The sequence below is a fragment of the Sciurus carolinensis genome, chromosome 9, assembly GCF_902686445.1.
Source record: "Sciurus carolinensis chromosome 9, mSciCar1.2, whole genome shotgun sequence".
NCBI classification, from domain to species: Eukaryota; Metazoa; Chordata; class Mammalia; order Rodentia; family Sciuridae; genus Sciurus; species Sciurus carolinensis.
Window position 1 is genome coordinate 33,731,599 of NC_062221.1, and position 72,089 is coordinate 33,803,687.

Below are 72,089 nucleotides of genomic sequence, written 5' to 3' on the forward strand. Positions count from 1 at the left end.
AAAGGCACACTTCCAGTGACCTACTTTCTGTAGCCATGTCCTATCTACCTATAGTTACCACTCAGTAATGAAATGAAATTAAATTATTAATCTCTCAAGTGGATTAATCTATTGATTAGTTTACAGTTTAATAATCCAATCATTTTACCTCTGAACATTTATTTGTACATTGACATATGAGCTTTTGGAGGGGGATATTCATATCTAAACTATAAGATTCTACCCCTGGCTTCAAAAAGCGCACATACATCTCACAATGCAAAATGCACTCAGTCCATCTATGAGAATCCCCATAGTTTTAACAGTTCCAGCATTGTTAAAAATTCCAAATCCACAGTCTCCTCTGAGACTCAAGGTGATCTTTTTGCTGTGAGTCCCTGAAATAGCAAAAGCAGTTACACATATCCAATACACAGTGACGCATATTAAACATTTCCATTCCAAAAGGGAGGAATAGGGGCATAGAAGGAAGGGATGGAATCAAATCAAGATTGAAACACAGCTGGGTAAGCAAAACCTATAACTTCATACACAAGGCACATGGCATTGAGATGTGAGCGCCAACCATCTTGGGCAGCCCTGTCTCTGTAGCCTGGTTGTAATTTACATGCTCTGTCCTTCTCTCTGTCTCTCTCTGTCTCTCTGTCTCTCTCTGGCTGGCCCTATCTGAGGACCACAGTTTTTCCCCACAGATATTCTATATTACTGGCATCTCTTAATCCCAGAGGTCTGCATTCCATCTTCAGCTTTATTCTCACAGCTGCATTCACTCACTGCCCTATCAAAAGTTATCTGCAGAGATTCTTGTCCTGCTACACTTTGCCTGGCCTCCCAGGGAAATCTTAGTGGAAGTACCTGTGATCTCTTAATTCCTGCAGAACTAGCAACATGTGGACAACAACAAGGTCTGATTCCAGCTCAGTACCAGGCCTCTTTGGACCATAGCTTCAGCAGCCTTGGGATGCCTGGGAAGCTGATTACACTGAAATGAATTCTGGGGAAACAACTTTCTAGGCACTGTTTGAGCAAGGCACACACATGGTCTCATCTCAAATGAGTTTTCACTTTTCTACCCTTGAGCTTGCAATGTGTGTGATCTTCCTAATTCCTGAAATGCCCTCAAGGCATGTTCCCTATTGTCTCTGTACAAAGAACTTAGCTTCTCCACAGTGGGGCTAATTTCTTCATCAAACACATTTTCCTTGGCTCCAATTTGTACTTACTTTTCTGGCCAAATTGCAAGTTTTTAAAATCTTTTTTCTTTGTTTTCTGCTAGCAAAACCTAGCTAAAATCTGTGAGCAATACCCATGCCACTTCTTGAATGCTAGTATGCCTTGAAGTTTCCTATACCAGATTAATTAGCCCATCACCTTTAAATTCAGCCTCACACAAAATCTCTGGACATGATCAAAATATCAACAAGTTCTTTCCTAGAATGTAACATGAATGGCCTATAGTCCAATTCCCAACACTGTCTTCATTTCTATGTGGAACCTTATGAGCACAGTCTACTTCCACATTCCTATCAGCATTCTGGTCTTCTGAGCCTCCAACAGAATTGCCCATTTGTCAGGAGCATTTGAATGCATCTCCCTTGTTAATTTCTCTGTGCAAAGGCACTGAGAAGTCTGCCCAGTTGTCTGGTGACACCCTGTTCAAAAGGAAATTCCATTGTTGCCATGGAGTTTACAAGTTCATGACCTAAGGTTCAGGCATCAGCCTCCTGGAGATGAATTGTGGGTGCAAGCTAATGACTGTAATTGGCCTCTTCAAACTTTTGATCTCGGTTCTGTTTTATAGTAACTTTCTTGGATAAGGACACAGTATGGGCCAAGAAAATAAGAAGCAGAAGTCATCAAGACAGTGAGGATATTTAGCAAAGAAATTTAAGAGGGAAAAAATATAGTAAAGTTAGTTTAGTGATAAAATTTTAGTATAATTTTTGATACTAGTATAAAAGTGAATTATATAAATAATGATATGGGTGTATTTATGGGAAGAAAGTTCAGCATTTTCAGGCTTTGGTTGATCTTTAGAACCCTGCATGGGTATCACAAGGGCTTTGCTGGCCAGTACTTGAGTCATAGCAATTTATGTCTGGGGTAGGTGGGCAAAGCATGTTTCCTCCATTTTGCAGAATAAAGCCCTGCTTACTGGGAAAAAGAAAAAAGAAAAAGAAAAATGAAACAAAAAGTAACTTTCTCACAATGACCCTTTTTGATGTAAAAACCCTATATTATTATTATATATTATATAACTTCCAGAGTCTGCTTGGGTGTAGTCTTCTCCCTTCAGGAGTTTGGCTGAACCATTGGCTCCCCTATTTCCATTTTTGTGTTTTCTTTCCAATCTCCTCATTGCCTGGTTCCAGGTCTCACCACTTCCTGAGAGCAAAGGAAAAAGTAACCCTTGCAGGTGTGCAATGGCTGGAAATAAAAGGCTGAAATAGTAGCACTTAAGAAATATACACACAAGGAATATATTTAAAGTTGGGGCTTTATGGGTACAAAAGACCTGATGGGTCTGATTCTAACAAAGGGAAAAAGCCCGAGAATGATTTATTTCTACTGAAACACATCAAAGGGATTTATTTTGAGGATGGGTTCTTCAAGGTAAACAAGAATCTAGAGGCTGTGGGGAAGTTGGCTTGATTGGAGACTTATCACTTGCACAGTGATTCTTCCTCTTCCAAGCAACTGGTGCCTCAAGGCTAGTTGATTGCACTGATTGTCTCTTTCCATCTCTGTGAGTTGCATTTGAACCCAGGGCTGTCTGAACCAATAAATTCCGCTGCATCACAGTATTCTCTTTGAACAGGAGGTTGCCAAGGCAACAAAGCATCTCAGAGATCGGTGAGAGTACACCACAATTTTTCCGAGGGGCATGCTTCCACTTAGAGATCACTTAGACAAACTCACAATTCATTTGTGGCTCCCAACATCAGGGAAACTGAGTAATGGTAGGGCAGTTAGAGATACCCATTAAACTCTGCTTACAACATTCTAAGTCTTCTCCAGCCTGCATCTCTAAACTTTTCCAAATTCCTCCTGAAAACCAGTTCCAAAAGCTCTGAATCACATGGTCAGGTTAGTCACAGCAATGACACGAGTACTTGGTACTAATTTCTGAATTAGTTTTTCTTTACTATGAACAAAATTCATGTCAAGAGCAACTTTAAGGAAGAATTGTTTGTTTGGGGCTTAGTGTCAGAAGCCTCAGTACATAGTTGACTGACTTGATTGCCCCAGGCCCAAGGTGAGGCTGATCATCATGGAGGAAGGGCAAACTCTTCATCTTATAACAGCCAGAAAGTAGAAAGAGATAGAGAAATCGAGGAGTCAGGTACAAAATGTAAAGCCTAGGGCATATATCCTCTGTGAAATACATCCTCTTTTCATACTCCACCAGTCTATAGTTACTGCCCAAAAATCTATTTAAATTATTAATCCAACAAATGTACTAATCCAGTGACCAGGCTACAACTCACATGACCTAATTGTTTTACCTGTCTGTCCTTAGACTACACGCGAGTTTTTCGGGAAACATCACATATCCAACCCATATTACTTCCTAAAATGATCTACAGATTCAATTCAAATCTTATTAAAATACCAACCACATTCCAAAGTTTTATATTGATCTACAAAAATACTTAAAGTAAACAGAAAAAAGCAGGACACATTATGCTGACTTCAAAATATACTACAAAAGTATAGTAATCTGAACAATTTTGTATTAGCATAAAAACAGACATACAGATCCATGGAAGAGAGTTGAACTTAGAAGTATACTCACACATCTAGAGCCAATGCACATTTGGAGAACAGTAGTATCTTCAATGGGTGGTTCTGGGAATATCGGATATTCACATGTAAAAAAATAAAACTTGGTCACAATCTTTCACAGGTACAAAAATCAAGTCAGAATGAATTAAGGACTTAATGTAAAATCTGAAACACTGAAACTACTAGAGGATAACAGGTGAAAGGCTGTTGAAATAAGGAAATGGAGAAAAAATTTCTATACAAATATTTTCAAAGTAAAAAATTTAAAAATAACATTATACTCTAAAATGGAAATAGTAATAATCAGAGTAAACTGAATTGTGTTTAGTTTTCTAAAATAAGGTATTTCAATTGTTACTTCAATTTTTAATGAGACTATCAGGAGCGACTGAACTTGCTCATTTGGTTTCAATGATTATGAGAGGTTTGATTAAATATATATATATATATATATATATATATATATATGAATGAAACTCTTTAATACTTAATTTTTCCAAGGAAGCAAACTCTGTTCTATAGTTTAGAAAATATCCCAATTCTGCTCTACTTTATAAACCTTAAGCAACTATTTTATATACCTTAAGCAAGTAATGGGAATTTTATTTCTGGTCCCACAATGCTCCCTTATCTATAAATTTGATTCAGCATCTGTTGGTCTTCATGAACCTCTTAAATAATCAGAAATATAATTTTTCAAGACAGGAATAACACTGGAGAAAATATAAAATTATAAACAATGGAATTGTTCACTTAGAGTACTAATTTGATTCAAGAAAACTATTTTATAAAATCACTTACTAATTTATAATTTTAAAAGAGTACTATGTAAAATTTTTCTATTTAGAAAGACCATATGAAATTGCAGTAGGAATGACTGCATTTTAAAAAATCAGCTGCTCCCTTAAAATATATTATTGTTTTACTGAATACTATATGCATTATGTATCATTTTAAATTTAGTTTGATTATATTGGTCTTATAAGATGAAAAGTGTTCTGCTAACAAATGAAGGCTACAGTAAAATGTTTAATATACTGAATATACCATTCCACTGACAATAAAATGGGACCTAACTTTATTTTTAGAAAACAGAATGACTAACATTTTAATTAAAAGATGATGAGCTGGTTATTATTGCTGCCTAGGAAGTCTGCAAATATGTTGGGGGTTATCACTATAATAACCTTAATTATCATCTTTGGAATCTGTACAAATTATCTGTGCTTTAGCTTAGCTGATGACCAAATGGAAGCATTCTCATAGTGCTAAGTTGCAAATTCAGTGCCAAAAAAAGCTGCAAATAAGACATTTTGTAGCAATTTAATAGACTTCCTAAATATTTTAAGATTGCTGATTATCATCCATGTAATGTTTCTACATCCATAATTTTAAAGTTTTATTACAGATATACAGTATGAGCAAATATAAAGGCTCTGGACCACAGCAGTTAAGAACTGCTATTGATCCACTGTGCAACTTTGTTAGAAGGAAAAAGGAGTGTATAAATGTAGTACTCCATAGGGGAATGTTTTGCATTGGAAGATCAGGTTTAAGCTGGAGTTACATGTAGTTTTCATTGATTTAAAGTAAATGAAAACCATTTTGTGAAAGGTATGAAAGAGGATTTTAATTGGGTTTTCTGTGTAATAAGAAAAGTTGAAAGTCAAGTTGTCAGCTTGGTCCTTTGGTAAAAGCCCTATATTATTGTTCTCACTTTCTTAATGGACTCTCTAGGATTTTTTCCTGCTTTTTCCCAAAATTCTCATAATTTGCAAACTCTATTTTTTGAAAAATTTATTATTTATCAATATTTTGATAAATCTAATTTTTAAGAAAATGCATGAATACTAGCAATAACCTCAAAATAATTATATTAATATAACTCTAAAACTAGTACAAACTGGTGATAATTATCTTTGTATAATATCTCCTATATTTTACAAATCAGTAAGATTTTGTCATAGACTTTAAAATGTATATAGAATAATTAATAATAATCAATACAGATCATTTTATTTGTAATGTTTATTCCCTTAACTCCACAAAATAGAATTTCAAGACCATCTGTAGCATTCCATCTTATTTTGAGTCTTAAATCAGAGAACATTTATTCCAGACTAAAGAAAATACTTATGTATAGGATATAGGTTAGTAAGTAACATTCTTCAATCTTGTCATTTATTATTATTAACTATTTATAAATCCAGTTCTATAAATTGCATTCTGCCAAGTTGGAACTATAATTTATCCCAACTTTTTCAATAATTTAGTTATATTCCTTGTGAGACTTTGATATGATTATTTCAACTAGTTTTCCATTAAATTGCACATGTTTATTTAAATAAGCTAGGGAAATTTTAGTTCATAGATATAGGAATATCAAACTGAGTCATGGGATCTAATAGCTGTCCTTAAATAGGATATGAATAAAAGAAGAAAGAAATGTTTATTCTAAGAGAGACATATTATTTCAGTGAAGAAATAGGGAAATATTTCATGGTAGATATCTTAGTCATAATAGATAGTGACATAACATTTAGGATTAGGGGATTACTTCTCCTGAAGTCCTAAAAGGAGAACTATTACTTACAAACAAAGGTATAATGTCATAGAATAAGATATTTAGAGTTATGGAAGTTAAAAATGGAGGAAATTTTAGAAGAAATAATACAAAATACAGGACCGCAATAGGCTACCATCCTAATAAGACATCTTTAGGAAATGAATGATTTTTAAACATCAGAAAGTCAGAGAGAATTGCTAAATTCTATTCTTAGAGTGATAGCTGTAACATATTTTTAGTTTTGTTTCCACAAATTCAAATTAGCTTACTGTAGTTATGTTTGATTTGTTGTTCTTAATAATGATGGTTTATTTCTGTAGAGGGGTTAGATAGTGAATATTCGGAAACCAGATTGCCTGGTTTTATTGCATGTTCAATGGTTGAAAGAATGTCTCATACTCTTTGTACCTTGTTTTAGGATAGTGAAAAATGAAGGGTGTCCACCTGACAGAATTGCTTGAAAGTAAAGGGATGTTCAAATTTTCCCTTTGAAGTTTCAATAATTGGATCTATTGAAACAAGTTGATAACAAACAGATTGTTTAAAATAATACAAATTTATTAATGGATTTTTTAAAAATATGTGTATGGGAGCCATGTAAAATATGAAACTCAGAGAGGTCAGATGATTAAACTTAAATAATCTTTTTACAGTGGAGGGCAAAACTTAGAATTTAAACAATTGTATAGTGATAGCAAATACAAGTTGATAACAAACAGATTGTTAAAAATAATACAAATTTATTAATGAATTTTTTAAAAATATGTGTATGGGATCCATGTAAAATATGAAACTCAGAGAGGTCAGATGATTAAACTTAAATAATCTTTTTACAGTGGAGGGCAAAACTTAGAATTTAAACAATTTTATAGTGATAGCAAATGATTTTTAGGGGAACTGGATGAGACTGACAATATTTTATAATGATTGCTTTGGGAATTTTAATGGGCCCAAGAGACAGATATTAGCTTGTGATAAAGTCTTTCTGGGTGTGCTGACATTCCTGTTTTCCTTCCTCTGCTGTATTCAGTTAATAAAACCTCAGGGAGGGAACAAAGATAATTGTTTTCATATTTGCCAAGTCTGGTGGACTTTAAGCAGATAAAGGAATATCAGAGTAAATTTTCTCCCAGCATCTGTTGCTCTCTTTGGGCTTTTAAATTAAAATAATCAGCATACCAACATGCCATATTTTAAAGTTACACTCCTTAAACCACCTCAGGACATCCAATGCATTGTACATGAAAAGACCTTAGAACAGACTCTCTACCTTATAAACACCATGTGTTTACTATAAATATCACTATCATCAGTCAGTCAGATCTTATAGTGTATGCTAATATACAAGTATCAGTAACTCATGTGATGAATTCCCTCATAGCAGAAATTAAGTTTCTATAGATGATTTGGGTAAACGAAAAAGAAAAATCATTTTAACCACCACTTCAGAAGAAACACCTTTAAATACAAATGCACACACAAAATAGTTACAAAAATTTGTTATATGTTTTATATTTCAACTAATTTTTAAGGGAAATATTATTTAAAATATTATTATTTTAATATATTTAATATATTAAAATATTTTAATATTATTTTATATTATTATTATTTAAAATATTTTGTTAACATTTTTAATATTTGATATAAAATTAGAAAAACAAAATGAAATAAATCAATAAACATGTATTTAGTTTGTTTTTTAAATTAAGCCAAGCACAGTGGAGCATGCCTATAATCCCAGCAGTTTAGGAGGGTAAGGAAAGAAGATCACAAGTTCAAAGCCAGCCTAACAACTTAGTGAAGCCAAGTGAAAACTTGTTTCTAAATAAAATATATCTAAAAAAAAAAAAGGACTGGCAATGTGGATCAGTGGTGAAGTGCCACTGGGTCCAATACCCAGTACCAAAAATAAAGTAAAAAAAAATTAAATTAAATGGTGAGATTAAGTTGAATTTCAGTGACTGCCCTTCAAGTTAATGAACTGGAACATGTTTTCAAAAAGTATAAGCACATTATTATAAATATTTATTCATAAAAATATTAATTTGTAGCAATACAAATAATATACCAAATTTATCTTAGCAAAAAGAAAAGAGAACATGAAATGTTCTGTCTTCAAAAACTTTGAAATTTTAAAGTACTCTGTATTATGGTATAGGTAATATGTTTACATGATTTGAAAAGGTTTCATGTTGTACAATCTTAGAATATCACTATTTGAAACTCAGAAACTTCTAACTCCCTATGTAATTAGAGCACCATGACATAGAGAAAATACTACTTTCATCAATCAATTATTGTTCTATACCTGACGAGCGAGATTTTAACCAAGAGAATATTCATGTGGTTGTTAAAATATATATGTTAGGAAAATATCCAGAAAGTTACAAGTGAGTATAAGAGAAAAGTATTGTAAAGTGATTATTTATATTTTACCTAATATAATAAATATCCAAGTAATTGAATAAGCCTCATACTATCATACTTGATACTATATTTTCTAAAAACTAAAAGCTAGCATGTAAAAATCTACTCATATTTAGAAAAATATTATTTGGAAACTTCAATTTGTTTTCAAAATAACTGAACTAATACATATTATTTTGAAAATTTTTCCTTTATTGAAGCATAAGAATCAGAAATGGAAATTCTGAAGGCTAACAATGACTGAATAAAATACTTAAATATTTTGTATAATAAGTCCACTACATTAATATTTCTCATCTGTTAAACATTGAACTTACTAATGATTAATTTGACCCTCAGAGAGGATTATAAAAAAATTAAGGAAAACCAAATTGAGGACTTCTTTTCAGTGTGGCATAATAGAAATGATACAAATTATGTTATGTTGTCATTTATACAGTGTCCAAAAGATTAATAAGTATTTCATTAGGCCAAGGAAGGTACTACTAGATATAATGTGCAGTGTACATTTGTATCCCTGAAAATTATTTTAAGTGCTATCTGAAACAAGATGAGTTATGAATAAATATTACCACTATAAAATGTGATGTTTTAATAAAAAACTATATGCCTAAAATACATCATATACTAGGCAGTGCATTGATTTGCAAAAGCAAACAAATCAAAAAGAATCATTTTTATATTTCTGAAACCAATGTATTCATGGGGGTGTGGATTATTTTCCTGAGGGGCCCTTAACTTGGTCTGAAACAGTACAAATGCATTCACTCATTGTCGTGGATACTAGAACCCTAAAAACAATGTGGTGGCAGGATCACACTAGGGAAGAATTCGTTTCTAATTTCTTCTAGCTACCGGTAGTTTCCCAAGTATTCCTGAATATGAAGTGAGGAATTTTTGTCTGTCTTAGTCACACTATAAGATATCAGATGAATATATTTCTTTTTATAAAAGATAAAACAATTTAATGCAATTGGGCTAAAGAAAATAAGATCCCAAAGAAATTTTCCTTTGGGGAAAAATTTGGGCTTGAGTCTTCATGAATTAATAGAATGTTTAGGGATAGGGAAAGGCAAAATAGCATAGAGATTCTGAATCTTTCTGGTAGTCAATTATTTAATTCCAGCTATTCATATTACCATTTTTGCTTGGACAAAAGTAAATTGATCACAGATTACTTGTACAATGTATTACGGATTGCACTCTATACCCACAAAAAAGTATTTTTACCCCAAATTCTGTAACTCTCAGGGATGATTTGTAATCTACAGAAAAGTTAAAATATTAAAGCAACATTCATCTAAAACTCAAAAATGTTTCACTGATATATTTTTGAATTGTAACATTCTCAATGTCAAACTATAACATTCTAAACTATAATATTTAGCTTTGGAATACAAGTAGTATGTAAGCTGAAGTAAAATAGGACAAGAAAGTGTTGAAAAAGAAATAGCAAACAAATAAAAAAAAACCCTGGATTTGGACATAAAGATAATGTCATGATATGTCCCCCAAAATATACAATGTGTCCCCCAAAAGCTCATGTGTGACACAATGCAAGAGAGCTTGAAGGTGAAACAATTGGGTCATGAGATTCTTAACCTAAGTATGCATTAATCTGCTGATAGGGATTAACTAGGTAGGTGGTAACTGTAGTCAGGTAGGGTGTGGCTAGAAAGTTGAGTCACTGGGCGAATGACTTTGACTTTGGGGTATATGTTTTATTCTTCGTATCCCTCCCCCACCTCCTTTTCATGTTCCATGTCCTGAGCTTATTTCCATTGCCACACTCTTCTGCATGATGTTCTGCCTCACCGTGGGCCCATAGACATATAGCCAGTCATTTGTGGACTGAGACCTCTGAAACTATAAGTACCAAATAAACTATTGCCCCTCTAAAATTTTTCTTCTCAGATTTTTGATCATAGTTGTGAAAAGGCTGATTAAAACAGATAATATTTGATGAGGCTAAGTAAAATATATACTTATATAATATGAATATGTCACCAAGTTCATTAATTTGTTCAACTAATATGAATTAATAATAATAAATTTAATACTCAAAATGAATTAACAACACAATTTTATACATAATAATGTAATTTAAAATACTTTCAAGTGATGTTCAGTTTAGTAGAAATTACCTACCTAAAATATGTTTGGTATGTAAAAGGCCAGGTCAGAGTGATTCATTTGTTAAAATGAATCTTGCAATACTTAGTGTACAAATAAGGGAAACGAATCAATTAATAAGTGTTTCAGTCTGCCAAAATTGTAGAATCATTTACTTTTTAGACTTTATCTTTATATGCTTATAGGATTATTGATTATTATTATTTCCAAATACTCCCAATGAGAAAACTCTCAGAACATTGCCAGTTAGTATGTTTTTTTTTTTTATTTATTTATTTTTTTACGTTTACATAGGGTAATGATGTTTATTTTTTTCCCTTCCCCCCACCCCTCCCACCCTTTTCCCTTTATACAGTCCTTCTTTCCTTCATTCTTACCGCTCTCCTTAGCCTAACTTTAAACCTAACCCTAAACCTAATGCTAACCCCTCCCACCCCCATTATATGTCCTCATCCACTTACCAGCGAGATCATTCGTCCTTTAGTTTTTTGAGATTGGCTTATCTCACTTAGCATGATATTCTCCAATTTCGACCATTTGCCTACAAATGCCATAATTTTATCATTCTTCATTGCGGAGTAATATTCCATTGTATAAATATGCCACAGTTTCTTTATCCATTCATCAACTGAAGGGCATCTAGGTTGGTTCCACAATCTGGCTGTGGTGAATTGAGCAGCAATGAACATTGATGTGGCTGTATCTCTGTAGTATGCTGATTTTAAGTCCTTTGGGTATAGACCAAGGAGTGGGATAGCTGGGTCAAATGGTGTTTCCATTCCAAGCTTTCTGAGGAATCTCCACACTGCTTTCCAGAGTGGCTGCACTAATTTGCAACCCCACAAGCAATGTATGAGTGTTCCTTTTTCACCACATCCTCGCCAACACCTATTGTTGCTTGTATTCTTGATAATCGCCATTCTAATTGGGGTGAGATGAAATCTTAGGGTAGTTTTGATTTGCATTTCCCTAATTACTAGGGATGTTGAACATTTTTTCATATATCTGTTGATTACTTGTACATCTTCTTCTGTGAAGTGTCTGTTCATTTCCTTAGCCCATTTGTTGATTGGATTATTTGTATTCTTCGTGTAGAGTTTTTTGAGTTCTTTATAGATTCTGGAAATTAGCGCTCTATCTGAGGTATGGTTGGCAAAAATATTCTCCCACTCTGTAGGCTCTCTCTTCACATTTCTGATAGTTTCCTTTTCTGAGAGAAAGCTTTTTAGTTTGAATCTATCCCAGTTGTTGATTCTTGCTTTTATTTCTTGTGCTATGGGAGTCCTGTTAAGGAAGTCTGATCCTAAGCCAACAAGTTGAAGATTTGTACCTACTTTTTCTTCTATAAGATGCAGGGTCTCTGGTCTGATTCCAAGGTCCTTGATCCATTTTGAGTTGAGTTTTGTGTAGGGTGAGAGATAGGGGTTTAATTTCATTCTATTGCATATGGTTTTCCAGTTTTCCCAGCACCATTTGTTGAAGAGGCTATCTTTTCTCCATTGCATATTTTTGGAACCTTTGTCTAGTATGAGAAAATTGTATTTATTTGGGTTTGTGTCCATGTCCTCTATTCAGTACCATTGATCTACCTGTCTATTTTGGTACCAATACCATGCCGTTTTTGTTCCTATTGCTTTGTAGTAGAGTTGAAGATCTGGTATTGCAATACCCCCTGCTTCGCTCTTGCTACTGAGGATTGCTTTAGCTATTCTAGGTTTTTTATTCTTCCAGATGAATTTCATAATTGCTTGCTCTATTTCTGCAAGGTACATCATTGGGATTTTAATTGGAATTGCATTGAATCTGTATAGCACTTTAGGTAGTATAGCCATTTTGACGATATTAATTCTGCCTATCCAGGAACATGGGAGATCTTTCCATCTTCTAAGGTTTTCTTGAATTTCTTTCTTTAGTGTTCTGTAGTTCTCATTGTAGAGGTCTTTCACCTCTTTTGTGAGATTGATTCCCAAGTATTTTATTTTTTTCGATGCTATTGTGAATGGGGTAGTTTTCCTAATTTCTCTTTCTGAAGATTCATCACTTATGTATAAAAATGCATTGGATTTATGAGCATTGATCTTGTAACCTGCTACTTTACTGAATTCACTTATGAGTTCTAAAAGTTTTCTGGTGGAATTTCCAGGTTCCTCTAAATATATAATCATGTCATCAGCAAACAGGGATAGTTTGAGTTCTTCTTTTCCTATTCGTATCCCTTTAATTTCTTTGGTTTGTCTGATTGCTCTGGCTAGAGTCTCAAGGACGATATTGAATAGAAGCGGTGAAAGAGGGCATCCCTGCCTTGTTCCAGTTTTTAGGGGGAACGCTTTCAGTTTTTCACCATTTAGAATGATATTAGCCATGGGCTTAGCGTAGATTGCCTTTATAATGTTTAGGAATGTTCCCACTACCCCAATTTTTTCTAGTGTTTTGAGCATGAAGGGATGCTGTATTTTATCGAATGCTTTTTCTGCATCTATTGAAATAATCATGTGATTCTTAACTTTAAGTCTGTTGATATGGTGAATGACATTTATTGATTTCCGAATGTTGAACCAACCTTGCATCCCTGGGATAAAACCCACTTGATCGTGGTGCACTATCTTTTTAATATATATTTGTATGCGATTTGCTAAAATTTTGTTGAGAATTTTTGCGTCGATGTTCATTAAGGATATTGTTCTGAAATTTTCTTTCCTTGATGTGTCTCTGTCGGGTTTAGGTATCAGGGTGATATTGGCTTCATAGAACGAGTTTGGGAGGGTTCCCTCCTCTTCTATTTCATGGAATAGTTTGAGGAGTATTGGAATGAGCTCTTCTTTAAAGGTTTTGTAGAACTCGGCTGAGAACCCATGTGGTCCTGGACTTTTCTTTGTTGGTAGGCTTTTGATGACCTCTTCTATTTCATTGCTTGAAATTGGTTTATTTAGGTTGTGTATGTCCTCCTCGTTCAGTTTAGGTAATTCATATGTCTCTAGAAATTTGTTGATGTCTTCGAGGTTTTCTGTTTTGTTGGAGTATAGATTTTCGAAATAGCTTCTAATTATGTTTTGTATTTCACTCGTGTCTGTTGTGATGTTTCCTTGTTCATTCCGAATTTTAGTAATTTGAGTTTTCTCCCTCTTTCTCTTTGTTAGTGTGGCTAAGGGTTTATCAATTTTATTTATTTTTTCAAAGAACCAACTATTTATTTTGTTAATTTTTCCAATTGTTTCTTTTGTTTCGATTTCGTTGATTTCGGCTCTGATTTTAACTATTTCATGTCTTCTACTACTTTTGGTATTGGTCTGCTCTTCTTTTTCTAGTGCTTTGAGCTGTAGTGTTAACTCGTTTATTTGTTGATTTCTACTTCTTTTTTTGAATGCACCCCATGAAATAAATCTTCCTCTAAGTACTGCTTTCATAGTGTCCCAGAGATTTTGATATGATGTGTCTTTGTTCTCGTTTACTTCTAAGAATTTTTTTATTTCCCTCCTGATGTCTTCTGTTATCCATTCATCATATAATAGTGTATTATTTAGTCTCCAGGTATTGGAGAAGTTTCTGTTTTTTATTCTGTCATTTATTTCTAATTTCAATCCATTATGATCTGATAGAGTACAAGGTAGTATCTCTATCTTCTTGTATTTGCTAACAGTAGCTTTGTGGCATAAAATATGGTCTATTTTAGAGAAGGATCCATGTGCTGCTGAGAAGAAAGTGTATTCGTTCTTTGTTGGATGGTATATTCTATATATGTCTGTTAAGTCTAAATTGCTGATTGTGTTGTTGAGATCTATAGTTTCTTTATTCAATTTTTATTTGGACAATCTATCCAGTGGTGAGAGAGGTGTGTTAAAATCGCCTAGTATGATTGTGTTGTGGTCTATTTGATTTCTGGAATTGAGAAGGATTTGTTTGATGTACGTGGATGAGGCAATGTTCTGGGCATAGATATTTATGATTGTTATGTCTTGCTGATTTATGCTTCCCTTAAGCAGCATGTAATGTCCTTCTTTATCCCTTCTGACTAGTTTTGGTTTGAAGTCCACATTATCTGAAATGAGGATGGATACTCCAGCTTTTTTGCTGTGTCCGTGTGCATGGTATGTTTTTCCCCATCCTTTCACCTTTAGTCTATGGGTGTCTCTTTCTATGAGATGAGTCTCTTGCAGGCAGCATATTGTTGGATTTTTCTTTTTAATCCAATCTGCCAGTCTGTGTCTTTTGATTGATGAATTCAGGCCATTAACATTCAGGGTTATTATTGTGATATGATTTGTATTCCCAGTCAATTGACTCATATTTGTTTTTGACATGATTTGGTTTCTCCTTTATTTGGCTATTCCTTTAGGCTAGCGCCTCCTGTTGCTGATTTGCATCATTGTTTTTCATCTCTTCCTCATGGAATATTTTGCTGAGAATGTTCTGTAATGCTGGCTTTCTTTTTGTAAATTCCTTTAGCTTTTGTTTATCATGGAAGGATCTTATTTCATCGTCAAATTTGAAGGTAAGTTTTGCTGGGTATAAGATTCTTGGTTGGCATCCATTTTCTTTCAGGGCTTGGTAAATGTTGTTCCAGGCCCTTCTGGCTTTTAGGGTCTGGATTGCAAAATCTGCTGATATTCTTATTGGTTTCCCTCTGAATGTAATTTGATTCTTTTCTCTCGCGGCCTTTAAAATTCTGTCTTTATTTTGTATGTTAGGTATTTTCATAATAATGTGCCTTGGTGTGGGTCTGTTGTAATTTTGTATGTTTGGGGTTCTATAAGCCTCTTGTATTTGGTTTTCCATTTCATTCTTCAGATTTGGGAAATTTTCTGATATTATTTCATTGAATAGATTGTTCATTCCTTTGGTTTGTTTCTCTAAGCCTTCCTCAATCCCAATAATTCTTAAATTTGGCCTTTTCATGATATCCCATAATTCTTGTAGATTCTGTTCATGATTTCTTACCATCTTTTCTGTTTGACCAACTTTGTTTTCAAGATTAAATAATTTGTCTTCAATGTCTGAGGTTCTGTCTTCCAGGTGCTCCATTCTATTGGTTATGCTTTCTATGGAGTTTTTAACTTGGTTTATTGTTTCCTTCATTTCAAGTATTTCAGTTTGTTTTTTTTTAGTATCTCTAACTCTTTATTGAAATGATCTCTTGCTTCCCGTATTTGGTCTTTTAACTGTTGATTGGTGCGATCATTTAATGCCTGCATTTGCTCTTTCATCTCCTCCTTCAATGCCTGCATTTGCTCTTTCATCTCCTCGTTAGCTTCCCTAATCGTTTTAATTATGTACATTCTGAACTCCCTTTCTGACATTTCTTCTGCTGTGCTGTCATTGGGTTTTATTGATGTAGTATCTAGGTTTGTTTGGGACATTTTCTTCCCTTGTTTTCTCATATTGGTCAGTTGTCAGTGGGACCCTGAGATATTGCAGTTTTCTGCTATTGGCTTATAGTGTCCCGGTAGATTTCCAGTGTATCACCTCCCAGCCTTCAGTAGCCTGATGTCTTGGAGGAATCTGATAAAGCAGCGTATCCAAAGAAAACTGCCCCTAGCCCCCTACTGGTTCCACGATTTGGAACTGGCTCTGTGCTGAAATGCTCTCACTGTGGGCCTGCACCGTGCAGCTGGCCGTGTGGGAGGAGCTCACTGCCGGAGTGTGGAAGGCTACCTTGGGAAGACTCTAGCTGCCCTGCCCAGCTCTGATAAGCCACCTCTATCTGGGCCTGCCCCCCCGGCTGAGCTTTACCCAGTGGGCAGACCCACCCGTGGCTCTATTTCAGTCCGAGTCTCTCAATGCCTCCCCTTCTTAACTCCTGGGTTCTGGAGCGACAGGGGGTGCAGTCTCCCTCTAGGCCGCCATCTTGGATCGCCCCGAGAAGAGAGCCTGCAGCCGGAGTGGGCAGAGCCGCCTGAAGAGGTCTCTGGCTGCCCTGCCCTGATCCTAGAGGCTGTTTGCGGATCGAGGCTCTCCGTTGGTTTGGGGGCTTGTGGCTGGTTCTATGTAGAAAGTCTCTCACTGGGCGATCAGCTCCGAGAAGCTAGCCTTGAACGGCACTTCCCACCGCAGAGGTCCAGACTACTTGGGGAAGTCTCTGGCTGCCCTGTCTGGACCCTGAATCTGCTTGCATGCCAGAGTGCGCTGAGCTGCACTGGCTCCGGGACTCGGAGCTTGTTCTGGTCAGAAAGGCTCTCACTAGTGGGCCAGTTCCATTCTGAGAACCTGGAGAAGCTAGCTGTGTGGGCGGGGCCCACCACCGGAGTGCGCAGGGCTGCCTGTGGATGACTCTAGCTGCCCTGCCCGGCTCCGATAAGCCACCTCTATCTGGGCCTGCCCCCCGGGCCGAGCTTTACCCAGTGGGCAGACTCACCCGTGGCTCTATTTCAGTCCGAGACTCTCAATGCCTCCCCTTCTTAACTCCTGGGTTCTGGAGCGACAGGGGGTGCAGTCTCCCTTTAGGCCGCCATCTTGGATCGCCCTGAGAAGAGAGCCTGCAGCCGGAGTGGGCAGAGCCGCCTGAAGAGGTTTCTGGCTGCCCTGCCCTGATCCCAGAGGCTGTTTGCGGATCGAGGCTCTCCGTTGGTTCGGGGGCTTGTGGCTGGTTCTATGTAGAAAGTCTCTCACTGGGCGGTCAGCTCCGAGAAGCTAGCCTTGAACGGCACCTCCCACCGCAGGGGTCCAGACTACTTGGGGAAGTCTCTGGCTGCCCTGTCTGGACCCTGAATCTGCTTGCGTGCCAGAGTGCGCTGAGCTGCACTGGCTCCGGGACTCGGAGCTTGTTCTGGTCAGAAAGGCTCTCACTAGTGGGCCAGTTCCGTTCCGAGAACCTGGAGAAGCTAGCTGTGTGGGCGGGGCCCACCGCCGGAGTCAGTTAGTATGTATAATACACATTTTTTTCTCTATCAATTGAAATGGCCAAAACGTATCCTGAAATTTCTTGTTTTATTTTAATAATACTCCTAGTGAAGGGAATCTTTGCTACTCTAATTTCCTTGAGTCTTAGAAACATGCACACAGTTATTAGGAGTGAAATGTGAGTGAGTAGGTGGGGAAAAGATTGGGTTAAGGTCCAGGCCACAGTGTGGTCTAATATGAAGTTTGCACCCAAGTCTCTATTCAGAGCCCAGCTACATTGCCAACATCCAGTGTGGGCCTTTCTAAGACCCTGTTGAAATATAATTGCATATGTTTTATACAGAGGCATTTGGTTTTATCTAATTTATTCATATAAACATACATCAAGCAGGGTTTAACATGTAATATCACTGAAAAAATCTTAAATGAAGAAATTGTGTACTTGTTTCTTTTAATTCCTCAGTAAACGTGATTTTTTTCCTCTCATCTAGAAAGGGCTCAGTGAAATTAGCTTGTTGTTAGTGAGAACATCAGTGCTAAATAATTAATTTCATCCTTTGTTTTGAGAAAGAATATAACTATGGGGCACTTCTGGAGACTTCTAAACATATTCGGTGATTTTCTTTAAGACCTTCCACAAAACAAAGTAATTGTTTCAAAGTTGAAGTTGCTTTATTTTAAGTGAATTGATAATAAATAACTGCATAGCTAAATAAATGTTTATATTAAAAACAGTTTGAGATGAAATTAGATTCTCCACTTCTGCTGGTGGGTGAGGCTTGTGTGAGTTGCAGACTTCTTGTAGTCAGGAAAGCTTGGCTTAGTGTTAGGTACCATGAGTAACTCTAAAACAAGTTTTTAAGACTCTATGCAAACAACTGAAATAGTTGAAGAAAAACTAGAGGCTTTAATTCAAAAGAAAGTAAAAAGACTTCTTAAGAAATGAAAAATAAAATTTCTTATAAGAAAAAAATTATTAGATGAGATTGAGAACAGATTAGGTATTTCACAACAAAGGATCAGTAAATTCAAAGTCAAATTGATTGATATCATTGAAGCTGAATACAAAAGACAAACATTACAAAGATCTCTAATAATCCATGGAATAGTCTAACACACATGTAATTTCAGTTTCAAAAGAAGAGAAAAGTGTGATCAAAAGATACATATTTGAAGAAATATGTGCTAAAAATTTCCAAATTTGATCATGAACAACTTATAAAAGCAATAATGCAAAGATATTTTAAAGTAGTTGTTGCATTTGGTGCATTTCTACATGTATTATCAGCAAAATTGCTAATTTAGTCTTTCATGTATTTTTCAAGGATATTTGGTTAGTGAACAACCTTAGAAGATAGAGTGCCTTTCTCTGAGCAAAGGACAGGATTTTTTTTCCTGCCTACTATAATAATGTTGTCTTCCTGCAGTGCAAATAACAGTAAGATTTACTACCCATTTTAGAGAATTCAGTTCCCTAAGTTGAGGAATTATCTTTTGCACAGGTACCCACTATGTGCATAGATATCACCTCATAACTCTTTGTAGCATCATGTGGGAATTAGTATTCCGGCAATCAGTACAAATGCTGATCCTCTGGCTGCTGCTTTTGCTATAATAAAGTCCTTTGTCTCTGACTCAGAGGTTTTGGTTTTCTGATATTTTATGAAAAACTAGGAAAATCTGAGTATTACACATGCAAGTAGCATTCACTAGATACCAAATACTTTGACTCAGGTTAATATGAATGTTTCTTAAACTCAATTCAGAATACAATGCTCAGTTTTATATGCTTTGATTTAGAGATGATGTTGAAAAATCGTGGGGCCTAAATGCCTGAATGTGTGCACTTTGAAAAGAAGAATGAGAAGAAACATAAGTTTCCTAAAGGTTTGAAGGATCACAATACAAATGTGGTAATAGAAAACTTTCTCTTACCCAACGGTAAAACTGAGACAAAAAGTTGAAGTTAAAGACGTATACTCCGTACGTAAATGGAGTTGCCCATTCATGGACTAATCTGTCCTGGAATAGAGCAGTCTCCCTTTTCTAGAAGGCATTTTCATGAAATCAAATTGATCAGGCTGAATTCTAGCTTGAACTCTGAAACTATGCACATACATGTTAAATACAACACCACTGTCAATGAGTCTGTGAAACAAATAGATTTAGTGATCTCTGAATCACTTGCATTTTTGTACCATTTTATCAGAATACTTAATGTGAAACCTACTTTCATAACAATTATTTTCAGTTTTATTAAGGTATAATTGAGAAAATCTATAATTAAGGTATACAAAATCATATTTTGATATATATACAAATTGTAAAAATGTTCACAACCAACCTAATTAAAATATTCATCACCTTGTATAGTTACTTTTTTAATGAATGTGTGGATTTACCGTTTTAGAAAATTTCAAATATACAATAGATTATTATTACTAACCATAGTAGCCATGCTGTACTTTAGGTCCAAATTTGTAACTATTGACAAATATGTCCCCATTTCTCCCACCAACAAATTCTTGTCATTTCTTCTGTTCTGTTTCTGGGAGTTTACGGTAAAGGGACATAAGAAAACTTCATGATAAATATGTTTATTAATTTGTTTGTATTGATGGTATGCATATCTAACCTCACCAAATTATGTATATTAAAATATGCAGTTTTAATTCATCATTTATACATTGATTAAGCTAAAAATAGGAATGGTGTCATAAAAAATATTATCTTATTTCTCTTTATAATTTATATTTATATATTTCTCTTTATATTGGTTCATTAAAACTGAACCAATATTTTAAAATAAATAAAGTAATTATAACAAATTACTCTTAAATTGTACCTTGATGGGGTTTCCTAGAACATTATTTATTTGAACTAAACTCTATGTTAAACAGTCACAGGATGGAGTTGGGACATGACTGTTGGTGAAGTGGGAGAGACATAAACTCAGAATGTAATTCATTTCTGTTGAGAGAATGATGGCATCAGAATATTAACTATGACATGTGATCTTCCAGGGAATGGATTTCTGAGTGAAGAGTTGGGAAAAAAATTCTCTCTCATTTTTCATTTCTTTAATCTCATGGAAGAAAAATAGAATTGATGTGAAACTGATTTGTTGGTTTGATTTTTGGCATAGCTTTGCTTATACAATATTCTACCAGGAAAATCCTTTCACAGAAACCAAGGAAGTATCTGTCCATTAATGGACAGAGGTAAAATGTAATTGAATTAACCCCCATTCGTCTAATAATCTTAAAATATGAACAATTAATATAAAATTGTATTACAAGTGTATAGACTATAGCAAACACTAATTTGGACACTTCTGAAGTTTTTTTTCTGATTTCTTGACTGTGACTTCTATTTTATTATTTTCATTTTAAATCTAACTTGCCATGTTAATTATGTTCAGAGGAAGGCATTTGACTATACCCAATATATCATTATATTAATATTACCAAAAATTAAAACAGCTTTAAATTTTAAGAAAGTTTAACAGTTTATAGCAATCAGTACAAGAGTGAACAGGAAACTGTTTCATGATGCTTTGGCTTTGGTACAAAACCCTGAATATACTCTAATTTTATTTTAGGAGCTTTAGAGAAAGAAAAAAAATATTTTAACCAATAAAAATGTGATATCTCCAGTAGATAAATTGAGCTATGATGTATCCTTGTAAATAATTTCCTACAAGTGGATTGTTGCATTCTTCACCCCACTTACCTCAAACACTGGGACGTGCCCATCTGTAGCATCAGTCACAGAAGCCACATGTAAAATACACATAGGGCATAGACATAAACAATGTTTCTTTCTTGGATGAAGATATTTCTGAAATCCACAAAACCAAAATATTAATTTCATAATTTTAAAATTTAAAGAATAATAGCAAAAATTTAAAAGCCAGTAAAGAACAAAAATTAAATGGAAAATAGAACATGACTGAGAAATATCAATATATGTTGTAGAAGCTAACTGCTTCAAATAGTACAGAAGAGTATGTGCTATGAGATAGCAAAGTGCTAACCCTTGAGTGATCAGAGCAGATAGCATGAATCCTAACAAGTAATTTATTTCAGCCCAGAAGATTCAGAAATTAGGTGTTAAATTGACACATAGTCTTTCAACAAATAAAATAGTTTTTAAATGCTTGCATATGCCAAAAGCTATTCTCTATTCTAGGCATGAAACAAAGGTCAAATAGATAAATTCTCTAATTTTATGGATTCTATATATTAACAGGCAGGTCATATGTAAAAAAAGATAAAAAAAAAAAAAAAAAAAAAAAAACCTTTGTTTACAATAAAATACCATCTAAGAAAGTGCTATAAACACACTATTGAAGAAGATAGTGCATGATAGGGAATCTAGAAAAGCCTTTTTAAAAAAATGTTTTTTGATTAGTGATTCACAGGGAGGTGAGTTCCAGGCAATGAGAATGGTGGGTAGAAAAGTAGGAGGGAGTATATGGAACAGATACTGGTATGTGGGGCAGAGCACCTAGAGTTCCAGTCATAGACAATGAAGTCCAAGAGAAATTGTGCCTAGCAGATGACGTAGGACCTTTTATTCTGTGGCAGGCATTAGGAATATTATTCTAAATGTTAGGGAAAGTGATAGAGAGTTAAGTGTCTGTGGAGGGCAGAAGATGAATGAATTCACATTTTAAAATGAGTACTAGTTACAACTTTATGGACAAGAATAGATTCATTGGAAATCTACAAACTAGTTCATATGAATATTATGGAGGATTGATCTAAGATAGAGATAGTAAAAAGTGGTCTAATTGTAGTGTTAATGTGGAAGTGGATATAACAGAATGTGATGAAGTATTATATGTAGAATGTGTGGAAAAGAAAGGCCCTAGAAGGCTTCAGGTTATTTGACCAAAGAAATTTGATCATGGAAATTTATAATTTGGTAAACACCAGAAAAATCAGATATGAAGGAAGATACATGAAGTTAGATTTTGGGCAAATTGAATATGAGATGCCCATGAAATTCTGAAGAGGAGACAAAAACTAGAGAGTTTGAAATGTCTGTCAGGGTATAGGGGAACTGTCATAGCTAAATATATGAAATAGCCATGAAATTTAAAGTCATGGATTTACAACTAGGCTAAAGAGTGAGTTAAATAAGGGAGGCAAGACATCAGAGAGCACTGCCTCCGGGGGCATCATCCAATGTTGTGGGCGTGATCTCAGGAAAGTAAGAACATTCCAGCAAAGGTGACTTATGAGAAACAGTTAAGTAGGAGGAAAGCCAGAATAGAATGGGCTCCTTAGAAGTAGCAGAAGAGAAAGTATTACAGAAAGGAAGGGTGATTGATTGTGTTAAATGTTTCTGACACCTGGAGAAAATAAGGAAAATAATTTGACAACAAAAAAGTCCTTTAGTACACTCATATGAATGGGTTTAAGGAGATGGTAGGCACAGAAGCTTGGAGGCAGAAGAAATGGATAGGAAGGGAGCTATACTCTCCCCAGGAGGCTTCATCCTCATATCACCTCATCATAGCTATCACATCATGGAAGTGTCCATTGCTATATAAATTCATTGCTGTATCCTAAGCTAAATTTTCTGGTATATCAGATTCAGGAATTCATTCACTGAATATTCAGACTGCAAAGTTCTTTGAAGTACTAAACAATTTTCCAGACAATGTATCAAGCCATGTGGGGATATGATGGCTAGAGAGAAATAAAATTATCTGGGAAGCTTTAAATTGACAAATTTCTGGATTCCATCAAGTGAAATTCAGTTTAAACTGGCCTTCAAATAGGGGCAGACATAGCTAAATTTTAAAGATCTCTAGATAATTTATTTAGAATCTTTCTTCAATAGCAAAAAGGTGGGGAATGACAATAATATATATTAAACACTGTGTGTCCAGCATCTGCACTAGGAATTTTATGTTTTTGTATTCAACTTTACATGTCCAAGACATAGTAGAGTGCTTAGGTAATTTTCCCCCAACCTGAGTACCTTTGAAATGCATAAATCTTAAAAATCTCAAGTACTAAATTCTCCATCTTGCATTTTAACCTTGATTCACATCTTAACTTTCATCATTTCTGTTTGTACTAAACTTCACAGCAGTCTTCTTCCTCCTTTTTTGTTGGCCTGAAGCACAGATAAATCCTCTAGTCCATATGCCAGAGACACATGTGGTGAAGGCTTTATGAGGAATATACTAAATTAAAATAAACAAACAAAAAACACATTGTATTTGTACCAAGTTGTTCTTGTGCTGCTGGCAGATTTTTTAAAATATTCAAGTTGTAATAGAAGAATAGCCTTTTCAAGCCAATTATTCAATTAAACTCTTCCTTCTTGAGCAAACCAAAAGAAAAAAACAATTTGTTGTCTTTGAAAACTCAGCTCATTATAAATAAAAGATTGTTAAACTTAGACTACAGTCTTCTGCATGTTTGCTTTCAAAGGTTGTTCTTACAACATATCTCACTTAATTTGCAATACAATGTTTAAAATTACTTGCAAAAATGATTTTTATAAAATTGTATTAGTCAATTTTCCATTACTATAATGTAATATGTGAGGCAAATAACTTACAAAGAGGAAGGATTTAGGTGGCTCTTTGTTCTGGAGGTGCCAGTCTAATATCAGGTGACCCATTATTTTGGGCCTCTGAGGAGAGCAGGAGGAGTAGAAGTGCATTGCACAGGAAACCACTTACATCACTAGCCAGAAGCAGAGAGAGAGGAGGAGAGGAAAGGACAGGGCCTCATATTCCCTATCAGGAGCAGAACCCCCAGCAATCTAAGACCTCCCACCAGACTCCACTCAATATTTCTATCATCTCCCACTAGCAATACCCTGGGGACGAAACCTATACCAAAAGTAACACACGTACCTTCAGGGGACACTTATCTAACCATAACAAGTATGAGCAAATAGTTTTAAAACAAAGTCAAGGGAAGTAAAAGACAAGCGGATAGAGTTATGAAAGAGATTGTGACATTAAATGTTCCTATTAATTCCCATACACTGTTAGAAGAACATAACAAATTTAGAGCTAAGCTTTTCAGCAGCTAATGGAAAAAGAACATCATTATTTTGTTTATGACACAGTTAAGAAAAAAACAAACTTGAAGTTCCATATAAGAATGAATCTACCTGCTTCTAAGATGAGAGAAATTTCTTCCAAGATTTCTTGCAGTGAAAACTGTGTAATATAGCAAAAATTTGAACCAGATTATATAGGAAGTTCAGCAATGCATTTTATAGATCTTTTCTTCTTTTTATTGTTTGTTCTATTTAGTTATACATGAGAGAAGAGTGCATTTTGATTTATTGTACACAAATGGAGTACAACTTTTCATTTCTCTGGTTGTACATGATGTACAGTCACACCGTTCATGTAATCATACATGTACATAGGTAATGATATTTGGTTCCATTCTACCATCTTTCCTTCTCCTACCCCTCACTCCCTTCATTTCCCACTACACAATCCAACATTCCTCCATTCTTCCCTTACCCCACCCCACCTCTGTTATGTATCAGCATCCACCTATCAGAGAAAACTTTCTACTTTTGGTTTTTTGGGAGTGACTTATATCACTTAGCATGGTTTTCTCTAACTCTATCCATTTACCTGCAAATGCCATAATTTTATTCTTCCTTATGGCTGAGTAATATCCCATTGTGTATATATAACACAGTTTCTTTATCTATTCTTCTATTGAAGGGCATCTAGGTTGGCTCCATAATCTAGCTATTGTGAATTGAGTTGCTATAAACATTGATGTTGGTATGTCACTCTAGGATGCTGATTTTAAGTCCTTTGGGTACAGGCCAAGGAGTAGGATAGCTGGGTCAAATGATGGTTCCATTCCAAGTTTTCTAAGGAATCTCCATACTGCTATCCAGAATGGCTGCACCAATTTGCAGTCCCAATAGCAATGTATGAATGTACCTTTCTTCCCCACATCCTTGCCAATCCCTATTGTTGCTTGTATTCTTGATAATCGCCATTCTAATTGGGGTGAGGAGAAGTGTTAAGGTAGTTTTGATTTGCATTTTTCTTATTACTAGAGATGTTGAACATTTTTTCATGTATCTATTGATTGCTTGTAAATCTTCTTCTGGCCAGATGATAGAAGGCTTATAAAATGCATCTTCTTTGTATTCTTGGTGTTAATTTTTTTTTTTTTTTTTTTTTTTTTAGTTCTTTATAAATTCTGCAGATTAGTGCTCTATCTGAAGTGGATGTGGTAAAGATTTTCTCCCACTCTGTAGGCTCTTTTTTCACACTATCGATTATATCCTTTGCTGAGAAAAAGTTTTTGAGTTTGAATCCATCCCATTTATCGAGTCTTGTTTTAATTGGCAGTCTTGTTAAGGAAGTCTGGTCCTAAGTTGACATGATGAAGATTTGGGCCTACTTTGTTTTCTATTTGGTGCAGGATCTCTGGTCTAATTCCTAGGTCCTTGATCCATTTTGAGTTGAGTTTTGTGCAGGGTGAGAGATAGTGGTTTAATTTCATTTTGCTGCATATGGATTTCCAGTTTTCCCAGCACGATTTGTTGAAGAGACTTCTCTTCTCCATTGTATGTTTTTCACAATTTTGTGTACTGTGAGATAACTGTATTTATGTGGGTTTATCTCTGTGTCCTCTTCTGTACCATTGGTCTACCTGCCTATTTTTGTGCCAATACCATGCCACTTAATGGCATCAAGCCAAAGAAATTCATTTAGGGTGATTGTAAGGGAGACCAAATCAGATTATGCAGTGTGGACTAGTGGAATAGCCATGATTAAATGCCATCTGTGCCTCAGGTAAGACAAAGAATTATAGAGGCTAGACTTATTAATATGTACCCTTCAAACCCATGAGAATGAAGGGATCACTATGAAAGGTAGCTCAGATATTTGTAATTGTGTATTTTAGTCAGTTATTTTGCTGCTATGATTAAAGGACCTGACCAGCATAACTGTAGAGGAGCAAAGGATTATTTGATGGTTCATGGTTTTAGAGTTCTCAGTCCATGGGAGGCCAACTCCATTCCTTGGAGCTGAGATGAGGCAGGATATCATGACAGAAAAGAGTGGCAGAGGGAAGCAGCTCACATGAGTATCAGAAAGTAGAGAGAGACTCCACTCTCCAGATACAAAATATATACCCCATAGCCACGCCCCCAATGAACCACTTCCTCCAGTCATACCCCACCTGCCTCCAGTTATCACTCAGTTAATCCCAGCAGGGATTAATTCACTGAGTAAGTTAAGACTCTCAAAACCCAATCATTTCTCCTCTGAACCTTCTTGCATTGTCTCACACATGAGTTGTTGGGGAACACCTTATATCCAAACCATAACATTGTGCTATGTTTTCAAAATTATGTTATTGCCTTTTACTGTTGGGGCAGTACATATTTACTATCATACAAACATGTTGTATGATTTATTTTTTTTTAAATTAGAATTAGAGAAAAATTGTGCTTGAGAAGAAATTATTGTTTTGATGCATTAAATATTTCTGCTTGCATCATAGAAATTGGTTTATCATGTATAATATATAGCCATGTTCTGAAGTTAATCATTAGTCATTAGTGTATTTTTTCAAGTTGTTTTATTGTTAAAACTGTAGTTGAGTAATTAATAAAAATATTTAAATATTTTCAAATAAATAAAATTCATCAACACCTAAAATTTATATTTAAATTTTATTTCTTTATGCTTCCTGTTGTTAACTCCATGATAGAAAATTAATAAACATTAGAAGAAAAATTACAAATGCAGAATTTTAAGATAATTAAAATTTATGATGCAAATTATACATTTAAGACACACTGAGAATTTCATAAATATGTAAAGATTCAGAAACTACAGTAATATACTGTTTTAATATGTAGTCAGTGCAAATGGGTCATAAAATCTTCATTATAAGAAAGAAGTAATTGCAAATCATTTTAGTACTAGATCTGTAACCTGAAAATCAACTTAGAAAGTTTTTACCAAGCACATTTGTATAATTGTTTGCTGTTTTTCTCCTTCATTTTATCTTTGAAGGTGACAAAGTCTCAACTCCAGTGACAATAATAAAAAGAGTTACTTGGAAGAGGAGAAACCAAAAATAATATTTTGCTAATATTTCTGTATTTCTTATTTTCCTAAACATTTAAATACATATTTGTGTTGGGTTATGTTATCAATATATTTCAGTTTTGAAGTTGATTATGTAAATAGTATATTAGTTGTTTAGACCTTTTTATTTTTCAAGGGGGGAAAAAGCAAAACACATCAAAAGCAAACAATAGAAATGTCTCCTTTGTGATAATAATAAACATGTTGATAACTGACCCCCATTCTGGTAATGGCCAACATGAACAGTTACCAACACAAATGATAACTAAAAACACCTTCTTAGGTTATGTTCTTCTCCTAGTGATCTTACAGACATAAATATGCCAACTAAGATATAGTGTGTTCTTCTCCAATGCCTGTACTCTACCTTATCTCTCAGAGCGTACACTTCTTTCTTTTTCTCAGTAAATTCAATCTGTGCTTCACTTTGGCCTATTCCTTCTGTTCTGACATCAAGGACTCTCAAGGCCTGAGTCGAGGTCCTCCTTTCTTTTGGGGGACCTCCTCAGAACTGTCCTATTAGTGAAAATGCCAGGTTTTTCACTGAAAATCTTTGATGTAAAATGGTAGATTGGTTCTTACTATGATAGGTCTGGGGTCTTTTGGGAAAAGGAGGCAATACAAAAGCCCCCTTCAAACTCTGATTTTTGTAATCAAATCAGAAAGATTTCAGACATGTCACTTAGAGACGTGTTTATGAGAAGGGGTAGAAAAGAAGAAAAGGGGATACTCTCAAGGGAGAGAGTGAGTCCTCTCAGAGAGGATAGGGACAGTGTGCCTTTCCATACCTCTAGTTTTATTAGGGTCCCAAGGAAGTTTCCAAAGAGTTATGTCCAGATTCACTTCTTATCTTTTGACTGACAGTAGGATGACCTCATATTTTCAACTCTCCACCCACTACCTTGGCAACTGTTCTAATTGGAACATTTTCTTACAGATTTTATGGTTAGGATAATTATCCTTATCTCCCCAAGTTCTGGGATCTTGTCTGTGAATGGGTCACAAAAGTCCTCCTTCAGGGTAACTTGTGTTTCTCTTATCAGAATTATTTCAGGTCTGCATTTCTCGTGCAGATACACGTAGTTTGCTGAGGAATGTATTATATCCTCTCCACTTAAGCCAGGCAGGGCTGTAGGTAAATTTTTTTTGAAAGGTGAAGATAGGTGAGGATTAGTACAGTGGACCCAGTTCATTGAACTATTTCTTGAACCTCATGTTCCCACCACTCACATCTGTCTGTCTCCTATCATTACCAGGATGCAACACAGTCCCTTGACATAAGAGTTTTTGACTGAATTAAGATGATTAGTCATCAGCTCATTGCTCAATTGCTTAATGGAGAATGGGTGCAATATTTTGGGAGGAAAATAATGGAACAAGTATGTAACTTTTTATATGCACTGTGCACATTTTCAACACATCAAAGACAAGACCTTAAGAGCAATAATCAAAGAAGAATAAACATAAAAGAATACACATATTAATAATTTAAATGTTTGCATTAGATAACCAGGATTTTAAAACAACTTAAATTATGTATCCAAAAGAGAAGCAACAGAAATGGAAAATAGATTAATCTTTAATAGCACATGAAATGTTTAAATAAATACCACATGGAAATGTTAGGAGTTGAAAATATAATTACGTAATTAAGAGTATCTGATATTTTGCAGCCACTCTGGAAAGCAGTGTGGAGACTCCTTAGAAAACTTGGAATGGAACAACCATTTGACCCAGCTATCCCACTCCTTGGCCTATACCCAAAGGACTTAAAATCAGCATATTACAGAGATATAGCCACATCAATGTTCATAGCTGCTCAGTTCACAATAGCCAGATTGTGGAACCAACCTAGATGTCCTTCAATTGATGAATGGATAACAGATATCTTATTTACCAGAACATTGCACAGAGTGGAAGCCAGGATAGACGACCTGAAAAAGAGAAAAATAATCACACCCAAAATAACAATAATATTTATCAGGAGGCATTTAGAAGAGTATCCAAGACATGAAGTTTGAGAATATGTTCTAACATATTACAGAAGATGAAAAAATATTTCCTTTCTACCTTTCATAGCTTTTAGTTGAAATTGATTCCTATAAAAAACATAGATTAATGTGAGACATACTCTGCTGTCCAAGCCCAGAGAATGGACTAAGGCACAAGTTACAGCAAAAAGTGAGACTTTAATGACTATCTTGCAAAATCAGGTGCCTGGTGGTTAGGGACACACAGATTGGGTACAACCAAATATTTATTTCCTAGCACACAAGGTCCCTCCCCCAGATCCTCATTGGCTTAGTACTATGGGGTGTACAGTCTTCCTGAATGTCACCTAGGTTTTATTGTCTCCTACTGGGTTATTTAAAATAATATATCTTTAGTGGTACCCGCATCCCTCTGTTCTCTTGTGGTGGGAAAGTTTCCTTGAATTGAGGACATTTTGGCATGTGTACAGTTCTTCAGGTATGTGTGGAGGGGCTTCCTTCTCACCTCCTTTTTGTCAAGAGGCTGTACATTTTTACTCCAGTATTAACTGCTTGTAACTTTCCATTCTGCTCTCCCCTCCTGCTGCCTTTCTTAGATTTCATGTCATTTTACATTTGAAGCTAAATATTCTAAAAATGTACCAATGACTTTCTATTTCTCATAGTAAACAAGAGAAAAATATTTTTTAAACATATATGTGTTATGTATACATGAGAACCACCATGGGAAAATAAGTAATTCTCAAAGAGTTTAGAATTAAATGTCATCATTTGCTGAAAAAAAAAAAAAATGAGGAGGCTGTTGTTTAGGAGGGAACCAAGAAAATTTGATAAGAAAGGGGAAGGATTTTATGCATATTTAAGTCAGTGCCTTACTCTACTGATAAGATAAGAGACTCTACTGATTTCATCATCTTTTTTTTTTTTTTGACACGGAAAGAAAACACACTTAAAGTGGAGATTTTCTTTATAGATATAAATTTCTCTTAAAAGTTGCAACTTAAACTTCTTGTTAGGTTGGAATTTGGGCGACTATATAATGGAGAGTGGAGCAACTGAGGCAAAGGGCAGCGCGCCTCACAACGACCTATCAAACGGGCAGGAAAACTCCACTGGCACTGACCTCCACCTGTCACTCAGCAGGACTCCCGCCCATTCCAGCCTATAAAGACCCTGGGCAGCCAGGGCCACGTATGATTTTCTCTGGCTGCCTTCCCTGACCTGTACCCCGGGACTGGGAATTTTGCCCAAGAGCCAAAATTCCAGTAAAGCTCGCTTCCCACCGCTTTCTGTTCGATTTTATTTGGCCCCTGGCCGTGACCCCCCGGAGCTTACACTTCTATTTTTACAAGATCTGTGTCTTCAAGTGTCTCAAAATAATCAGCTCAAAATAAGACTTATGCAAAGAGGCATATTTTGGGTGACACATATTTGGCTGTTTATGCTGTTATAGTATTTGATTTATAAAAGGAAAGGATGGAGAAAATAAAGAAGCATTTTTCAAATTGGATGTTATCAAGTGTATTCCCAGGAGTTTAAGTGCCACTAACCTATAGGTAAAAAAGTACTACATGCCATAGAGGAAACAGAAACAAAGCTACTTCTAGGTGTACTATAGTATACAACTCATAATAAAGAAAAAGTAAAAACAAAATGAGAGGAATAAAAACACACATACAAATTAAGATCTGGAGCCAATAGTTAGATGGAAATTAAAATAAAATTTTTTTTTTCTTTTTGTGTTTCACCTTCACAAATTTGGGATATTGTTACCATCAGCTTAATCCAAGGACCTTGTCTGAATACCTGCTGTCTGGATTCTGCCACCCAAACTTCACTTTCCTTCCTTCTATCAGTAGAAGAAAGTTCCCTTTAACTCAGAGAGGTCCCCCAAATTCACTCTGTTTTAATACTGCCATGTTTTCAAAATTCATAACCTGTAATATTAGTGAAAGTCATGCTACCTGTTTTTACCAAACATCAATTGATATTTTTCTATGTGGGAATTTAGTGCTACCAGCAACCTATCCCAGGGATTTTTGTCCAAAACCCAACTGGTGGGATTCTGCTACCTGCCCAAAATGGAGAAGGAAAAACAAATTCTACGCAGTTTTATCAAACTGGGGAGATCCAGCTACATTATTTCTCCCCAAAGTTTCCACAGAAGTAGTTAGAATTCACAGAAAACAAAAAAAATCAGGTGATAGACATATGTAGATTTATATATGAATTAGAAGTACGTCATTCTCAGTTTTTTGGTGTCCATGGGTGAGGGCACCCTCAATCTTTACTTTCAGCATGAGGAAGTTGTCATGAAATTCAAAGGGGTATTTAATTTTGTCCATTTCATTAGAAAATGTATACCTGACATTTTAAAATATATATGCTATATATGGCCAATTTTGTAACTTAGGAAAAAAATCCTAATTTATGATGCTTTGGCATTCTCAGTGTTTTGAACTAAAGGAAAACCAAGGTCTCTCTGACCTACCCTCCCCCTCTTGTCTCTCACTTCTCTTTGTCTTTTGAAGCACATGAAGGGACTTTTTGAGAAGTTCCCTTATTTACATAAAGGTCAGATCTTGCAGAAGCAAATCGATTATTGTGAATTCCTTCCCCAAGTGATCTCACTAACCTGGTAAAAGTTATTCACATTGCAGGAAAGATGGCTAGAGTTGAAACCACACCCAGAGCAAAGATATCCCAGACTTATTTCTGTTCTTTGAGTCCACTCATACTGAAAGGTAACAAACATACATGAGTGAGTGGTAAGAACATGAGGTTAAGGGGATAACTCCATAACTGGTCCTATTCTGCTGAGCCCCACAGGTTTTCTTTTATAAAAACAATTTACCTGCAGCCTTTCGTGGTTTAAGTCAATAAGATATGTTACATGCCTAAACAAATAACCTGTTATCTGTGGGAGAAATGTTGGCCTGAAAGACTCCTTCCTGTATTCTTCCTGCCAATAAGGCGATAATAAGGGGAACATTTTCCCTGAAGGGGGAAAATTTAATGACTCTTAAGCAAACCAGTTTACAAAAACTCAGGAAAACAGATGATAATGAAAATCAGTCAACATGGGCCAAAGTGTCCTGGAATTGTTTTGGACTTTTACCATGCACCCTGGGGACTTGGAAATCTGATACAACGTGCTATCATTCAGTACTCAAGAGGTGAACCTGGGTAAAATTCTCTGGAAACTTCTCTGGAACTTCCAATAAAATGGGAAGGCAGGAGGACCACACCATTCTCCTCTCTGAGGGGGATCTAATATCTCCCTTAGTGTGTCAACTTTTTTCTTTCCTATCCCTTCAAACAAACTCAGGCCTGCTATTCTGAATCATATATATGAAAAATTTCTAGCATGATTGCAGGAACTGGTGAGAGAGGACTTCATCACACTATTTGCTCCTTAGGAGGCCCCCTGCTCCATTACAATATCTGCTAAAAATAAACACTTTGCTTCTAAAACTTATGCAGTCCACCACTTTCCTCTTCACTTGGAGGCAGGAACACCACCCCATAGCAAAACCCTAGACGAAAACTTGTTTTTTGTTTGTGGTTGTCTGCCTAGAAGACCCCACTCACACTTGTATGACCATACCTTCTGTTTTTGCCTCAGGTTTCTTGACTACCCTAACATTAGTCAACCCCAAAGAGTTGCTTTGAATCTAAGAAATTTGTTTGTTTTCAGGAACAAGTACAGGACAAATGCAGTTTAACAAATACATTAAACCATTCCATTCTGGGAATAAGAAATTAAAACTGTATGCTTTCAACAAAGTCAGAGAGAAAGAACAATCAAAGGGGACTCTCCAAGAAAGGTTAGTTCTTCATCAAAACAGTATAAAAATCTCTAGACAGAGAACCTCCTCTTTGGGAACCTATTTGGGCTCATTCTCATGCGTAGGAGGCTTCCTTGCTTCTAATAATTCTACTTCTAATAAATTTGTTACTGAATTCTCGCCCTCCATCATCAGCGTACTTCATCCATTGAGTCCCTGAGACAAGAACCCTCCACTGCTCATATGACCCTGTGTTGTACTACAAAGAAGAGGGTATATAGACTTCTCAAATGCACTGGGTTGTTGGGTATTCACTTTCCCATGATTTTCCTATGCATATAGTAAACTTGTATGCCTTCAACCTATTCAACAGTTACCAGTTTATTTCAACCAATGCAATTATCAAAACTACAGAGGTTTGTGGGGAAATTCTCTTCATTTCAAAACCACCTTTTATGTTTTTAAAAATATTTCTGAATAATCATAGGTGACTACAAAATCATTATTCATAACAGAAAAGAACAGAAACAACATAATATCAAAATATATTTTAAATAAATCATAATAGCAAAATAACAAAATACAGCATGGCCACTAGGAATCATGATTTAATCCACTATAAAATATTGAGTTAGGCAGGATCTGTAAGTTTTACTCATTACATTTTAGAGTTACTCATATTTTTGGCAACTTATGTATATTTTATAAATTAAAAAAAATTTTTTTTAGAAAATTGTATTTATTGAAATATATTTCAAGGAATGCAATTGTATTTTCTTATCCTCCATATTTGATGTGTTTTTATTGAGAAAAAAGATAAATATATGAATCTGATTATCTTGCAGAAAAATATGATGCCTATTTTCATGTATTTGATTTCTGACTTCCTTTAATAACTACTGCTTAAAATCTGGCAGATTTTAAATCATGTATGAAGGTTATGTATCCAAAATTACTAAGAATTTATAAAACAGTGTCCATGGTAGATGATGTAGTAAATTATTTCAGATTAAAATTAGTGAAATTACTAGAAATCTTTTCCCTATTAATTTTAATTAAACTATGGCTGTCGAATTGTGTTTAAGATTAAATTATGATGGTAAACACAAACTCTGATGTAAATGAATCTGAGATGTAGAAAAATAAATTATATTGGTTATTTGTCCATGATTTTCTCAACTTTTTTTCTTTTTCTCTTTTCTTTTCTTTCTTTCTTTCCTTCCTTCCTTCCTTCCTTCCTTCCTTTCCTTCCTTTCCTTCTTTCTTTCTTTCTTCTTTCTTTCCTTCCTTCTTCCTTCCTTCCCTCCCTCCCTCCCTCCCTCCCTCCCCCCCCCCCCTCTCTCTTTCTTTCTTCTTTCTTTCTTTCTTTCTTTCTTTCTTTCTTTCTTTCTTTCTTTCTTTCTTTCTTTCTTTCTTTTTCCAGACAAAATCCTGCTAAGTTGCCCAGGCTGGACTCAAACTTCTTATGGAAAGAGGACTACTCCTCTATCCGTCCCTCTTGTACCCTAACTGTGGGGCCAAAAAGCAGCTCTGAAAGTAGCTGCGAGATTCCATCAAGGAGCCAAGGCAGAAAAGGGTAGTAAAGACTGGTTCTTCCCAATCTCAATTTATTGGAAAAATGGAGTATGCAGACATGCAGAACAGACTGAATGGGTCAATTCTGGGAGGATGACATATTCTATACACAATTGAAGTATTTAAGAACTTTGAGCCTTTGAATTGGACTGAATTTGGAAGCTCCTCCCCTCAGAAATTTAGGAAGATTCTGACTGCTTCCAGAAAATTTTTCTATATTTAGATATGATAAGGATGGCTCCTAGGACTCAGGAATCAAATCTCCTTTTTGCTTATTTGAAACCTATGAAATTCCACTTTCTGTCACAAAGCTGTCTTCCTCCCAGAACTTTTTGGAGATGAAACTTTTGAAATAATGGTGTTTACCCATCCTCCTTAATGTTAATATCTCTGAGGCAGAGATCCTTAGCTTCCCTCCACACTGGACCAGTATTAGGCCACCTGACAACAGTTTGTTTTTGCTTGCTTTTGATAAACTTCCATGTGGTTTTAGTTTTTGACTTATGATTTTTTTCCCTCTTTTGTTACAGGTGATTGATAGAGGTGCTTTACCACTAAGCTATGTGTATCTTCACTCCTCTTTATTCTTGATTTTGAGACAGGGTCTTACTAAGTTGATTAGGGCCTTACTAAGTTGCTCAGGTTAATCTTAAAATTGTAATCCACCTGCCTCAGCCTCCTGAGTTGCTGGGTTGACAAACATGCACTGTGGCACCTGGTTAATTATGGATTTGCTTAATGCATAAGTCTAATGTCCTCCCTATGTGTTTTTGCCCACTATTGTCCTTCTCTCTACCACCTATTAATGGATGACTAACTGTTATGGTTTGGATATGAGGTGGTTTCCAAAAGCTCCTGTGCTCTGTAGGAACGTTCTCAGGTAAAATGATTGAATTACGAGAACTGTTACCTAATCAGTCAATCCCAGTTTGAATGGACAGAGTGGGGTGTGAATGGAGAAGGGGAGTCCTTGGGGGGGGTGTTGGAAGGGTTCATATTCCCTGCATCCCTTTCCCTTTCTCTCTTGCCTTCCTGGCCATCATAAGTGGAGCAGCTTCTCTTCACCACACCCTTCTGCTATGATATTCTGCCTCACTTTGGTCCAGAGCAATGGAGTCAGTTGACCATTAACTAAATGTCTGAAATTGTGAATTCAAATAAACTTATTTGCTAAGTTGCTCTTGTCAGGTATTTGGTCACGACAACAAAAAAACTGACTAAGACAATTAACCTACCTTACTTTGTGATCTTCTCACTTCAGTCTCCCAAGTAGCTGGGGTTTCAAGAATGTATGAACATGCTCAGTTAGGATTTTGTAAACTTTTTAAAGTCAAATTGTAAACTTTTAGAGTCTGAATTATTATTTAACAGTCTGATATTTGATATTCACCCTCACTTGTATGCTATGTTAGCTAACTTATGTGTATATGACAAATAATTTTTAAATATAAAAACCTACAGGTTTTTTAAAAATTTTTCTCTCTCTCCTCTCTGATGAATTTATTGGGGGGAAAAAAAACCCTACCATTTTAAAGGACATGAATATTTTTTTCATGTGAACTACGCTTCTCAGTTTTATGACTGTGCATTGCCAATACATATTACAGACATTTTCATTTGAAAGAGTAAGAAAACAGAGTAAAAACATGAAATACCTACGACCATGAATATTGAAAGAAATAGTACATTTTTGACAATGCCAAGAGTCTCTACACATAAGTTATTGTAGAGAACTTTATTGGATCAACAGTTTCAGAGTCTTCCTGGATGAACACATGCAGTGTCATATAGTACAGTCCCCAAAGTTCTTGACTTCTTAGTTTTTGAAACACTATATCAGAGAAAGAGTCAAATTACTAAATGCCAAGCTGTCAGTAACTCCATAGCATCTATCTTGTCATAGAAATAGTTTGATCTCTATTCTCAAGAAAATTGTTCCTGAGATTAAATAAACCACTCCATAGCTTGAAAAATAATCTGTTGGCAGATAATGTCCCTATTTCACCCCTCTACTATTTCTTCCTTCATTTCCTTAATAAGAATTGTTGATTAAGCAGTCATGGGGAATGAAAATAGTTTGTAGTTTAAATTATCTTAGGTCTAACAATAAAGACTCTTCACTAGTTTTTCTAGAAATGAGATTTAAGATTCTTTTTTCATTTTTACATAATTATGTACACTGTCCAAGAGTGTAACAGTTTCTAACTCAGAAAGTTACAGAAAATTGAACATTATAATTGTAAATTTCTTTTATTCTATATGTTTGCTGGTTTATCTAACTAAAAAAAAATATTGCTATGACTTACACATCCTGAGAAATTTTGCCTTACACAAGATCTCTGTAAAGAAAATGTCATTCTAAAGAATTCATATTTGGAGAATGTATTTAACAAGGCATTATCTATAAATTCATGTTAATAGTTTCATAATTTCACTAAGATGTTAAAATTTCCATATCTGCATGGCAGAAAGTAATGGAAGATATTAAGGTGATAAAAAGTAGAGTGTAGAGTATCCTTTATTATATGATGCCATCATCATTATTTAAATAAAAATAAATACATATTAGAGCTGTAAATTATCAAATGTATACTGTTTTACAAAGATAATATTGTATTGTATTTTGTAGTATGTTTATGAATTACTAATAAAGCTAAACTATTTTTTCAAAAAAGTAACACACTATAGAAAACTTAATGGAACCATCACATAGAAAAGTAAATCAAGGTAGGCATATTCTGTTGAAAAAACAGAAGTAAATATTCTTATCATTGTTTAAAAAAATTCAGGCAGATTATTTTCTGCTTTCTTACTTCCTTAAGTATCCTACCTTTGTGATTCCTTTTTTCTTTAATTCTCATAGACTAGTTCACTTAATATATACCTAAAATTGCCAACAAAACACATGGTTTAAGACCATTTATTTTAATACTTTTAGGTTTTTATAACAAAAAATCATAGAATTGTGTTCTTAAAACATAGTAGAAATTTATTCTGACAGTTCTGGAAACCGGGAATTTCAGGGTAAAAGTGTTAGTAGATTCAATCTATAACATCACTAATGCAAAAATGTGTTTTTTACCATTAAAATATTAGGAAACATATGTCAGTGTATTACCTTCCAAAAGCAGATAACCAAAGTTATCATTTTCATATGGTTTTCAATTATTTTCTGCCATTCCTGGGTTTGATGTTTCATTTCGTTGATTCTTTTTCCCTTTGCTGTGTAGAAACTTTTTTAAAATTATATTTTATTAGCACATATTGACTGTACAAGTTAATGGGATTCACTGTGATATTTCCATTTCACATTCATAATATATTGATCATGTCTATTTATCCTTTTTCTACCTAGCTTTGTTCCTCCTTTCCTCCACCCTCCTTTCTAATAGCATTCTTCCCAGTCTCTAGTAATCCCTACTAATCCCCTTTTCCTTATCTACCAAGTTTAGATTTTTTTCTGTGTGTATGTGTGTGTATGCATACAGAGTTTTTGATTTGGCTTCCAACTCCAGATTCTTAATCAAAATCATGGAAAATTCATGTTAATAAGTGCCACACCTAGGTAATAGTACCAGTTCTTTAAGATCATAATGGTGGAAAGTTGCTTTTATTTGAAATTCATCCTAAGGGGGAAAGTTTGTCATCCACTGCTAATATTTTATTTCAATTGCCCATACAAATGTTGAATAGTTAATGACTCCATAGTGTCTCTCTGATGTGCATTATTTGCTGTGATATCTATTGGGACTACACTCCTTTGGACCCCATACCTGCCTTTTATTTCAGTCTAAACTTATATTTCTAGACTTTCTCTAACACATAATGCCAAACCCATTACCATAAATTTCCCCAAATCTAGAGAGTTTATTATTCTTGTGCCCCAATAAGTTCCTTTCTACTTTTGAAATAATATTGATCTTAATGTGAGAATTACCTATTCTCACGTTTGATCTAAATCTTAAAATAATTTCATTTTTATTAAAACATCATTTATCAAAGTAATTTCTTGAAACAATGGATGTATGATGTTTGTTATAAGAAGCATATAATAATATATACATTTATTATATTATAATATATAAAATATAAGCTGTTTGTCTTAGAAACACATAAGACAAGAAGATGAGGCTCACATTAGCAAGGAAGTTTTACGTTAGGTTCAGAAGATTGCTTGAAGTTGGTTGAAGCTAGTCTTTTAGCACAATTTCAAGGAGTATTTAACAGTAATAGAAAAAGGGAAATACTTGAGTTCGTATACATAGGTATAAAAGGAACACTTTAAATATAAGGAAATAGGTACAAAACTCTTGCACCATTATTTTTATCATTTGCCACATGGTTGTAACTGGCATATACAACTTCCTTCTTACATTACCCATTTCATATTCCCTTTGTGTTTAGGAAGTACCTTGACTAATCTTGGTTCCTTGCTTGGTGTAGTAACCACAGAGTGCATTCTTAGAACTTCTGTATCATTGGTAGTCCTTTTTGTGTTGATTGAGTCCACTTATATTTGAATTTTTTTAATTTCATGCCCTGGTGTATTAGGTGATATCTAAAGGGATTTCCTGTTTCCCTTACATATTTCTCCTTGGTCCTTGGCAATCAAAATCAGTCAACCCAACTCATAATCAGCCTGATGATTTGCTGGCTTGAAGAGCCCCAAGTAACTTGTCCTCTGTGAAAACATAATTTCTTTGAGAATTAAAATGTGTGCAAAATAAAACCGGAATTTGTAGTTATAAAAAGAAAAAATGTATTTCTTTCAAAGATCCCTATAGGTAATAGTAAACATATTCATTCCAATTCCTACCCTTAGATTCCCAGATCTAAGAGTTTTGACGATAAAAGAAACAACACTCTATATTGCTGTCATTTATTTAAAACCACAATATGGAAGATATTACAGTAGAGCATGAAGTTGTTATCATAATGCTGGCACTGAAATTAAATCTTATGAAGGTTACCATGCTTTTACATGAGACCATATAATTCAGTATGATGGTGTAATGGTGAACTTTACGTGACAGTTTGACTGCGCCATACAATGTCAGGATGCCTGGATACTTATGTAAACATTATTCTAGGTATGTGTCTTAGTCAGCTTTTCATCACTGTGACAAGTACTGGAGAGAAAAAACTTAGATGAGAAAAGACTTATTTTGGTTTTTGGTTTCAGAGGTTTTAAGTTCATTGCTTTGAACTTGAGGTGAATGAAGCAGAACATCATAATAGAAGAGTGTGGTATAAGAAAACTTCTCACTTCATGGTGGACAGTATGGTGAAGAGAAAAAGAAAGAAGGAGGAGGAGGGTAGAGAATAGGAGGAGAAAGGGAAGAAGGGGAAAGAGAGGAGGAGTTTGAAGAGGTGTTCGTTATTGCTGAGGATAAGATATAGTCTCCAAAGGTATGTCCTCAAGGACCCACTTCTTCAGTTAGGTTCCATCTCCCAATAATTCCATCAAAGTAATCATCTGTTGATGAGGTTACAGCCTTCGTGATTCATTCACTTTCCAAAAGTCCCATCTCTGAACACAGTTGCAGTGAGGACTAAGCCTTTAATACGTGAACCTTTGGGGGACTTTCCACATCCAAACATAACAGTGTGTCTGCAAGAACATTTCTGCGTAACATTTGAGTTGATGGGTGATCTTCATTCAAACTATTACCCATTGCTAAGGAAGGGAGAACTTGCTCTCTGACATCATTTATGACATCAGTGCTCTCCTGCCATTGAACTTGGACTTAGACTTGAACTGGAAAATACACCACTGGCTTTCATAAGTCTTAAGTTTGCGAAATGCAGATCTTGGGATTTTTTTCAGTCTTCACATCACATAAACCAATTTCTTATCATAAATCTCAATCTTCTCAATATATATGTGTGTATGTGTGTATGAATATATAAATAGAACATGTTTGTGTGTGTGTGTGTCTCTGTGTGTCTCTGTGTGTTTATGAAGAACTGCCACTTCAATAATGGAAGTAATCCAATGAACTAAGTCCACTACACAATGTCTGACTCTTGCAGCTTATATCTGTATCTGGGACTCAGTGTTAAATCTCTGCTATCTCAGTAGCCATATATGCTTTGAGAAGGGGGCTTGGTTAACAACTAGAAAATTTCTAGCCTTGCCACCAGAAATAGTTCATTTACAAACCCACCTGACAAGGACAGGGTGGCGAGGTATAAAGGTTTACTAATAGCCAAAATATAAACATCTTTTCCCCTCTTTTCCACCCAGTTATAAAGAAGTAATCTAAAAGGTCCTTGAATCTGTGTAAAATCTGTATTAATTCATTTCTTAGCCTAATGAAGTTTAGCATCTGCAATCTTAACTGAATATTCTCCGGGTAACTCAAAGTAACCCCTGTGCAGATTTCTGGGGTCCTTTATCTACAGTGCTTCCCATTCTTGGATATTCTTATTCACAAATTTTGCTACCTCAGCTCTCTTTATCTCTGGTCACCAATTCTACAATGTTTTAATATATTCTCAAAAAAACTCAAAAATACTACAATGTAGAAGTGGTACTGCTCACTTAATTTCCTTTCTGTAAAGAACCAAAGCCCAAAGTAGGTATACACATATATGTGTGTATGTGTGTGTATCTCATATGTATGTGATATATATGAAATCCCATATCATATTATATTTAAAATTCTATGTCTGACATAGATATAAACATAGATGCATGTCCTATACATCATACCTGAAAAAGAAAGTCCCAAACATCACACATCTCACACAATTTTTATTCACAATGGCACATTCATCAATCATGTGTTCAGTGGTAAAGGTAATTAATTGCATGATTTATTAAGTATAAAACTGCACATATTTACATTATTTGCATTAATAAGGGAATACAGATAATGCTAAGAGCTGTAAACCATGTTTAATGTTTTCTTTTATTCCCAATTAAATTCATGAAAAATTAAAACATTTTAAAACATCCCCTGGAATACACTGCAGAAAGATGATTAATAGCAATTTCATGTGGCAATGTAGTGATGCCTAATTGTGAAGTAGATGAGAAGTTTGATCTTCAGTGAACACTTACATGGAACACAAATATACTGCCTCATCACCAATTTTCTAATGATTTTCTTTCCAAGTCTCTGACCATCCAGCAGAGCCCTATCCCCTATCTATGAAACAATGCAATCTGAACATTTTGCCATATCAGTTCTGGGAAAAAAATTGATGACCAGGTGAACTTTTTGTAGTTCTTCCCATTGGGAGAGTTTCTTTCACCACTATCTCTAAATGTGACCCAGGGAAAGGTCTGTAATGAAACTGTGTGTGAACAATACCCAATTACTTTCTTCTTCAGCCCTGGTCAGAGGTAAATCTATATGAGGCCATAAGCATGGGTTGAAAGGAAAAAAAGGCAATCTAACTTCAGTTGGGGCCATGACACTTGAAACCACTTGCATCTTACTCAAATACTCATTTCCTCTTGAGGTCAACTTTGTATTAACACTTCCCTTTATTGATGGAGTACTGCTGTGCTTGGTGGGTCAGGAAACACCCAGTTCATCAGCAGCAGTTTGGTTCCAAAATAGCTTGTCAGCTCATAGTCAAGAGTCCAGTCTAAGTCAAAAACTGATTCACAAAAGGAGAATAGTTCTTCAAAGATAATGGCCTGGCTTTTCCCCAGATCTCAAGGAACTTCATTATGATTCACCCATAGGGACTTTACAGAGGAAATGTTAATGTAATGTGACTGTTTATCATACTAAAGAGGTCAAGATATCTGGCATTGTTAATTGCAACCTGGGTATATTTTAGTAAAAATCAATTTATAAAAATCAATTTATAAAAATGGATATATTTGTGAAAAACAGAATTTCCTTTGACATAAATCAAGGTTGAGGTTATATAAATAAGCATTTTGATGCTCTCTGTTGCAAGGTTACATTATTCAAACATTAAAAGTAATCTGTTTAGCAAATTTTCAGTAAAAATAAAAAATAATATTTGCAGATGAAATCAGAAGATATTTTTGATATGTAAATTCAATTTTGGTGCAAGAGATAAGGTCAAAGTTATTTGAAGGGCCTGCAATTTTCATATGTTACTATATATTTTTATTTTTAATAATGTGGTGTATATTAACAAAATAACCCACATGTTGCTATTAACCACAGGGCATTGAGTCACATTTCTTCTCAGGACACTAATTTTTTTTCAGAGATTATGAATCAAAAGTAATAGAGAATATAGATAATTTATTCTTTCTTCTGGTGCACAGTAGAGAACCACTGTTTTTTTTTGTTTTTGTTTTTGTTTTTGTTTCTTTCTTTTTTTTTTGACTTGATTCTGGTCTTCAGGGACAAAACCTGTTTCAAGCTTACTTTTATGCCTAACTATAACTGTAACACTTTCTCTTTGGTCAAAGTCCTGTTTGTATCAGGTCTGATAAGTCTTCATTTCTTTTAATTTTTGAAGATTTTATTCTATAATTTCTTCAAAATATTAAACATGTTCTTTTCATAGTTTTGTAATACATTCTGGAATTTATGTTTGATATATTATGAAGAAGGAGTCAAAATATATATTTGTATACATATTAGATTGTTCTCTGAACAATCTTTTGAAAAGAATATTCCTAGCCCTGCACTTTAGAATCTGTTTTGACATTAATTAACTTACCATATTATTGTCTTTTAGTGAAGGAAAGAAAATGTATGGCTATTCCATTGGTCTCTTATATCTTTTTTTTTTTTTTTTTTTTTTTTTTTTTTTTGACCTAGAGAAGATAAAAACCTTCATAATTGTAACCCAAGAGCCTAACTGAGCCAAATTGAGTCACAATGTAACACGATTTTTCGAAAAACCTTTTTAAACATTCCATACATTGTGTCTATGTTAGGGTTTTGATCTGGAATGTCCCCCAAAGTTCATGTGTTGGAAGCATGTTCCCCAATACAGCAAGGTTCAGAGGTAGGGGTTTAGGTAATGAGTAGGATTCTGACCTCATCAGTGGATTAATCTACTTAACAGCTGAGTGGATTACAAGGAGGTAGGACCTAATTGGAGGAAGTAGCTCACTGGAGGCATGCCATGGAGGGGTTTATCTAGTCCCTGGCCCTATCTCCTCTCTCTGCTTCCTGGCTACTGTGAGCTGAGCAGTTTTCATTCACTGTTTTGGGGCAGTGATGTTCTACCTCATCTCTAGCCCAGAGTACTAGAGTCTTGGGCAAAGACCTCTGAAACTATGAGATCAAAATAAATATTTACTCCTCTAATTTGTTCTATTAGGTGTTTGGGTTACAGTGACAAGAAAAGCTAGCACAATTTGCTTTTGTGAATATAGTACTTTTTTTTCTCCTAAAATTATTATATTCAGGAACTAATTACATCATCTTAAAATGGTTAACTTAGTGTTGGGGAAGTTGGTTTCAAATTCCTCCAAATGCAGCCATTATTAACAATTTCTAAATGTGCATAATCTTTTTGACACAATTTTAGGCTGCTTTTTTTGACACTGTGACTAAAAGAACTGAAAAGACAATTTGGGAGAAGAAAAAGTTTATTCCAGGGTTTTAGAAGTCTGATCAGGCTCCACTCCTTGGGGCCCTAGTGAGGCAGAACAACATGGTAGAAGGGTGTGGCAGAGGGAAGTGGCCCACATGATGATAAGGAAGCATAGAGAAGTTCCACTTGCCAGATACAAAATGTATACACAAAAGACACTCCCCAATGACCCACCTCCTCCAACTCCACTCTGCTTTCAGTTACTACTCAGTTAACCCTATCAGGGAATTAATTCACAGATTGGGTATGGGTCTCACAGTCTAATCATTTGTCCTCTAACCTTCTTGTATTATCTCACAAATGAGCTTTTGGGGGACAAATCACATCCAAACCATGACAGACACATACATTACATTGTTGACTCGTAACAAACCTGCAGCCAAATCAGATCCCTAAATTGTCACAAACATTTTTATTGCAGAGATTTGTCCAAACTTCAATTGTGCTTCATTCAATTCTTTTTATCTAATATGTCAAGATGTTTTAGAATGTTGGTCTCACATTCAGACACCTTGCTCTCACTTAAAACAATGAAAATAAGTATTATGGCTGTACTTTTGCCTTATGATTTATTTAAATATTGAAGAAAATGGAACAATGAATAGAGTATTGTGTTATTTCTCAATAATTTTCAAGTTAGTTTTATTTCAGTGAGAAATGGTGTCAATAGACTCATTGGAAACTTTTATTTCTCTAAGTCCCAAGTATTTCTGTGTAATAGTTGTGAGGGTTGTTTTTTTTGATTGTTATTTTTCTCAATAATATACCAACTTTTGGGGCATCTTTCTCCTTTTTATACTACTAGAAGTATCATCACAACTTCTTTCTTCCTAATTCCTGAGACTAGGGAAATCATATTTTCAAGTGTTTAGAGAACGTTAGATTAACATTAATATGATTATGATGTCATCACTACTTTTAAATTTCCTTTTCCTTATCTCATATGTGGGTCTTCAAATAAGTTTTGTCTATTATTTGTCTATTTGTAATTTCTGTGCTTCAATAATTACTTTTGATTAAATGTATGAAATTTAAATGATATAAGGAATTCAATTTTCTAAATATGTATAGAATAAATACAATTCAACTCCAAAACATGAATATAACTGTATTCTAAAATTTAGAGAGACATCAGCATTTCTGGATATTGGAAGATTATAAAGCAATACTTTCAACCTTCTGAAATAAAATTATTTTCACTTGAGATTTCTATTTGAAGACAAACTGTCAGTTTGACTTCAGAATTAAAGTATTTGACACATTTAAAAATAAGCTTTATTAGTTAGCTATGGACATTCTTAAGATAAAAGCCACCTCAGAACTCAGAATTCTCCATTAACAAGTAAATGTTAAGCTCCTGAGTTCTAGCTTAGCTAAGTGAGCTGTGCTCCAATTGTGACTTGCTTGAGATAAATTGACTTCACACATGTAATTCAGGGATCATGTTAAAGGGTCAGTAGTTGTTCTGGGAATCTTCTTTCCATGGCAAAGATTGAAAGCCCTTATGGTCTAAGCAAATATATGCAATGTTTCTTAGAACTCATGTTCAAAAATCATGCTTTCGGGCTGGGGTTGTGGCTCAGTGGAAGAGCGCTTGCCTGCATGTGTAAGGGACTGGGTTCGATCCTCAGCACCACATAAAAATAAATTAAAAATAAAGCTATTGTGCCTATCTACAACTAAATATATATATATATATATATATTTTAAATATACTTTCACTTCTATTCATATTCAATTGACTCAAGCAAGTCACATAGACCAAACATTAGGAATTAGGAAGCAGAATTTTCTTATCAAGTTAGTTAAAAAGAAAAAAAAATATGAACAAAATAATTTGCCACAAAATAATCTCTTTGGTGTGCTCTTTCTGTTTAAAATATGATAGAACGAATCATAATTGTGAATCAAAATGATAAATGTCATCACCAGATACCAACCAGGAGAAAAATGGAAAGGATCATCAATCATCTGGGTTTGAGCAGAATGGAGTACTTAAAAAAAAAAAAAAAAAGGAGGAATATTGTTCTTGGAGATTTCAGAAAGTAAGACAAACAATAAATACAATATCACAAAATAATGAAATTAAAATGCCCCAAACCTCCAAAACATCATGCATATATAAAAATCCTTAATTCAAACATAAAGCAAAGTGAATAAATATATATGTATATTTATGTATGGTACATAAATATATTTAATTCATTAGATTTGACATTGAGGCATACTGTAAACAAGTCAAAAGATTTTATCTTCAACCTATGGAGACTAAATGTAATATTACATCAATATTTATATTATAATAAATGATATCAGAGTGTAGCTAACCCTAACTATACTGCTGCCTTATTAAGTTTTCTCAGTTGAGCCTGGGAATTAAAGGGGCATGACTGACCAATAGGAGAAAAACCTAAAAGTTTATCTAATACAAGTTTAATGTGGCACAGGAGATTAAATAAATGAAGACTTCCAAACACATGTTTTTATATTGAATTGGACAAAGAGCAACAAATTATGAAAATTTGACAAGGCAAAGGGGTTTAAGCTACGGTGCTTAGCTGTTTGGGGAGGTGGTCGAAAGATAAGTAATGCAACAAAGACTGTTTAAACAAATTTACTTGAGCCCTAAGTTCCCATCCTTGAAAATAAGAATATTACATTTTTTAGGGCATAAGGAAAACATTTTTATATCTCAATTCTATTTCCTGCTTTTAAGAAAAGTCAGTGACTTTTGACTTTTTTCCACAATGCTGTTTTTTGTTTGTTTGTTTGTTTGTGTTTGTGTGTGTGTGTGTGCATGTGTGGCTTTTACTCAAAATAGTCAATATGCCAAAATGGTATATTTGGTGACTGCATGTTCTGAAGTCCTTTAATGTTAATATATTAAAATGCTTAAAATTTATTTAATGTTTCACAATTATAGGGCCAATTTATGGACAAAGTAGAGAACATTTTCTTTTTGTTTCAATAAATAATATGAATATTAATGATAGGGAGTTATGATTATAGAACTTGGAATATTAGAAAAGGCAAAATGCAGGAAATTTGAGCAATAATGTTTTTCATATATTATTTTATCAAACAATGGAGAATAGTATACCTATATCACATTGACACTGAAGAAATAAAATTTAAAAACTACTTACACAAGAAATAAAGTAAAAATTAAATATGAAAATGTGTTTTGTGCAATAATTTTACTGTTTTCAAATAAATGACTGTTTTTTGCAAAAATAATACAGATTTTATTATGCACAATAACAATAAACAATTTCAGGTTAATAAACTTAAAGATTATAATTTAATAAAGCATTTTAAACATTTTTTGGTACAAATTTAGTCCTTATAGAAGAAATCTCAGTGACAAGTGTGTCATTAAACTTACATAAAACAGAGTTCCATTATTCTAATTTCCCACTCTTATAGGCACATAGGGGAAATTCCTTTTAAAAGAAAAATTGTGGACTGAGGTTATAGCTCAATGATAAAGTACTTTGCTAGCTTGAGCAAGACCCTGGATTCAATCTCTAGCACCAAAGAGAAAAAAAGTGGATTGACCATTCCTAATGTGCATATTTAGATAAATGATTCTAGTTTTGAGTGTTTCCTACATCTTTAGTACTAAGAAGGTCTTGTTTACAAATCTGTGAATAATAATATTAACAAAATAAAGAATTATTTACTAAGCTTATACTGATGGGCTATGTAAGCAGTTCTACAACGATTTATCAATTAATGGAGCTTTCACATTTATTCTATTAACCAGACATTATTTATCTGTTTAATAATGAATAGGGATAGGTTTATAACTGAGGGCAAAGAAATGCAATATTTTAAGTTACAGACACAACATTCTAATCTATGTCTGTGTTCTTAATCATAGCAGTTTGCTTTGCCTAATGAATGTTATCATTTACTTTGTTATGTAGTTATTATTATTTTTTCAATTGTTTATTTAATACTCATATATTAAGAATGCCCTAAATGGCAGATAATATGCTAAGCAATGTATGAATAAGGAATTTTAAAAAATCCCATAACTGACCTTTCATCAGTCTGTCTACTGGGAGACAAAAATCTCAAAAATAATTGTAACACTGACAAAAGTAGTTAATGCAGAATATTCATCACCTTTCTTCCTCAACACTACTTCTCTCACAAACACAACACATAAATACACATGCACAAATACACATGTGCATAAGCATGTGCTGTCTAAAAGACTGAATTCTTGCTGGATCATCTCTTGTTTTGCAGAAACAAATAATAAGGGACATATCTTGTTATTGAGAGAAAAAAAGTAACTGAAAGATCAGTCTATAGTTTAAGGATCATCATAGCAGACCCAAAACAGTGTGCGTGTGTGTTCGTGTGAATATTTTATATGAATATTTATAGTTATGTGTTTGTGCATGTGTGTATTATGTCTGAGACAGAAATGTAGATAAAACAAACTTAACTAGAGATATAATTGAAAACTGGACATAAGATACACATAAAGACATAGAGGTTGAATTTTATCAAAAAAATTTGAAAGGAGACTATAGGCAGGATTTCAGGGAGAAGGTGCTAGAAGATAATGCCTTTTAAATTACCACTATACACAGATGAAAGATGTTCAAATTATTTAAAATACGTTTTCCTGTTCATTTACTCTACGTATTTTCTCAATTCTTAGGTCAAATGATTGTACTTTTATATTTTAATTACTTTTATTTCTTATGTTCATGCTCCTTGCTAGGTGACATTGCATAAATACTGAATCACAAGAAAACTTGCATGAAATTACAGTTAAATTATTGTAATAAAACTTCTTAATCCTGCAAGGTATTGGGCAAATTAAGAAGATGCGGAGAGGAGAAAACTGTTAAGGGAAAAAGGCCAAAGTGTCTGGCACTCAGTTTTGTCACAGGCGTGTTAGACTGTTCACCTCTCTCATACGAAATTGCAAGAGCCTTTGCTCTCTTAGAACATTTTCCTTTGACTTAAAGATTATACATTTTCTTAATATTTTATTTTCTCTTTGTTTATATTGATTTTACTTCTTAATAATTTTTTTCATTTTAACCTTGTCAAATTGATCACTTTTTTATTGTTATTTTAAGTTTTGCACTGAGTTTTTTTTTCAGTTGGTCAAAAGTCTGTCCCAAGTATTATCTATACATTTATTGGTGCTTTATTGAATGCACAAGTTAGATTGGAAGAAATGCTCTTTCATGACATTGAACATTTATCTCTATAACTATTATATTTCTTTCTAATTAGCCAAGCACATTTCAAGTCACTTGAGACTGTAATATAGCTCTTTTCATAAAAATGGACCTTCCATTTTATAAGAAAAACTATTTCTAAAACAACATAATTTTATTGATATTTATGAAGATATTTTTAAATATATTTCTGTTAGAATTACAAGGATGTTTATCAGAATGCAAAGACTGGAAGTCATAAAACTAGTTAGGCCCTTAGCAAAATAATTCAGAGAAAAGCAGCCAGAAATAGAAAGACATTATAAGGGCACAGAATTTAAAATTACATAGCAGTACTTGCTATGAAATCAAAATTTTGGTGAAGAATTTGATGCCATGCAAACTGTAGACAGTACACCTGAAAATGGTTTAAAAGATATTTAGGTAATTCTTCATCATCTCTGGTTATTCTGTGAAAAATCCAAAATAATTTTATGTAAATTAATTTTCCAATTATGTTGTCATCTTCCATTGCTTACAATTAAGAAGTCTGACTAGATTCCACAAAAATAGGAGAAACGGAATTTGGCTGGGATCCAGTTCTAACTATGTGGTAAAAATACACAATTCAGGATAGAATAGTCTCATGTAATCCTTGCTTTTTGCACATATATGATTCTGCCTTCAGATATGTTAAGCTCAACAGGTCCACATCTAACTCGTAACCTTATCTCTCAAACCTGCCACTAATTGGTGTTCCCTATATTTATCATTTTCCTGAGACTATCCAACAAGTAAATTACTTCCAAAACCAAATTTGATAATCTATTTTCAAATTTCTTTAACGGTTTGCTGTCTCCTCTGTAAGATGAGATTCAATCTCTTTAGCAGAGCACTAAAGGTCTGTCTTAGCCATAATGTCTCAAATGACCCCACACTTTTCCTTAGATATTAGATCTCAGATCCCTGTAGTTTTGTATAGATCTTCTACTAGGCTATACGTCTGAACATGTATGCACTGTCTTCCTTCTTTGCCTGTTCCTTTGGCTGTCTTTGGTAAGTGACATCAGGATAGATAGACTCTTAGGTAGACTTCCCTGATTATCTATCTGGAATAAGTGCTATGTTAACATTCCCAAAACACCTAACCCATGAATTACACTTCTATTATGACTTTATTTGTGTAAAACAGTGATTTCTTTCATTCTTTCAGAATTCAAATGTTTCTTAAGTAAGCACTCTATCATAATCATCCTTGGTCCCAAGTGTTTATTAATAGGTTCAATATGTGAAAAAAAATAATGCTTAAAATAGTTCCTTGATTTTAGGTAATGTAGGAAACCAACCAGACTTTGAAGATGGAATTTAACAATTTATTTGAAATCATTTTACAAACTCTCTAAGTTATCATCTGTGCTTAGATTATCATTGTGACCATTTTGAGAGTACCTTGTTACTAGAGAAGGGAGTTAATATTAAGATAAAATTTACACCTTTAGGTTATTTATACCTATGATGTAGACATACATATCTAGTGATTAAAATAATGTACAACAAACTTTGTTGAAATTTTTTCAATTAAAATGTATTTAAAAAACATAATATTGCATTTAAAATGTGAACTTTTTGCTTTTAATTACTTTTTCATTTAGAAAAATAGCATTGTAGGATAAGTGTTTACTTACTTTTGAAAATGTTCTGACATTTCCAATCAAATATTATAATGTTGGATAGTTTTATTAGATTTTACATGAATTAATCATGATGCTTAAAATATTTATTACAAACATAATCTTTTTCAAATACATAATTTTTGTATGTGCAAAATAAAATACCAAAATACAACCATCCTTTGAGTATGTATTTTCCCCCTATTTTAGGCATTATGTATTGTGAAATCACCTTTTGAACCATTTTATTAGCTAAGGGAAATTAGTTTTAACACTGCGTGTGGTACTTTGATACACATAATTATAAGTTCATATTTAAATCTCCCAGAAATAAACACCAATAAATTATCTTCCAATACACAGGAAATTAAAAGTTACAAATTGTTTCTCAGATTACTTTAATAAAACACTGCATATATATATATAGATATATATATATATGTATACCCTCATTTCATAGGAAATAAAAGCATCCCTATTTAAAAGTATATGCTGTATTTTCTATATTTTATCATATAAAATTTGATTTTGAAAAACTAAATGTGAATATTACCCATTATTGAGGAAAATTAATCATTTCATTTATATCTTTACAAAATCAACAAATAATTGTCAAGTGTTAACATTCATTTAAAAATGTCTGTGATATGTGTATGCTTTATCACATATTCAAATTTAGAAATGGAAATGTTTACATGTGCATGTTCATAACTATTCAACAATATGCGATAAAATATTTTCTTTAAGTATACTGTATATTTGTTATGCTTTGTATAAAAACAAACAACAGCTAAGACATAAAGCAAATTAGGCCTAACTCCTCTGTAAAATTGCTTATGTTCTGATTTTTTCCTGACCTTGAATAGTACAAGTCTTCCCATTGCTTTAGTTTCCACCCTTTTTCTTCTTTCAATTTTCTTTGAAACCAAGGTCAGACCTTCTATATCAGTTCCCTACAGAGTAAGAAATGGCTTATGAGAAAGTACAGAAGCTATTTGGGATTGGAGTTATAACTTAAAGGGAAACATCTAAAGACAAAAAAGTTGGAAAGGCCCAAAGGTTTCATGTGCAACCCTTAAAGGAAAAAAAATAAAGAAAGGTCATACAGATACTAAAACTATATATGATTTGATTTCAACTTTGATGAAAAGTTCCTTCAGAGCTTGGGTAGGAGAATTATAAGTAATTTCAGTTTTAAGAGAGTTCTTACTTATCATTATATTTTAACTGCATTATGTATTTTTATAGACCATAATATTTTCACCTATAATATCCTTCATTGCTTTAGTTATTCATGGAGGCAAAAACAGTTTATTTCACAAGTTAATAGAGAGTCAGTGATAACAATTCAATTTATAAACTTTTATGGTTATATGAATAGACATGGAAATGAGGAACGAATCAGTGCTCTTTGCTCCTAATGCCTAAATTGAAGGAAAGTCAAGGGTTGAATGTTTTCTCTCATACATGAAGCTACAGAGAAATTAAGAATTTATAAAAAAAAAAAAAAGATGGAAGAGCTCATGAAAATAGAAGGAAGAGCAGTAAAGTAGAGGAAGGGAACAAAGGGGGACAAAGTAGGGTAGGGAAAGGGAAGGAACAGTAGAACAAAATTGACCAAATGAGCATGTATGAATGTATCACAATGAAATTCACTTCCACGTGTCAGTACAAGGCACCAATTAAAGAATAAATAAATAGAAGACCAGAGAGTAGAGGAAAGTTATTGAGAAAAGGGAGAAAGGAAGGAAAAGGGAAGTACTGGGGAAGAAATGGAGCAAATTATGTGCATACATTAATATGTCACAATGAATTCCACTATTATATATAATTAAAATGTACTAATAAAACCTAATACATATTTCAAATAAAAAGGACTGACAAAAAATAAAATTGAACATGTTTGAAACACACAGGTTTGTATGTGATATGGTTCATAGCTGGAGAGTTTTGCAAATATGTGTGTATATGGGAAAAGTAAGACTTAAATGGTATAGAATATACCTGAATGTATCAGATTTTCAGGTTACCACACAAAGTACCACAAAATGTGTCACTTAAAACAATTAGAAATTTCTTTTCTTTTCATTCTGAAGCCTGGAAGTTTTAAATCAAGGTGTAACAGGCACATGCTCTTTCTGCAAACCCTAGGAAAGTGTCTTGCTTCATCTTAGCCTCATATTACTGACCATTCTCTACATCCTTTGGTTATTATCCACCCACTCCAATTGGTGTCTTTTCCTTTCTTAATTTGTAGAACCTGCATGTGTCCTTGTGTAAAAATCTCCCTCTTCCTATAAGATCATTAGTCATTGCATTTATTTATTTTATATTTATTTATTTAATTTTTAAAATTTTATTTGTTCTAATTAGTTGTACATGACAGTAGAATGTATTTATACATTTTGATAGATCATACATAAATAGAGTATAATCTGTCATTTTTCTAATTGTGCATATTGCAGGATCACATTAGTCAAGCAGTCATATATGTACATGAGTTAATAATGTCTATGGGGGAAGAATGATAGTAGTCATTGCATTTAGAGCCTACATTAATCCATTATGAACTTGTGTCAACATCATTACTTTTGTAGACCCATTGGTCATCCCTTGATCCCTTGGTATCTATAGGGGATTCATTCTAGGACCCCTGTATATACCCAAATCTGCAGATATTCAAGTCCCTTATAAAAAATGTTGTAGTTCACATTAACCTGTGAACTTCGTCTTATGTATTGTAAATTATTAAAAAATTATTCCTAAATCTACATAATGCAAATACTATGTAAATAGTTGTGATGCTGGAATTTTCAAGAAAAATGATAAGGATATGTTTGTACATTTTCACAGTCAAAATAATCCTAATTAAATTCTGCTGTATGCAAATGGGAAGCCAAGAGAGCAATGTTCAAAGGAGTACTAGAGAAAGATTGTGCATCTATGAAATCCTGGGAGGCTATAGCATGATATGCACACATATAACTTTATTTGCAGGAGTTCAACATAGTTTTCAGTCTGTGGAAAATTCAAGTTTGGCTTTGTGGAACAATCTGAAATTTTCGTTTTGATATATTCAAACTGCAGTTGGGATGCAGAACCTGTGGATATTCAAGGCTAATTGTATTTCCAAATAAGGTAACATTCACAGGTACAAATGATTAGGAATTGGCTATTTCTTTTAAAAGGACATGATTCAACACAGTAGACTAAATATAACACTGAAGTTATATTTGGAATTTGTTTGGGTTTTGCCTGTTTGATAAATGGGTTTTCTTTGTATTTGGTGATTTTCTTTTCTTTTTTTTTTTTTTTTTTTTTTTTGCTGTGGGCACTTTTGGGGAGAGCCCCATACTTGCTAGGTTTGCCATTGAAATATTGAAATATCCCTAGCCCTATGTTTGGTGAATTCTGAGTAAAAGTGATATCAGAAATCTGACCTAGAAAATATATTTTGATAGAGAGAGAAGCAAATGTTAAAGCATGTAAGCTTTGTGTTAGAAAATAAATTTTCACCGCAGGTAAGGAGACTACAGGAAGTCTACTTTAAATGGTGAGATGGAAGACTTTCCCAGATGAGTGATAACTGACCTGATTTTATGACAATATGAGAAGACATGAACTAATGAAATCAGATTGGATACTTTGTTTTTGTTTGTTTGTTTTTTGGTACTGGGGATTGAACCTGGGGCACTTAACCACTGAGTCACATCCTCAGTCTTTTTTACTTTTTTTAAAATTTTGAGATGGTCTCACTAAGTTGCTTAGGGCCTCACTAAGTTGCAGAGACTGACTTTGAACTTGTGATCCTCTGACCTCAGCATCCTAAGCTACTGGGTACTGTGCCACCATTCCTAACCACACTGGACACTTTGAAAACCATTTTTCAGGATGTGGAAAGGGAGTATATTTAAGGAGATGAAAATGAGGTAGGTATCAGATTTGGAAGCATAGTTAAGGATCAATACTATAAATGTATATTTTACTTTTATTAATTCAACACACTTATACCCAAATAAAAAATAATTAAAACACACTGTGTAAAAGTTTTTGTTATAAAAGTTTAATACATTTTTATTAGTACCAACATATAGTGCAACTGATCTCATATGCTGCTATACAAGTTCACTAAAATCAGTTGCTTTGAAATTCATTTCCAAATCTCAGCTTGCATTTTCAATAAATTGTATGTTAAAAGTTTTAGATTTATAGAAAAGAATTGAGAAAACAGTAGACAGTTCTCATATAACCAGTTTTCCTGTTATTAACTTACATTCATATGAGACATTTATTATATTAAGAAACTAATCATAGTACATTATTCTTTAGTAAACATAACATTCAGATTTCTTTATTTTTTATCTAATACTTTTTTTCTATTTCATCATCCAAATTAGGATACCACATCATATTTAGTGTTCATGTCTCTGTAGACTCCTCTTGGCTATGGCAGCTTCTAAGATTTTCCTCATTTTTGACCTTATAGGCAGTTATGAAGTACTGGTCATATATTTCCAAAATTTCCATCAATTATTGAAGTTCATTTACATTTTTAATCATGTTTCTCAGGTATAAATTGATAAATTAGAGTTACTTGTTTGGAGGTAGTCTATCACTGAAGTGCCAAAGGAAGTGGTTTAACCTTTGTAAAGATACTCTTTTCTCTCCTTTATATACCATATTCATTGGAATTTAGTTAGCATTATTCAGCTCACACTTAAAGAATGGGGAGTCTAAGTCTACCTCTTTGAAGACAAAATATTTTCAAAATTGTGGTATTCTTAAAGGAAGATTCATCTTTTCTTTCCTATTTATTTATTTATTTTGTAACAGTATGGACTCTTGGATATTTACTTTACATCTTGGTTTTTAATCCACAATTACTTGACCCAGTCACTCAAATTGTTTTCCCTTTGATTACTGAGAATTTTTCAGTTAGCTCTGGGGTTTCTCTGACATGCCCTTAGTAGTTTATCTTTTAGTTCTTTGTTTCTGAGTAGCTCATAATGTATATTTATCTTTCCATGTCTTTAAGCTTCCATTTCTTCAAGGGATCCTATTTACTTTTTTGGAAAATGATGCTAGAACCCAATCTTATGTAGCTACATATGCTTGTTGCTGTTGGAGTGTGATTGTTGGCTATCTCAACTGAGAAAGACAGAGCATATATATATGTGCATATTCACCTGGGCATTTGTATCTATCTGCAAATATTCTGTATCTAACCATCTGGATCTATGTTAAATTAAACATGAGTTTTATCTGGTATCTCTAAGACTAATTCACTAACATATGGGTCAGTTTAGTTTTCTGTGCTTGCTTTTTTACAAATTCTCACTCCAATACTGAGAAGCTTACCATTTGACATCCATTTACTTAATAATTTAAATCTTGTATAAGTTTATAGTAGTACATGTTAAACATATCCCTTGGAAAGTAGCTATCAAATGAGTTTTCTTAAAAATGTACAAGTCTTTCACCTGCTTAGTTAAGTTTATTTCTAAGTTTTTATTACTTTTGTACAGTTATGATTGCTATCTTCATTTCCTTTTTGGATTCTTCATAGTTGGTGTTTAGAAATACAACATATTTTTGTTTGTTAATTTTTTCATAACTTTGCTGAATTAATTTATTAGTTCTAACATGATTTTGGGGTTTATGTGAAATCATTAGAGGGGTGTGTGTGTATGTGTGTGTACACTCATATATACAATGTTGTCAGACAACAGAACTAATTTTTCTTTTTTCCTTTCTAATTTCAGTTATGATTTTTCTTTTTTCCTTTTCCCTAATAGCTCTGAGTACAGCCATTAGTATGTTGAATAGAAATGGAAAAAGCAATATCTTTGTCTTGGCGGTCCATAATTAAGTAATCAGTCTCAGCTAAGGATAAGAAGCAAGCCAAACTTCTTCTCAAGAGAGTATTACTTGGGTGCAGAAGATGGAAACATTTTGCCCCTAAATTTTCAATGTCCTCTCTTTGATTTACCCGTAAAGGCTTAACAGATTCTCCAAATAGCCTATTTACCAATAACACTCAAACAATGTCAGATCTGCTAAACTGAATATTAAGAAGAGAAGGTTTACCAAAAGGTGCAACTACTATGCAAGCTGCATAGTAACTCTAAGTTGTTTTTGTCAGGCATTTTGGTCACAGTGACAAAAAGAAAAAAAAAAAAAAAAAAGCGGCTGTGTAGTAGCCTGGACAAGTTGCAAAGTCTTCTTCTCTGAAACCCACTCAAAATTAGTACATTCTTTATTCTATTCTGTAAATGAGCTAGAATAATGTAGAATATGTTCCTCAAAACTTCTGAGAGACTTAATAGGTATTGTTTCTCTTTTAGTTGTAAGTGTACCACATATTCTTCATCTTAAAAGGGATATTTTGATATTTTCCACACCACTGGAATTCTGAAAATTAAATGAGGTGGAGCTTCGTGAATTTTTCTCAAATCTGTTTATGACCCTCTGACATGCAAATGTGCCAACAATTTGTCAGGGGTAGTTGCTCTTTGCTAAGTAATTTAATCTCTATAATCTTATGGGAGTAATAGACCAATGTTATGCCCAGAGGAAGACAAAGTTTTGACATATAGCTGGAGAGTTGGTACAAACTTGAGATAGGAAGAAATATGAAGACTGTCTTTAAAAAAACACCTAATCTCTTCTTTCAATAAGTTGTGATCTGTAAACTGACTCATGTTTGCAAATTGATTAATTGATCAGTATTCCCTTTTTTGGTGATTTACATTAGTTATATTTCTGCACACTTAGATTGGTTAGATTTGTTTACACTTAACCCCAAATTTTTTCACTTGTACAAACCAAGGATTTAGTAGACTGTCCATTTATTTCTTTTCTAGCGATCCCATGAACAACCAGCCAGCATCAAATATCTCTGTGAGTCAGAATATTCTGACTACTGTTATGTGTTTGTATTACAGTAAGCATACTGTTATGGTTGGGATATGAGATGTCCCCAAAACTCCTATGTTAATGCAGGAATATCCAGAGGTGAAATGATTAGATTACTAGGATTGTAGTACCATAAGCAATGGATTCATCCATTTGTTGAATTAACAATTTGAATGGACCAACTGGGTGGTAACTATAGGCAGATGGGTCATGGCTGGGGAAGATGGGTTAATGAAGGTGTGCCCTGGAAAAATTCTTCTTCTTTGTATACCCTTCTCCTCTCTCTCTCTCTCTCTCTCTCTCTGCTTTCTGGTCACCATGAGCAGAGCAGCATGCCTCCGCCATGATGTGCTGCCTCCTGTTTGGCCTAGAGTAATAGAGTCAGTCAACCAAACCAAAATACCAGAACAAAAGAGATGAGATCAAAGGTGTACTGGAGTTTGAAAATATTTAGGGGATAATTCAAATCCATAGAAACAAATGAGAATCAGAGACGGTAGCATAAAGTTGAGTGCAACAAACTCTATGAGTGTATATTTGCTATCCTTTCTTATCTCTGCTTATTTAAAAAAACACAAAATTTATATTAAGTAATATCTTCAACAATATATTATTGGGCTACTAATGTATGCACCCATTCTAATTGCCCATGAATTTGAGTGTTCAGGAAGGAATTTAAAGGGATGGTAAGTCCTTGCAGATTCCTTCACAGAGACCAAGGTATCTACAGTTGAAGTAAAGGGCAGATATCTTGGTCAAGCACATGGTACAATACAGCAGTATGCTTTTTGGAATTGTATGTAGAACCAAGACTATTTACCTGAGTTATGTGCTGTTTGTTCTGAAGTGGAAAACAATTCAATCTCTGTATTTTGTGTGCAAGCATGGTTTGCTCATTGGTTGTACTGGTCTTCAAAATGTCCAAGACATGTAATTCCTCCCTCACCTTCCCACCTTGGCATGGAGCCTCGGGTTCTACCCTCAGACAGAGAAACTATGGCATAACACCTCGTCCCACTTATTTTGGAAAATGCAGACTCTCATACTTACTGAGATGGGAGTAAGAGACTAACACTCGTATATTCCTAGGGACTGTCATTGGGAACCATCTTTGACTTAGTATCTGGCCACAGGTTTTTAAGGGAGAGCAAAAAAGATGAATGAAGCAACAGGCCCAGAGTTGGCAGCAATTATTTCCTAGCCCAGTTCTATGGGACCAGAATTTTAATTTTCATCTTACGTATGGTAAAGAAAAACTTCAAACATGAAGATAGACAAAGATTATAAAGATTTAACATTTTTAAACTTTAAAGAAAGAATAGTAAGCTTACAGCTATATATACTTTTTTCTTCTTTCAGCTCCATTTCCTTCCCTTTAACAAATCAGTGTATACCTCCCGTCACTGTGAATTTAGTTCCCTGGGCACCTGTGGTGATTCCTTCTCAATCTGCACAATGGAGAGATTCCTAAAATAGTCATATATATCAACTATGAGGAAAATTTTGTTCAGAGTGCTAGAAGGAAGATATATAAAAATCATGTAAAAGTGTCCAACAGTCATTATTCTTACTTGATTATTGAAGTTTATTAGTAAGATTGATTATATTTTTAACCCATGCATAAAATGTACAGGGAGTACTATAATCCTAATGATATATAGTTTTAGCATTAATATACCTTATATATAATAAATTATACATTTGATAAAATTTAATTATCTTACTAAATATTCTTAAAAGGAATGTCCAGACTCATACGTAACTTTCAAATAAGTGGACCGTTTAATAAAAAGATATTTTATGAGTTTTTGAAGAGTAGGGAAATTTAAATGAAAAGATTTTCTTTTCTAAGCAGTTGAAATGATGTTTGTGGTTGTTGATACATTTATAAAAGATAATCTGTATGAGTTTTAAATAAGCAATGCAGTGTATTTTTCTCCATGATATCTTTATCTCAGCTAAAAAAAAAGATACAGTAAACAGATTTAGGCAATTTTCAAAAATATCATCCTATAAATACAAGTATCTTCACAGGTTCTGTTTTATTAGATTTTAAGTATAGTTTAGAAAAGAAAAATTATAGGCCCAATTGTTCACATTTGGAAAGTAAAACAGAAAAATGATTGTAAAGATAAATAACTGGGTAAAGTGATAGTGGAAGTTTGTATTAGTTTTCTAGCTAAAAAGCAAAAATCAGAAACTTGATTAAACAGCAGAAATTTATTCTTTGAGTCAGAAAACTAGAAGTCCAAGAGCATATTTTTATCAAGTCTGGTTTTCCTGAGGACTCATGCCTTGCCTTACAGATGGCTACATTTCTCTGCATCTATGATTACCCCTCCTTATGTGGTAATAAGTTTAACTGATGCCTTGTTATAATGGATCTAATCAAGTTAAAATGGATTAGGTCTCATCCATGTAACCTATTTCACACTAATTACCCTATGAAACCTGTGGGAGTAGGAGGTACAATTTAGCCCATAGCATTGTCTTAAAATTTGAAGCAATAATTTGTTGGTAAATTTAGAAAGAGGGCACCGACCATTTAACATAAAATGATTGCTAATTATGATTGCTAACAAAAGAGGTGAAAGACCTCTACAATGAGAACTACACAACACTAAAGAAAGAAATTAAAGAAAACCTTAGAAGATGGAAAGATCTCCCATTTGGATAGGCAGCATTAATATTGTCAAAATGGCCATACTACCAAAAGTGCTATACAGATTCAATGCAATTCCAATTAAAATCCCAATGACGTACCTCACAGAAATAGAGCAAGCACTCATGAAATTCATGTGGAAGAATAAGAAATCCAGAATAGCTAAAGCAATCCTCAGTAGAAAGAGTGAAGCAGGGGGTATCACAATACCAGATCTTCAACTCTATTACAAAGCAATAGTAACAAAAACAGCATGGTATTGACACCAAAATAGACAGGTAGATCAATGGTACAGAATAAAGGACACAGAAACAAACCCTAATAAATACAGTTTTCTCACCTAGAGAAAGGTGGCAAAAACATGCAATGGAGAAAAGATAGCCTCTTCAAAAATTGATGCTGGGAAGACTGGAAATCCATATGCAGCAGAATGAAACTATACCCCTATCCCTCACCCTGCTCAAAACTCAACTCAAAATGGATCAAGGGCCTTGGAATCAGACCAGAAAAACTGTATCTTATAGAAGAAAAAGTAGGTCCAAATCTTCAACATGTTGGCTTAGGATCAAACTTCCTTAACAGTACTCCCATAGCACAAGAAATAAAAGCAAGAATCGATAACTGGGATAGATTCAAACTAAATAGCTTTCTCTCAGCAAGGAAACTATCAGCAATGTGAACAGAGAGCCTACAGAGTGGGAGAAAATCTTTGCCACTCACACTTCAGTTAGCGCACTAACTTCCAGAATATATAAAGAACTCAAAAAACTCTACACCAAAAATACAAACAACACAATCAACAAATGGGCTAAGGAAATGAACAGACACTTCACAAAAGAAGATCTATAAGCAATCAACAGATATATGAAAGTATGTTCAACATGTCTAGTGATAAGAGAAATGCAAATCAAAACTACCCTAAGATTCCATTTCACCCCAATTAGAATGGCAATTATCAAGAATACAAGGAACAATAGGTGTTGGCGAGAATGTGGGGAAAAAGGTACACTCATACATTGCTGATGGGGTTGCAAATTAGTGCAGCCACTGTGGAAAGCAGTGTGGATATTCCTTAGAAAACTTGGAATGGACCCACCATTTGACCCAGCTATCCCACTCCTTGGCCTATACCCAAAGGACTTAAAGTCAGCATACTACAGAGATACAGCCACATCAATGTTCATTGCTGCTCAATTCACAATAGCCAGATTGTGGAACCAACCTAGATGTCCTTCAATTGATGAATGGATAAAGAAACTGTGCATATATATATATATATATATATATATATATATATATATACACATACCACATACACACCATGGAATATTACTCAGCCATAAAGAATAATAAAATTATGGCATTTGCAGACAAATGGATAAAATTGGAGAATATCATGCTAAGTGAGATAAGCCAATCTCAAAAAACCAAAGGACAAATGATCTTGCTGATCAACAGATGATGATACATAATGGGGATTGGGAGGGAGGCAAAAATGGAGGAAGGAGGGACTGTATAGAGGGAAAAGAGGGGTGGGGGGAAGGAAAAAGTAACAGAATGAATCAAACGCCATTACCCTATATAAATGTATGATTACACAAATGGTATGTCTCTACTTCATGTACAAACAGAGAAACAAGTTGTACCCCATTTGTTTAAATAAAAAAATATAGAATTTCATAAAAATAAAACAGGTTGTTACTTTAATATTAAATATGCATTTAGAGTAATTTTAATTCAAGATATACTTATGAACTGCCTAATTAACCATACAGATGAAAAACATCAATGAAAGTGAATTTTTAAGAAAAATAAAATCATCTATGAGGACATAGAAATTCATTATCTATAATTTTGTTTCCCTTTTTTGACTTTTATCCTGGAAAGAATTATCTCTGCAAATTTCAAAATCACTCATGTGCTTTTAATGGCTATTTTAAATTTGTAATTTGTACACCAAGTTTTCAACAACTAATGCAATAGGACTATCATCATCCATTTTTGCTTTTATAACAAAAGTGAGTCCGATGGGTCATTTTTAAAAAGGGAAATGTATTACCACACGTTCTAGAGGTGGAGCAATCCAAGATTAAAGATCATCAGATTTGATGTCAGAGAAGTCTTATTTCTCATGAACGTTGCAGTCCGTGTTTTCTCACAGGAGAAGAGCAGTAGGGCCCCCTTGAGCCTCTCCTATACGGGCAGTCATTCTTTACGTGGGTGTTCTGCCCTACACCAACATTTGGGCCACAGTGAAGTCTAAACAATTGACTCCATTTATTATTTTTTAGAGAATTTCACATTAATAATAGGTTTTATCGACAAGATACAGTAAAAATAGAAGAGAAAATGTAAATATTTTGTATCGCGTTACCCGCTTTGGGTGTGTTTGTCCTTTTTATTAATGTTTTATAAATAAATGAATATTGTGCATATTATTTTTGCTGTGATAACAGAGTTACTGAAACTGGGACATTTCTTAAGGATAGAACTGTATCGTGTCACAGTTCTGAAGGCTGGGACGTTTCAGATCAAGGGTTCACTACCTGGCAAGGGCCTTCTTGCCATGTCACAGAAGGACAAGAGAGAGAACCAACACTCGAAAGTCCTGTTCATAAAGAATTAAATGTACCTATAAGGGCGAAATGTTCATAACCTAATTGTCTTGTAAAGAGTTCATATTAATTATGCTATAATTATAATTAAATTTAATATTTTATAATATTTTTGATATTGTGTCATAGATATCATTTCATACCTGTACATACAGCTATTTTATTCCTTTTGTAAGTTCAAAACATTTCATTGTACAGTTAAATTTACAACTTACTAAATTAAATTCCTGTATATGAATATTTGGTGTTTCCAGAAACTTGCTATTATGAAAAAGGCTGCAATGAATATCAATTAATGAATTTTTTTTTCCTTTGTATGTGCCTAAAAGCAAATTCCTGGACCAGAGAGCATATTTTTTTGTAATTTTGGTATAAATTACCAATTGTACTCCAAAAAGGCTATACCAATTTATGTTTCTTCCATCAATGATGAGAGTATTATGTTCCCATGGTCTTACCAGAATATTAATAACTTTTTAAAAATGGTTAGTTAGGACAGCCAGCTTCTCCAGGTTCTCGGAACGGAACTGGCCGGCTAGAGAGAGCCTGTCTGAACAGAGCACGCTCCGAGTCCCGGAGTTGCTGCAGTGCAGTGTACTCCTGCAAAGAACCAGCGGAGAGCCTCGATCTGCAGTCAGCCTCAGGGATAAGGTCAGGGCAGCCGGAGACCTCTTCAGGCGGCTCTGCCTACTCCGGCTGCGGGCTCTCTTCACGGGGCGATCCAAGATGGCGGCCTAGAGGGAGACTGCACCCCCGGTCGCTCCAGAACCCAGGAGTTAAGAAGGGGAGGCATTGAGAGACTCGGACTGAAGTGGAGCCACGGGTGAGTCTGCCCACTGGGTAAAGCTCGGCCCGGGTGGCAGGCCCAGATAGAGGTGGCTTATCGGAGCCGGGCAGGGCAGCTAGAGTCATCCACAGGCAGTCCTGCGCACTCCGGTGGTGGGCCCCGCCCACACAGCCAGCTTCTCCAGGTTCTCGGAACGGAACTGGCCGGCTAGAGAGAGCCTGTCTGAACAGAGCACGCTCCGAGTCCCGGAGCTGCTGCAGTGCAGTGTACTCCTGCAAAGAACCAGCGGAGAGCCTCGATCTGCAGTCAGCCTCAGGGATAAGGTCAGGGCAGCCGGAGACCTCTTCAGGCGGCTCTGCCCACTCCGGCTGCGGGCTCTCTTCACGGGGCGATCCAAGATGGCGGCCTAGAGGGAGACTGCACCCCCGGTCGCTCCAGAACCCAGGAGTTAAGAAGGGGAGGCATTGAGAGACTCGGACTGAAGTGGAGCCACGGGTGAGTCTGCCCACTGGGTAAAGCTCGGCCCGGGTAGCAGGCCCAGATAGAGGTGGCTTATCGGAGCCGGGCAGGGCAGCTAGAGTCATCCACAGGCAGTCCTGCGCACTCCGGCGGTGGGCCCCGCCCACACAGCCAGCTTCTCCAGGTTCTCGGAACGGAACTGGCCGGCTAGTGAGAGCCTGTCTGAACAGAGCACGCTCCGAGTCCCGGAGCTGCTGCAGTGCAGTGTACTCCTGCAAAGAACCAGCGGAGAGCCTCGATCTGCAATCAGCCTCAGGGATAAGGACAGGGCAGCCGGAGACCTCTTCAGGCGGCTCTGCCCACTCCGGCTGCGGGCTCTCTTCACGGGGCGATCCAAGATGGCGGCCTAGAGGGAGACTGCACCCCCGGTCGCTCCAGAACCCAGGAGTTAAGAAGGGGAGGCATTGAGAGACTCGGACTGAAGTGGAGCCACGGGTGAGTCTGCCCACTGGGTAAAGCTCAGCCCGGGTGGCAGGCCCAGATAGAGGTGGCTTAGCAGAGCCGGGCAGGGCAGCTTGAGTCTTCCCAAGGTAGTCTTCCACACTCCGGCAGTGGGCTCTTCCCACACGGCCAGCTGCACGGTGCAGGCCCACAGTGAGAGCATTTCCGCACAGAGCCAGTTCCAAAACGTGGAACCAGTAGGGGGCTAGGGGCAGTATTCTTCGAATGAGCTGCTTTATCAGATTCCTCCAAGACATCAGGCTGCTGAAGGCTGGGAGGTGATACACTGGAAATCTACTGGGACACTATAAGCCAATAGTGGAAAACTGCAATATCTCAGGGTCCCACTGACAACTGACCATTATGAGAAAACAAGGGAAGAAAATGTCCCAAACAAACCTAGATACTACATCAATAAAACCCAATGACAGCAGAGCAGAAGAAATGTCAGAAAGGGAGTTCAGAATGTACGTAATTAAAACGATCAGGGAAGCTAATGAGGAGATGAAAGAGCAAATGCAGGCATTGAAGGAGGAGATGAAAGAGCAAATGCAGGCATTAAATGATCGCACCAATCAACAGTTAAAAGACCAAATACGGGAAGCAAGAGATCATTTCAATAAAGAGTTAGAGATACTGAAAAAAAACCAACTGAAATCCTTGAAATGAAGGAAACAATAAACCAAGTTAAAAACTCCATAGAAAGCATAACCAATAGGATAGAACACCTGGAAGACAGAACCTCAGACATTGAAGACAAAATATTTAACCTTGAAAACAAAGTGGAACAAACAGAGAAGATGGTAAGAAATCATGAACAGAATCTCCAAGAACTATGGGATATCATGAAAAGGCCAAATTTGAGAATTATTGGGATTGAGGAAGGCTTAGAGAAACAAACCAAAGGAATGAACAATCTATTCAATGAAATAATAACAGAAAATTTCCCAAATCTGAAGAACGAAATGGAAAACCAAGTACAAGAGGCTTATAGAACTCCAAACATACAAAATTACAACAGACCCACACCAAGGCACATTATTATGAAAATACCTAACATACAAAATAAAGACAGAATTTTAAAGGCCGCGAGAGAAAAGAATCAAATTACATTCAGAGGGAAACCAATAAGAATATCAGCAGATTTTTCAATCCAGACCCTAAAAGCTAGAAGGGCCTGGAACAACATATACCAAGCCCTGAAAGAAAATGGATGCCAACCAAGAATCTTATACCCAGCAAAACTTACCTTCAAATTTGACGATGAAATAAGATCCTTCCATGATAAACAAAAGCTAAAGGAATTTACAAAAAGAAAGCCAGCATTACAGAACATTCTCAGCAAAATATTCCATGAGGAAGAGATGAAAAACAACGATGCAAATCAGCAACAGGAGGCGCTAGCCTAAAGGAATAGCCAAATAAAGGAGAAACCAAATCATGTCAAAAACAAATATGAGTCAATTGACTGGGAATACAAATCATATCACAATAATAACCCTGAATGTTAATGGCCTGAATTCATCAATCAAAAGACACAGACTGGCAGATTGGATTAAAAAGAAAAATCCAACAATATGCTGCCTGCAAGAGACACATCTCATAGAAAGAGACACCCATAGACTAAAGGTGAAAGGATGGGGAAAAACATACCATGCACACGGACACAGCAAAAAAGCTGGAGTATCCATCCTCATCTCAGATAATGTGGACTTCAAACCAAAACTAGTCAGAAGGGATAAAGAAGGACATTACATGCTGCTTAAGGGAAGCATAAATCAGCAAGACATAACAATCATAAATATCTATGCCCCGAACATTGGCTCATCCACGTACGTCAAACAAATCCTTCTCAATTCCAGAAATCAAATAGACCACAACACAATAATACTAGGCGATTTTAACACACCTCTCTCACCACTGGATAGATCGTCCAAACAAAAATTGAATAAAGAAACTATAGATCTCAACAACACAATCAGCAATTTAGACTTAACGGACATATATAGAATATACCATCCAACAAAGAATGAATACACTTTCTTCTCAGCAGCACATGGATCCTTCTCTAAAATAGACCATATTTTATGCCACAAAGCTACTGTTAGTAAATACAAGAAGATAGAGATACTACCTTGTACTCTATCAGATCATAATGGATTGAAATTAGAAATAAATGACAGAATAAAAAACAGAAACTTCTCCAATACCTGGAGACTAAATAATACACTATTATATGATGAATGGATAACAGAAGACATCAGGAGGGAAATAAAAAAATTCTTAGAAGTAAACGAGAACAAAGACACATCATATCAAAATCTCTGGGACACTATGAAAGCAGTACTTAGAGGAAGATTTATTTCATGGGGTGCATTCAAAAAAAGAAGTAGAAATCAACAAATAAACGAGTTAACACTACAGCTCAAAGCACTAGAAAAAGAAGAGCAGACCAATACCAAAAGTAGTAGAAGACAGGAAATAGTTAAAATCAGAGCCGAAATCAACGAAATCGAAACAAAAGAAACAATCGGAAAAATTAATAAAATAAATAGTTGGTTCTTTGAAAAAATAAATAAAATTGATAAACCCTTAGCCACACTAACAAAGAGAAAGAGGGAGAAAACTCAAATTACTAAAATTCGGAATGAACAAGGAAACATCACAACAGACACGAGTGAAATACAAGACATAATTAGAAGCTATTTCGAAAATCTATACTCCAACAAAACAGAAAACCTTGAAGACATCAACAAATTTCTAGAGACATATGAACTACCTAAACTGAACGAGGAGGACATACACAACTTAAATAAACCAATTTCAAGCAATGAAATAGAAGAGGTCATCAAAAGCCTACCAACAAAGAAAAGTCCAGGACCAGATGGGTTCTCAGCCGAGTTCTATAAAACCTTTAAAGAAGAGCTCATTCCATACTCCTCAAACTATTCCATGAAATAGAAGAGGAGGGAACCCTACCAAACTCGTTCTATGAAGCCAATATCACCCTGATACCTAAACCAGACAGAGACACATCAAGGAAAGAAAATTTCAGACCAATATCCTTAATGAACATCGATGCAAAATTCTCAACAAAATTTTAGCAAATCGCATACAAATATATATTAAAAAAATAGTGCACCACGATCAAGTGGGTTTTATCCCAGGGATGCAAGGTTGGTTCAACATTCGGAAATCAATAAATGTCATTCACCATATCAACAGACTTAAAGTTAAGAATCACATGATTATTTCAATAGATGCAGAAAAAGCATTTGATAAAATACAGCATCCCTTCATGCTCAAAACACTAGAAAAAATTGGGGTAATGGGAACATTCCTAAACATTATAAAGGCCATCTACGCTAAGCCCATGGCTAATATCATTCTAAATGGTGAAAAACTGAAAGCGTTCCCCCTAAAAACTGGAACAAGGCAGGGATGCCCTCTTTCACCGCTTCTATTCAACATCGTCCTTGAGACTCTAGCCAGAGCAATCAGACAAACCAAAGAAATTAAAGGGATACGAATAGGAAAAGAAGAACTCAAACTATCCCTGTTCGCTGATGACATGATTATATATTTAGAGGAACCTGGAAATTCCACCAGAAAACTTTTAGAACTCATAAGTGAATTCAGTAAAGTAGCAGGTTACAAGATCAATGCTCATAAATCCAATGCATTTTTATACATAAGTGATGAATCTTCAGAAAGAGAAATTAGGAAAACTACCCCATTCACAATAGCATCGAAAAAAATAAAATACTTGGGAATCAATCTCACAAAAGAGGTGAAAGACCTCTACAATGAGAACTACAGAACACTAAAGAAAGAAATTCAAGAAAACCTTAGAAGATGGAAAGATCTCCCATGTTCCTGGATAGGCAGAATTAATATCGTCAAAATGGCTATACTACCTAAAGTTCTATACAGATTCAATGCAATTCCAATTAAAATCCCAATGATGTACCTCGCAGAAATAGAGCAAGCAATTATGAAATTCATCTGGAAGAATAAAAAACCTAGAATAGCTAAAGCAATCCTCAGTAGCAAGAGCGAAGCAGGGGGTATTGCAATACCAGATCTTCAACTCTACTACAAAGCAATAGTAACAAAAACGGCATGGTATTGGTACCAAAATAGACAGGTAGATCAATGGTACAGAATAGAGGACATGGACACAAACCCAAATAAATACAATTTTCTCATACTAGACAAAGGTTCCAACAATATGCAATGGAGAAAAGATAGCCTCTTCAACAAATGGTGCTGGGAAAACTGGAAAACTATATGTAATAGAATGAAACTAAACCCCTATCTCTCACCCTACACAAAACTCAACTCAAAATGGATCAAGGACCTCGGAATCAGACCAGAGACCCTGCATCTTATAGAAGAAAAAGTAGGTCCAAATCTTCAACTTGTTGGCTCAGGATCAGATTTCCTTAACAGGACTCCCATAGCACAAGAAATAAAAGCAAGAATAAACAACTGGGATAGATTCAAACTAAAAAGCTTTCTCTCAGCAAAGGAAACTATCAGAAATGTGAAGAGAGAGCCTACAGAGTGGGAGAATATCTTTGCCAACCATACCTCAGATAGAGCGCTAATTTCCAGAATCTATAAAGAACTCAAAAAACTCTACACGAAGAATACAAATAATCCAATCAACAAATGGGCTAAGGAAATGAACAGACACTTCACAGAAGAAGATGTACAAGTAATCACCAGATATATGAAAAAATGTTCAACATCCCTAGTAATAAGGGAAATGCAAATCAAAACCACCCTAAGATTTCATCTCACCCCAATTAGAATGGCGATTATCAAGAATACAAGCAACAATAGGTGTTGGCGAGGATGTGGTGAAAAAGGAACACTCATACATTGCTGGTGGGGTTGCAAATTAGTGCAACCACTCTGGAAAGCAGTGTGGAGATTCCTCAGAAAGCTTGGAATGGAAACACCATTTGACCCAGCTATCCCACTCCTTGGCCTATACCCAAAGGACTTAAAATCAGCATACTACAGAGATACAGCCACATCAATGTTCATTGCTGCTCAATTCACCATAGCCAGATTGTGGAACCAACCTAGATGCCCTTCAGTTGATGAATGGATAAAGAAACTGTGGCATATTTATACAATGGAATATTACTCCGCAATGAAGAATGATAAAATTATGGCATTTGTAGGCAAATGGTCGAAATTGGAGAATATCATGCTAAGTGAGATAAGCCAATCTCAAAAAACTAAAGGACAAATGATCTCGCTGATAAGCGGATGAGGACATATAATGGGGGGTGGGAGGGGCTAGCATTAGGTTTAGGGTTAGGTTTAGAGTTAGGCTAAGGAGAGCAGTAAGAATGAAGGAAAGAAGGACTGTGTAGAGGGAAAAGAGGGGTGGGAGGGGTGGGAGGGGTGGGAGGGGTGGGGGGGAGGGGAAAAATATAATAAACATCATTACCCTATGTAAACGTAAACAAAATAAATAAATAAAAAAAAAAAAAAAAAAAAAAAAATGGTTAGTTAGGTAGGTGAGAGTCACCCCTCGCTGTTTTCATTTGCATTCCTCTGATTATGACCATCCTTTCATACAGACGAGGATCTTTCTTGTTTATTTTTCTATATTTCCTTCATTTTTCTCTTAGTTGCTTTTCTTATCAGTATCTAGGCTTTAATATATTTGATTCCTTTCATTCAATTTACTGTTTACAATTAGACTTCAATATGAATTTTAGAGAGGACAATATTAAATCAGACAGGTTAAAAATTTTAGACAAAAAGAAATGCCATGAGTCAGAATTGTTAAAAAAAAAAAAAAAAAAAAAAAAAAGGGTTTTGGACCTTGGGTGAAATTTTGACAAAACAAAAGTGGTACTCCTGAAAACCAGCAGTAACAGAATTTTCTGATTTCCTAAAGGATAAACTTCAGTTTGTAACCTTCAGTTTGGATTCCTTATTTGTGATTCATTCACTCCTCATAAAAAACAAACTTGTTTCTGACTGCTAGGTCCCATTGCTCCATCTGCTGAATTTTAAACAATAAAGAATATTCCCTTTCTTCATAGAATTAAACAAATGATATTAGGATTCAGTTTTAAATTCTTGTACTTACACTTCTGTCTTTAGTCGAGTCTGGGACAATATGTTTCAGTATCCACATAGTTCATTCATTAATGAAGAGAAAATTAATACGTTTCAATTTAAAAGTCTCATTTCCACTGCAACATATTGAAAATAGTCGCTCATCTCCAAATAGCAGCTGCTGACATCTCAGGAAGAATTTGAAAAATTCTATTTAGAAACCAATCTGCTTACACATGACTTATGTAAGTTGTTTACCTCACTCTTTATTGCAGAAAGTATCTGCATAAAAAAATTCTTATTTCTCCAGAATTCATTTGGGATAGCTGTTTTGCCACCTGTAATGATAATTTTCTCTCTTTGGCATCAAAACTGTTAGCTTTGGAAAGACTAGGACTGGTATGATGTTTTTATTTGTACGTAAATAATACATAC